Consider the following 72,089-nt stretch of genomic DNA (forward strand, 5'->3'; position numbering starts at 1 on the left):
ATGAATTAAAAAAAGTTTCTAATGACACTAAAAAACTGTCAGATTGATGAAGTCTGTTCTCTACGGGGACTGTTTAGGTCAGGCTACCCACTGCAGGCTCCCACCACCCAGGTCTCAATAGGCAAACACAGTGACAACATCGTGGCTGCAGCCTTAACAGCTCCGCCCAGCTCCGCTCAGGTTCAGAGAACACGCCCCGGGGGTGGGCCCAGCTCCTGTGGGGGCGTGGCTAAGAGACGAGGCCGTTCTCAGCCTCGGCCCAGGTAATCCGGGCGGGACCGGGAGGCGCCACACGTCGCAGCGTGATGACGTCAAGAACGCGCCCGGCGTGGCGCTTTCGGCGTGCGCAGCTGCGTTTCGGCGTTTTGGTTCGGTCTCCTGAGCCGAGGGTGAGGCGTGCTGTGCACTTGGCCGGCATGTTACCGGCTATGGGTGCTGTGGATGAGGAAGAGGAGCAGGCGGAGGAGGACTGTCCTGAATTGGTCCCCATTGAGACGAAGCTAAGAGAGGAGGAGGAAAAGTCTGGGCCCGGCGCTAAGATCCCAGTCACAATTATCACCGGGTATTTAGGTAACTAACCATCCCGGTCAGAAAATGCCGTGAACGCTGGTATCCTGGGATTTGGGGGCTGCCGGTGCCTCATCTCCTTAGGCATCTGGGCCTTCTGGGCGACAGCACATGTCTCTGAGGTAGGGGCTGGGTCACGCGCTTCCCGTTGGGGTTGCTTTTCATCTCGGGGCTCAAGGATGCCCAGACCCCTTTGCGTTAGATTCACATTTATCAAGGGAGACTGAAAGTTAACCTCGCACTTTGAAGCTAGTTTTGGCTTTGCGCCTGGAGGCTTGGACCCGCCCCCTAATTATCCCTGTGGCCTCTAACAAGTTATCTTACCTTTCTGGAGCTCGTGAGCCTTACTGGAAAGTGGAAGTAGTATCGGTCACCTGTTTGAGTTTGTTTTCTCACCTGCTAAATGGGGCAGGAAACACCTACCTTTATGTCTGTTACCTTTAAAGGGTGCCCTGTCTGTGCCCGACCCACAAGGGGCATTCTTTAGTAGGTTCCCTTCCCCACGAGCCAGCCTCTTCCAGCTATTCGGGGAGAGGACTCCTCTGTCTCAAACCTTTTTTTGAGGTTTGTTTGCAAAGCACTCTAGGAGAAGGTAAGAATAAAATCCCTACCCTCCCAGACTATTTCTCAAGCCAAGGACGTTCAGGAGTGCACATGGACACTTAAATTCATAGGTGTGTAAGCGTGCAATTTCCTGAAGGACAGTTTTCGGGCTTACACTAGAGGTACTTTCTTGGAAAAATCTGAGGAGTATTATTTTAAGGCCTTACATTTTACTAGAAGGGCTAGAATACATACAGGACCATATTAAAAGGGTGGGGAAAATTAAATGTAAACAAAGTGAAACGATTTGGGGTTAATAATACCATTCCTAGATGATGCCAGAGACAAGTACAAACTTGGTGCACGTGAGGGTCTTTTGCATAAAAATAAGAATTAAATCTCTGGTGTTTTCTTTTTTAGCTTTGTAGTCTGAGTTTATTCTCCTTTTTCCTCCGGACTAATTTTATTTTATTTTATTTTATTTTATTTTATTTTTTAAATTTTATTTATTTATTTGACAGAGAGAGACATAGTGAGAGCAGGAACACAAGCAGGGGGAGTGGGAGAGGGAGAAGCAGGCTTCCCGCGGAGCAGGGAGCCCGATGTGGGACTCGATCCCAGGACGCTGGGATCATGACCTGAGCCGAAGGCAGACGCTTAACGACTGAGCCACCCAGGTGCCCCGGACTAATTTTATAAGGGAATTTATTTTTGTCGTGTCCCCGTTCTCTGGCTTTTCTTTTTTAAATTTTCTCCAACCTCTGTCCATCCTTTTAAGTTGACACTCAGATAGTTTCTATTTTGATGTCCCACAGACATCTCGAACTCGGCAGGTCCAAAACTTCATATGTTACCTTACCCTCCAATCCTGCTGCTCCTGTGATTCCAACCACCTGGAATACTCTAAAAGTTTTCTAACTAGTCTTGTGTCATGCTTCCCTTTAATATATTCTCTGTATTTTAGCCCTAATGATCTTTGTAAATGTCAACTGTGTCACACCCTTCAGTGTTTCCATTTGGGTTGCAGTTCAAATTCCTAAACATGAATCAAAAGGTCCTATATGATCTGGCTCTTGACTGTCTTTCTAGCCTTCAAAGCTGTGGTCCAGCCACATTGAATTACTTTTACTTTTAAAAGGTGCCAAGTAGGGGCCCTGGGTGGCTCAGTCGTTAAGCGGCTGCCTTCAGCTCAGGTCATGATCCCAGGGTCCTGGGATCGAGCCCCGCATCGCGCTCCCTGCTCGGCGGGAAGCCTGCTTCTCCCTCTCCCACTCCCCCTGCTTGTGTTCCCTCTCTCACTGTGTCTCTCTGTCAAATAAATAAATAAAATCTTTAAAAAAAATTTTTTTTAAAGGTGCCAAGTAGTTTAGTCCCTAGAATACTTTTCCTTTTTGTTACTCCTCTGCCTAGACCTCCCTTTTTGGTGCTCCCTAACATCTTGTACATGTTCTGTCCACTCTGTAATCCTGTGACATCATTGCCTCTTTACGGTCTGAATTACCTTCCATCTCCCACTCTCTTAGTCTTTGTAAGCATTGTGAAAGTAGAGACAGTTTGTCTCTGTTCTGTGCACTTTTTGCTAAGGCCCAGCATGAAATCTGGCCCATAGTAGACTTCTGAATGAATAAACTGTGCCTTAAAGTCTTCTGCTTCATAATATGGTTAATTACTAAGTGCTAGTAATTTTATTAGAGGGTCTCTTACGTCCACCTCTGCCTTTCCATTTTCACTGCCACTGCCTAGTGCTGCCCTCATGTTCAGGGTCTCTGTCTCACACTTGGACTGGTTCTAAGAATTTCCTCATTGCCCTGCCTCCTTAAGCTCTGTCCCTTTCATTCTATACTTCACACTTTTGTGATGTTGAGCTTTTTAAAGCACTCTAAACACAAGCCTTTCATCTCTTCAACAGCCTTTAAAGGAATATGACCTAAAGGGATGCCTGGGTGGCTCAGTCGGTTGAGCGTCTGTCTTTGGCTCTGGTCATGAACCCAGGGTCCTGGGATCGAGTCCCACATCAGGCTCTCTGCTAGGCAGGGAGTCTGCTTCTCCCTCTGCCTGCAGCTCCCCCTGCTTGTGCCTCTCTCTCGCGCTCTCTGGCAAATAATAAAATCTTAAAAAAAAAAAAAAAGGAATATGACCTAAAAATGTGGAAGATATTAATACCCTAATGATCATTAAATCCCTCCTAGTTAAAGGCTAGAAATCTCCTAAATGTACTTCAGAAGTTGTGTGCAAGCTTACATGTGAAAGGTCTTAGCAGCACTGTTTGGGAAAATAAAACACTGGAGATAACGCAAATGCCCACCAACAGAAAAGTAAATAAATGATACAGTTTAACTACACTAATGTGCAGTTTGTTTTTTTTCTCTTTGAACTTTGGTGTGTATAGTTAGTTGTTCATAAGAGAAATGCTTTTCTTCTACTTGAGCGGAACATACTAGGTTTAACCTGCCACCTACTGGATAAAGTTAGTGTAGCTTTATGAATTTATCTTTCTAAGTACTGAATGTTGTGTATATTGTTAACATTTTCTACATCCATTCTCCTGTTTTGTGTGTGTTTTATAGATTGGTAGACAGATACAGTTGACACTTGAACAATGTGGGGGTTAGGGGTGCCACCTTCCTGCACAGTAACTTTGGACTCCCCCAAAACTCAACTACTAATAGCCTACTGTTGACCAGAAGCTTTGCTGGTGGGACGTTGCCCCAGGCACAACCGGGAAAGGGTTAAGCGCGGCTGCTTCCGTTGGCCGGGCGGGACGGGGTGCACCCCAGCTCCTTTGAACTCGGGAGCCGAAACCAGTCCCTGGTTAAGCTGGTCGGTAGAAGCTTTACTGGTGATATAGTCGATTAACACATATTTTGTATGTTACATGTATTACATACTGTATTCTTACTAAAAAGTAAGCTAGAGAAAAGAAAATGTTATGAAGAAAATCATAAGGGGAGAAAATACAGTACTGTACTATATTTACAGAAAAAAGTCCACATATAAGTGGACCTGCGACCCACACAGTTAGTTGTTCGAGGGTCACCTGTATCTATACTTATTTTCTTATAGGTTACTTTGAGTACGAAAATAGCCCTGTAGTCAGTTTGAATTTGTGTCTGGTTAATGATGGATGTTGAAATAAAAGATAGGGCTTTATGTAAATTTTAGGGACGTAAACTATGTATTCTTGGCTAAGAAACATTGTCATCATGTGAAAGTGTCTAAATATTTTAAAGTACATGAGTAATTTAAATAAAGTAAATAAAGTACATGAGTACTTTATTCCCTGAAAACCATTATTTCAATAATTCCTTAATAGAAAATTTAGATGTCTTTATATTAATTATAAATTGTATAGAAGGCATATTTTTGTTATATGAGGTTGCAGCAAGCTGTGATCCATGTTGTAGGCATATTTGTAAATATTTATAAGATTTTATGTCAACATAAAGCTTTTTAATAGTTGCAAAGGATACTTTAATCTTTCCCTCTAGAATCTTCTACACCATAGGTAAAAATAATATTTTAAAAATAGCACACAAATTTTTAAAAACATTGGGACTCTTTTTTGTGTGTGTGCCTTTAAAATTAGCCTTTGAATATTGTTATTTAAAACAAATATGTTTTATAGGTGCTGGGAAGACAACACTTCTGAACTATATTTTGACAGAGCAACATAGTAAAAGAGTAGCAGTTATTTTAAACGAATTTGGGGAAGGTAAGTAAAATTCAGTGAATGCCATGCTGTAAGAATTTATAGGATAGCTTATTCCCCTGGTGAATTGATATTCCATATTTAAAAATGAAAATACAAGGTATTATAATGTGAATATATTGATGCGGATTGTTCTGGGAAAATTAATTTCTTTCAAGCTTTATTTTGTACAGATTTGAGATACTGAAATTATTAGTTTTCATAAAATTTTATATAAATTTGAAATTCATAGCAACAGAATTAAGTTAGGTTTTTACATGAAATAACTCCAGAAGTAAAAATCTAAACATATGAAAGAAAGTTCTTTCAGACACTTTCTATGTACTTTTGTACTGACTATACTGTTCACTTGTAACTTTTGAAAAATTCTTTAAAATGCTTCAGTTTTTGTAAGTTTACCTTGTTGGATGTTTATTGTTTGCAAAGCATTTAAAACTGAAGATTTAAAAAATAAGTTAAATATATGGTTTCCATCTCAAGCATCTGCAGTTGTCTGTGGAAATACATGCATTTAAAATTCCAATTTTTGGGCGCCTGGGTGGCTCAGTTGGTTAAGCTACTGCCTTCGGCTCAGGTCATGATCCTGGAGTCCCGGGATCGAGTCCCGCATCGGGCTCCCTGCTCGGCAGGGAGTCTGCTTCTCCCTCTGACCCTCCTCCCTCTCATGCTCTCTGTCTCTCATTCTCTCTCTCAAATAAATAAATAAAATCTTTAAAAAAAAAAAAAATAAATAAAATAAAATTCCAATTTTTTTTGTTTTTAATATTGAACTATGCTTAAAAAAAATCTGTACAGCAGTGTTACACACAATTCTTTGATTACTTTTAGAAGTTTTTCTTCTTAAGTGTGAATTTTAACTATAGCTCACTTTTAGCCAAAAAATATGTCTTATGTTGAGCTATTTCTTAAAGTATACTATTTTCTCAGTTGTAAATGAATAAAGGAGCTAGGTTTTATGAACAAGAAGGAAGACCTGTTAAACTTGATTTCTCATTTTAATAAACTAAAGTGAAAAGTCCTGTTAGAAAAAATAAAAATGCTAAGATTTTTAAAATCCTAATCTTGTACTCTAGCTTCTTATTAACTGATCTGTTGGACACTGTGATCACATTTATTATTAGTTGCTATTTTTCTTCATTCTTTCTGGATTGTTTATATAATTTATATAAACCATTTATTTGCAATACTCTCCTTTGCATTTTATTTATAACCTCTATACCCTGAATTCTGTAGCAGTCCCTTTTAGAGCTCTTTATCCTTGCCTAAGTGAAATATAAACAAAAAATATATACATGAAAAATTACTCCATTTTCTTTTGTGGCCATTTGCTTTACTGGATATTTAGAACTCTCCCTTGGCTTTGGTATATTTCTTTATTGGAGGAAAAGTAAGTATGATAACAAGCATCTCAGAATTTCACCTATATATTTTTCTTTCTTAAGTTAGCGTTGCTAGGAAACTTTAGTTTAAAAATTTAATTTTTAAATGAGCACATTGATACCCTGGCCAAGCAAACTTCCTCAAAATGAACTTGGGTTTTTACTCATACCGGGAATATTGAGTAGTCTGTCTAGTAGAAACAAAAACAATTTAGAAGAAGAATGAAAAGAAAAAAATAGATAAGGCAGTCTTTTAAGAGGGTTAAGGGCATATAAAAACCAATATATTAAACATACTAGTTGGCCATGGACAAGGAGTGCTTTTGAAATAGCTACTTTTATTAGTGGGCAAGTGAGAGGGCCAAAGAAGTAGGAATGAGTCATTAATTTTGGATTTGCCTTTTTAGGGACTTAAATCCTCTTTAAAAAATAAAAGCTTAAATAATCTAGAGTAGTATAGTTTAGAACACTGAGGCTGCACAAACAGAATGAAAGAATAAAAGTTATAAAAGGTATTTGTAGAAAATGTTTTGAAATCTGTGTTGTTGATATCCTCATCTTTGTTTTTGGTTGGCTAGCGAACATAATCTTAAGAGTGCTTCTTGTTAATTATTTCAGGAAGTGCAGTGGAGAAATCCTTAGCTGTCAGCCAAGGTGGAGAGCTCTATGAGGAATGGCTGGAACTTAGAAACGGTTGCCTCTGCTGTTCAGTAAAGTGAGGAATGTGTTTATTGTGTGCTTGTTGGTTTATTATAAATGTTTATTGATTATATTTCCAGCTTTGATTTTCTAGTGTAATGTAACTGAATTTACACAGTCTGCTTCATTGTATTTTCACATAGAAAATAACTTATTAGAATGTATTTTCTTAAAGTGTTTCTTGCTGCCCTGTTTATTTTTCTGTGTGCTCTAATGCTTTGGTTCTTCTATTGAGTTTGTTTTTATTGTCTTTGATGTTAGGGTTTAATTAATGATTTCTGTGGTACGTGAAAGTCACATTTCATGTGTAAAAATTACTATTTTACATTGAGTGAGTCATTGGTCTTATTTCCAAGGATTCACCTTCTAAAAACAAAAGTAAATGACCATCAAAAAGGTGAATAGGCTCACGCTGTGTTCCACCAGTGATAGTTGCTTCCAAGGACAGTGTCTGTTTTTTTCACTAATACACCGTCGATCTTAGAAAAGGACCTGACATACCTATTCACTCAGATATTTGTTGAGTAAATTAGGAAAATTAATACCTGTACTGTTGACTTTGTATATTCTAGTGAATTAAATTTTTTCTACATCATTTACAACTTAGGTATTTGACTTTGAGTCAAATATATTAACAAAGCTAAAATCATGACATTTTCTTGAACAACCAAAATGAAATCCAGTATTTTCTTGCACTGTCTGGTACCCTTATTTAGAACAGATTGAAAAGTAATGATCGTGTCCCTTTAGATGTTATATTAAATCACTGTAATTCATAAATTTTATCATTGTTTTGGATGTTGAGTTCTTTCTTTCATTATGCTATAAAAATAGCAGCTTTTGACTTCAGTCAGGGTATTAAAGTTTCCTCTACTTTTAATTTTATTAAAGTATTAACTCCTCATGTATCTGATTTATTTTGCTATCAGTATATATGCCTCTATTTTTCCCCACCATTGGTAAATATTGATGGATGTTGTGTTAGAAGTTTGGGAAGGAGTTAAATTTTCACATGCCTAAAGATATTTTTGTCTCAGGTTGCCAAATATATTTAAAAACATTTATAATGATCACTTTAAAATATTTAGGTAATAAACTGTATTTTGTATTTTGGTATTCTACAGGGACAATGGCCTTAGAGCTATTGAGAATTTGATGCAGAAGAAGGGGAAATTTGATTACATACTCTTAGAGACCACTGGGTTAGCAGATCCGGGTAAGAGATGACATTATTAATAACCAGAATATAGTTCTTAAACATTTTTAAATGTATTAGAGAAATATGTAAAGTAAGCATTAAACCTGTACTCCAGACTAAATATTTTTTGTTGTTGCTTAAAACAGGAAAAATACTGGATTGTCATGTTTCTTTTGCAGATAAATCATAATCAGAGTACTTGATAATTTTAACTTGATAATAGGATTGAAATTCAATTGATCAATTTAAGATTATTGGTAGGAACACAAGTTGTTAAAAGTATGGAAATTTAGGAAAAATAAAGACATTCTACTTATAAGTTCTACTCCTATATTTGATTGATCATAGTCTACAGAGATCTTATTTCTGATTACTTTCTAATCCAGGTTTCTTGGAGGGTCATTTAAAGATACTTAAGGGCTTTTGGACTCTAATTTCAGTATTGCTTACTCTCTTTCAATTAATTGTTAGCATTAGCATTTTGTTTTTCTACTACTAAAGTTGAAATAGTTTTATTGGTAAATACTGTCATTAGGTACAGAGTTAAATTAAGCCTACTGGGCCTTTTCCTGGTGTGGAATTAATGATTATCCATGAAATGTTTATCTCTGAGTAGAATTACATTTAAACTTCTCTATTGAAAGCTACACAAAGTTGAAGTGTTTTAGCAATCGATTTCTGTTTCCTTCTTACCCAAATGTCTTTTAGGTTACACCTTTATTCTTAGTTTGCAGAACATTTAGTGTTCCTTCTGTAAGTCTGACCATACCTTTTTTTTTATTTGAGTTAATGGCATTGGGCCATAAAACTATATAAAAGACTATATAAAAGTACTGTTTAGGAATAATTTATTAGGGGTCATAACTCTTTAAAACAGATACTGAAGTATACTGAAGGTCCAAATGTAATCAGTGGTTATTGTACTTCCAAATACTGCATAATAACATTGTCCTTCTGTTTTCAAATTAGTGTTGAGTTGGGCTGTTTTGGTCCTGTAGTAGACCGTATTATGTACATTTTCATACATTTCCAATAGATTGGACTGATGATAGGACTCGGACTATTACATTGATATTAAATATTAAATCTGGTAGGATGGGAAAAATATATGCCTCCTTTTTGAAATAGCAAATATCAATTTCTTTCATGGTAGCCACTTTATAGAGAAAAACTCATAACTTTGAGAGTAGGTGAGTTTAGTAAAACATGGTTCAGCTTTTCAGAGGGAGAAGGAAAAGTTAAAGATCTCAAAGCTTTTGTACAAATTGTAGGTATGAACAGGTTAATGTTTTTTCTAACTTTCTTTAGATTAATGATTTTATTGTTTGGGTAAAAATGGAACATTCATTAAAAAAAAAATTTACCCAATATCTAAGAAAATGCGAAGAAGAAAGTTAAATCACACTGTATCTCACTACAATGAAATATAAGTAGGTAAATTTTATTTCAGGGATTTTTCTGTGCCAGTGCTACTTGCTGAATGACAGCATCAGTCTCTGAAGCTTGTGAAAAATGCAGATTCTTGGGCCCCATCCCAAATCTACTGAATCAGAATCTGTAAGGGTGTGAGCCCAGCAATCTGTTTTAATAAGCCCTCCAGGGGATTCTTACACATTCATAAATTTGGGAAGCCTTGCTCTATGTGCATATGAAAGCTGTATAAACAGATAAATAATTTTACAAAAATGTGATTGCATTCTTTGTGCTATTCTTAGTAAGTATTAATTTAGTTTTACTTGAATCTACAAGAAGAGAACTTGGAGGCAGTTCAAGATGGCAGCTTAGGAACACCCTGAACTATCTCTTTCCATAGACACACCAGATCTGCAGCTACTTATGGAATAATTCCTGCTCAGAAAGAACTAAAAATAGGCTGAACAGCTCTGTCTACAATAAGGAATATAAGGGCTACACTGAAATGGATAGAGGAGGTGGAGATGTGGTTTTGCCAAAAACTTCACCCCGGTGCAGCAACTCATAGTAGGGAGGGGTTTCACAGGTCTGGAGTCTTTACCTGAGGAGGGATGGGTTTATACCCCACTTTGGGTATGCCAACTCTTGGAACCTGCACTGGAGAGACGAGGCCCTCCCAAATGGGTTTGGAAACCAAAGGGGCTTGTATACAGTAAACCTGGGGGGCTGTGGGGAATCTGAGGTACTCCTTTTGAGGGGCTCACAAACAAGCACACTCATTTTGGGACCCAGTGCAAAGGCAGCAGTTTGAAAAGTGACTAAATTATATGTGAAGGAGATTGATTTGCTAATTCTAAAGTGTTTACTGGAGTAAACACTTTACTCCAGTGTTACCCCAGCTGGGACCAGTTGGGACTTTCTTTGGGTCCAGAGGTGCTTGTGAGCACCATTTTTGCACTCTCCTTCCACTTTGCTAGTGCAGTCAGGCACTGTGGACACAGACAGCCTCCCTAAAGCCGTGGGTGTGCCCCCATCCCCAGACGTGTCCCTGCCTCACTAAAGCCTTGGGTGTATCCTGCCCACATTGTTCTCCTCCTGCATCCCTAAAGCCATGGATGTGCATCACCCTCAGTACTCTTGCAGCCTTGCTAAAACCTGCCTTTGAGTGCAGTCCACAGAAGGAATGTCTGTTGATCACCTGTCCCTGGTGGCCAGAGGAGCTTAAATTTCTGCACCCTATGGGACTGTAATAGGAAGGTAGTTTGGGGAGGGCTGTCATACCCAAGGCACTGCATAGACAGCAGGCTGAAACACACTGCTCATCTAGTCTGCCTATGGAAAAGGCCCATCCACTTGTCCTGGCGCTTCAGCCTAAGGGACAGGCTTCAAAGGTGCTCTCAAAATGTAGGTAGGGAGACACCATCTTTGATCTCTCCCTCAGCCTCAACAGAGCTTGCTGGTACCTCCAAAAAGTTTATGTGCTTGTCTGAAGCCTTGATTTTTGTGGCTTGAGTTCAGGAGACACCTCCAGATCTCTTGGGCTGGAGATCAGCAGGGTTTATAGTTGTGGTGCCACAGGGCTATATATTCGTATACTCCAAAAGCTCCTTCCTGTGGATCTGTCTTCCAATCAGTCTGAAACTAGGTGCTGAGATCACTCCCTTTGGAACACTGGCAGGTCTATTTTTTTTTTTTTAAAGATTTTATTTATTTATTCATGAGAGACAGAGAGAGAGAGAGGCAGAGGGAGAAGCAGGCTCCCCGCAGAGCAGGGAGCCCGATGCGGGACTCGATCCCAGGACCCTGGGATCATGACCTGAGCCGAAGGCTTAACCATCTGAGCCACCCAGGCACCCAACACTGGCAGGTCTTGACACACTCTCAACAACTGTGGGATCTATCAAGAATAATTCAGGCTAATTAGGTAATCACAGAGTTTCAGAGAGACAACCAAGAGCTAGGGCAAGGTTGAATAATAAGGCTTATCTCCTATACAAGGCCACTCCTTCAAGACTGGGAGAAGTAACTGTTTTGCTTAATAAATAGAAACCAAGAGTCAAGTAAAATGAGGAGACAGGAATAGTTTCCAAACAAAAGGAGGAGACAAAACCTCAGAAAAAAGATCTTAATCAAGTGGATATAACTAATCTACCTGATAAAGAGTTCAAGGTAATGGTTATAAAGATGTTTACCAGAGTCAGAAGAATGTTTGAACACAGTAAGACTTCAACAAAGAGATAGAAAATATAAGGAAGTACCAAATGCAAGTCACAGAGCTGAAGAATACAGTAACTGAACCGAAAAATACACGAGAAGGGTTCAGCATCAGAATAAATGAAGAAGAATGGATCAGTGACCTGGAAGACAGGGCAGTGGAACTCAGCCAAACAAAGCAACAACAACAAGAAAATTAATGAAGATAGCTTAAGGAACCTATGGGACAATGTCAAGTGGAGTAACATTCACATTATAGGGATCCCAGAAGGAAAAAAAGTGAAAGAGGCAGAAAACTTCCCTAACCCAGGGAGGGAAACAGACATCGAAGTCCCAGAAGCATAGAGAGTTCCAAATAAGATGAACTCAAAGACATCCAGATCAAGAGACATTATAATTACAATGTCAAAAATTAAAGAGAATCTTAAAAGCAGCAAGAGAAAAACAATTTGTTAAGTACAAGGGAATCCCCAAATCACTATCAGCTGATATTTCAGATGAAGCTTTGCAGGCCAGAAGGGAGTGGCATGATAGATTCGAAGTGCTGAAAGGAAAAAACTTCCAACCAAGAATATTCTACCTGCCACGGTTATCATTCAGAATTGGAGGAGAGTTTTCTAGACAAGCAAAAGTTAAAGGAGTTCACCACTAAACTGGCCTTATAAGAAATGTTAAAGGGACTTCTTTAAGTTGAAAAGGAAAGGTACTAAGAACAAGAAAACATGGGAAAGTAAAGATCTTACTCCTAAGGGCAAATATATAGTAAAGGTAGTGAATTAACCACTTATAAACCTACTATGAAGGTTAAAAGACAAAAGTAGCGAACTTAAGTATAGCTACAATAATTAAGAGATACACAAAGTAAGAAGATGTAAAAACAAAATGTGGAGAAGAGAGCAGAAATGTAGAGTTTTTATAATTCAAATTTAAGTTGCTATCAACTTGAAATAGGCTTTTATTTATATATAAGTATATATATGTAAATATAAACAAATATATAAGTATAAACATAAGCATATGAATGTACAAACATAAGTATATAAACATAAGTGTATAAATATATATGTGTATATAAGCTGTGTGTGTGTGTATATATATGTGTGTGTGTGTGTGTGTATATGTATATATATATATATATGTGTACATATAGGCTGCAAGGGAAGTGAGCAAGAGAAAAAAAGAACAGAGAGGAACTATAAAAACAGCCAGAAAATAATTAACAAAATGGCAAAAAGTACATACCTATCAATAATTACTTTAAATGTAAATAGACACAGTCAAAAGATGTATACAGTAGTTGAATAGATTTAAAAAAGAAGACCATCTATATATTGCCTATAAGAGATTCACTTCAGATCTAATGACATGCAGACTGAAAGTGAAGGGGTGGAAAAAGATATTCCATGCAAATGTAAATGAAAGAAAGCTGATGTGGCTATACTTATATCAAACGAAATAGTCTTTAAAACAAAGTCTAATAAAAGATAAAGGACACTGCACAATGACAAAGGGTCAATCCAATAAGAGGATATAACATTTGAAAATTTTTATTCACTCAACATAGGAATTCCTAAATATATAAAACAAGTATTAACAGACTTAAAGGGAGAAATGGACAGCAATACAATAATAGTGGAAGACTTTAGTACTCCATTTACATCAATGGATAGGTTACCTAGACAGAAAACCAATAAGAAAATGGTCAGCCTTAACAACATATGAGACCAGATGGACTTAATAGGTATACAGTTAACCCTTGAACAGCATGGGTTTGACTGTGTGGGTCCACTTACATGCAGATTTTTTTACAGTATAATACTATAAATGTATTTTCTGTTCCTTACTATTTTCTGAATAACATTTTTTTTTCTAGTTTATTGTAAGAATACGATGTATAATACAACCTACAAAATATGTTAATCGACTGTTTATATTATCAGTATGGCTCCTGGTCAGCAGTAAGCTATTAGTAGTTAAGTTTTTAGGGAATCAGAAGTTATATGTGGGGGTCCCTGGGTGGCTTAGTCTGTTAAGCATCTGCCTTCGGCTCAGGTCATGATCCCAGGGTCCTGGGATCAAGCCCCACATCAGGCTCTCTGCTCAGCGGGGAGCCTGCTTCTCCCTCTCCCGCTCCCCCTGCTTGTGTGAGTGTGCACTCTCTCTCTCAAATAAATAAATAATCTTTTTTAAAAAAAGTTATATGTGGATTTTTGAGTGTATGGAAGGTCAGTGCCCCAACTCCTGCGTTGTTCAAGGGTTAATTGTATACAAAGCATCCAAAAGCAGCAGAATACACATTCTTCTCTACATATGGGATGTTCTCAGAATAGGTCACATATTAGACTACAAAACAAGTCTCAGTACATTTAAGAAGATTGAAATCATGTCAGATATCTTCTTTAATGATAGTGGTATAAAACAAAGTCAATTAAAGAAAGCTGGACAAATCATAAATATGTGGAAATTAAATAACATGCAGCTGTTATAATCAGTGGGTCAATGAAGAAATCAGAGGAGAAATAAAAAATACCTTGACACAAATGAAAATGGAAATAGAACAATCCAAAATCTACAGGACGCAGCAAAAGCAGTTCTAAGAGCAAGGTTCATAAAAAGATAGCTCTACCGAAAGGAACTAGAAAAAGAACAGATAAATCCCATAGTTAGTAGAAGGAAAGAAATAATAAAGATTCAGAGCAGAAATAAATAAAAAACAACAACAAAAAAAACCAATAGAAAAGATCAATGAAAGTAAGAGCTGGTTATTTGAAAAAGAAAATCAGAAATGAAAGAGAAGTTAACATACCACAGAAATCAAGGATCAAAAGAGACTACTATGAATGAAATGGGTTAATTCCTAGTAACATACAATCTCTCAAGACTTCTAGTCTTCCATGAAGAAATAGAAAACCTGAATAGATGCATTATTAGTAAGGAGATTGAATCTGTAATCAAAAACCACCCAGCAAACAAGTCCAGGATTAGGTGTCTTCATGGGGAATTCTACCAAACATAGAAAAAAGATGTAATATCTATTCTTCTCAAACTCTTCCAAAATACTAAAAGAGGTGGAAAAGCTTCCAAACTCATTTTATAAGACCAACATTACCCTGATACCAAAACTAGAGAAGGACACCACCAAAAAAAAAAAGAAAAGAAAATTAACAGGCTTATATCCCTAGATGAACATAGATGTAAAATTCCTCAACAAAATATTAGCAAACTGAATTTGACAATATTAAAAGGATCATACACCATGATCAATGGAATTTATTCCAGGAATGCAAGGATGGTTTAACATCTGCAAATCAGTGTGATACACCACATAACAAAATGAAGGGTAGCAGTCATGTGATCACCTCAATAAATGGAGAAAAAGCCTTTGATAAATTCCAGTGTCCATTTATGATGATAACTCTTAAAGTGGGTATAGAGGGAATACTTAAATATAATAAAGGCCATACATGACAAACTCATACTCAATGGTGTAAAGCTGAAAGCTTTTCCTCTAAGATCAGGAACAAAATAAGGATGCCCACTCTTGCCTTTTTTATCCAAGGAAGTCTTACCCACAGCAATAACACAAGAAAAAGACCTAAAAGCATCCAAATTGGAAAGGAAGAAATCAAACTATCACTATTTCCAGATGACATGATACTATATGTAGAAAACCCTAAAGACTCCACCAAAAAACAGTAAATGAACTCAGTCATGTTGCTGTATACAAAATCGGTGTACACTTACCTGTTGTGTTTCTAGACACAAATAATGAACTGTCAGAGAAATTAAGGAAACAATCCTTGCAAAAAGCTTAACAAAACAATTTGCATCAAAATGAATAAAATACCTAGGAATAAATCTAACCAAGGAGGTGAAAGACCTGTAGATTGAAAACTAGGACATTGATGAAAGAAATTAAGTCAGAACTAAATGGAAAGTTATTCCATGCTCATGTTTGGAAGAACTAATACTGTTAAAATGTCCATACTATCCAAAGCAATATACATATTCATTGCAAACTCAGAATTTTATTTATTTTTATTTTTTTAAATTTTTTAAAAGATTTATTTATTTGACAGAGCGAGCACGTGCACAAGTAGGGGGAGCAGCAGAGGGAGAGGGAGAAGCAGACTCCCCGCTGAGCAGGGGGCCTGACACGGGGCTCAATCCCAGGACCCTGGGATCATGACCCAAACGGAAGGCAGACGCTCAACTGACTGAGCCACCCAAGTGCCCCTCTATCAGAATTTTAATGCCATTTTTCACAAAACTAGGACAAATAATTTTTTTTAAAGATTTTTTTAAAGTAATCTCTACACCCAACATGGGGCTTGAATGCACAACCCTGAGATCAAGAGTCATATGCTCGACTGACTGAGGCAGCCAGGCGCCCCAGAACAAATAATTAATTCTAAGGTTTATGTGGAATCACAGAAGACCCTGAATAGCCAAAGCAGTCTTTTTTTTTTATTTTAAGATTTTATTTATTTATTTGACAAGAGCACAAGCAAGGGGGGGGCGGCAGGCAGAGGGAGAGGGAGAAGCAGGCTTCCTGCTGAGCAGAGAGTCCGATGTGGGGCTCAATCCCTGGACCCTGGGATCATGACCTGAGCCGAAGGCAGATGCTTAACTGCCTGAGCCACCCAGGCCCTCCATAGCCAAAGCAGTCTTGAGAAAGAAGAGCAAATGGGAGATGTCACTGTCCCAGACTTCAAACTGTACTACAAAGCTGTAGTATGAAAACAATATGGTATTGGCATAAAAAAGACACAAATCAATGAAACAGAATAGAGAACCCAGACATAAACCCATGCTTTTCTAGCCAATTAATCTATGACAAAGGAGGCAAGAATATACAATGAAGAAAAGATGGTCCCTTCAAATAAATGGTGATGGGAAAATTGGACCAGCTACATGAAAAGAATGAAACTAGGCTACTATGTTACACAATATACAAAAGTTAGCTCATAATGGATGAAAGATTTGAATGTAAAACCTGAAACCATAAAATGCCTAGAAGAAAACAGGTAGTTTGCTCCTTGACATCAGTCTTGGCGTTGAATTTTTGGATCTGACTCCAAAAGCAAAGGCAACAAAAGCTAAAATCGACAAGTGGGACTATATCAAACTAAAAGGCATCTGCACAGCAAAGGAAGCAATCAATAAAATGAAAAGGCAATCTACTGACTGGGAGAAAATATTTGCAAATCATGTATCTGATAAGGGGTTAATATCCAAAATGTGTAAAGAACTCAGTTGCAAAAAAACAATTTGAAAAGAGAGCAGAGGATCTTAAATAGACATGTTTCCAAAGAACATATACAGGTGGCCCACAGGCACATGAAAAGATGCTCAACTTCACTAATTATCAGGGAAATGTAAATCAAAACCACAACGTGATACCACCTCACACCTATTAGAGTCAAATTGACAAGAAATAAGTGTTGGCAAGGATGCGGAGAAAAGGGAACCCTCATACACTGTTGGTGGGAATGCAAATTGGTGCAGCCACTGTGAAAAACAGTATGGTGGCTCCTCAAAACATTAAAAATAGAGCTTTCATGTGGTCAGCTATTTAACTTTTGGGTATTTTTCTGAAGAAAATGAAAACACTAATTTGAAAAGATATGTGCACCCCTATGTTCATTGCAGCATTATTTACAGTAGCCAAGCTAGGGAAACAACTTAAGCGTCTGTCGATGGATAAATGGATAAAGATGATATGCTATATATATACAATAGACTTGCTGTTTGCAACAGTGGGGATGGGCCTTGAGGGTATTATGCTCTGGGAAATAAGTTAGATTTCATTGATCTGTGAAACCTAAGAAACAAAACAAAACTCAGATACGGGGAACAGGTTGATGGTTATCAGGGGGAAAGGGGTTAAAGGGTTGAAATGAATGAAGGGGGTCACTTGTATGGTGTTGGATGGTAACTAGATTTACTGTGGCGATCTCTTTGTAATGTATACAAATACTGAATCATTATGCCATACACCTGAAACTAATATAAGGTCACATACCATTTTACCTCAATTAAAATTTGTATATTCTATATGTAAACCACACATATATATGTAAGCCAACACATATTAGATACTCCACAAATCAACTATTGATATCATTAAAATTAATTAATAAATTCCTCAAAAGGTGGGCAGAAGCAAAAAAAATACCATGTAATTGAAAGAGAACTTGAAAGAAATGAAGGAATCCTGAATATCAGAAAAATGCCTTTTCACTGGAAGGGATATGAGTTCAGGGGGGAAAAAAGGTTATAAAGAACATAAACAAATGGGACGAGTTAGTTTTTGAACTATATGTATCAGTTCAGAGTTATTTCTTGACTCCGGGACATAAAGGAGTAGGAAATGAACACTTCTACTTAGTCCCATCTCCTGGTTTTGATTGATTTATCCTGTGCTGTGTTAAGATTCCTAACATCTACATTCTCTCACACTTGTTTGGTTCTATCTTAAACAATTTTAGTCCTCATTACCTCAGTACTGTGGCTTCTCCATTCCTGAGTTGATGAATCTCTTTATTGACTGAATTTCATGGTCAGGTGATCCTTTCAAGCTATAGATGCTGTGTTCCTTTGCTTTTTTTTTTTTTTTTTTAAAGATTTATTTATTTGAGTGAGAGAGAGAGTCGGGAGCAGGGGCTAAGGGAGAGGGAAAGAAAAGTCCCAAGAGGACTACGTGCTGAATGCAGAGCCCCACGCGGGGCTCAATCTCATGACCCTGAGATCACGACCTGAGCTGAAACCAAGAGTCAGACGCTCAACTGCCTGAACCACCCAGGCGCCCCTCCTTCCTTAAGTTCTTACATACTTGCTTGAGAGTGCTTGTCTTTTGTTTTTATACCTGAAGGATTATTTTACTGGGTATAAAATTTCCAGATCACGATTTCCTTCCCTCAGAACTTAACAAATATTGCTTCTTGATCTCTTAGTATTTTTTGATTGCCTGGATTTCCTTTTTTTTTTTCATCAGGATTTGTGGGCGATATATTTTTTGAGTTTTAATGCTGTTGTTTCCTTTAATGTTTTGAGTCTGTCTACCTGGTGTTTTCATTGTTGAAAAACAACTTGGCAGGAGGTAATATCCTCAGGGAACACTTTCATTAGAACTTTGTGGTCATTATTTTATTTTACTGGGGCAAGGAATGTTAGTGTAGAAAAGTCTAATTTTTTTCTGCCTCCTTGAAAGTGACTTGCTTTCTCATCCAAACTGCCTGACAATTTTTTCCTTTATTTTTGAAGGTCAGTAATGTAACCAGGGTACGTCTACATGTCATTCATAATCATTTTTCCTTGGATTACAGTATAATCTGTAATCTGTAGGTTTATTTCTTCATTTAGGAGCATTTACCTTATTACCATGAAGATTTTTTTGTCCAATTATTGGGTCCTCCACTTGATGACACCAATTTTCCTTATATTGAATTTTCTTATGTTCTCCATATGTTTTATCTTCTGATTGTTTTGTCTTTTGCTTCTGCATTTACTTCAGTCATCTTACGTGTTCCTTTCTGTCAGTAATTCTGTTTCCAACAGTATCTGTTCTGTTCCATGATGTTTTAAAAGAATTCGTTAAGTAATGATATGTTTATTGGTTGTATGTTTATTTCTTTAGCACAAACTTCCATTTCATGTTATTCTGCTTTATCTTGCCTTTTAGAGTTTGTTTTTAATTGATTTTGTTGTTTTTAAGTTCCTTATCATGAATAGGCCTTTGAGAATTTTCTTTGGCTTCTTGGGTTATGTTTCCTTCCAATATGGGTTCTTTGCCATTTATATGCCTTATTCATTTCTTCAGTTTTTTTCCTTGCCTTTATCTTCTTTTTTGTTTCTTCTAAGCTGTAATATATGTGCATTGTTTTTTTTCCTATTTATTTATTTATTCATTTAATGTATAATGTATTATTTGTTTCAGGGGTACAGGTGTGTGATTCATCAGTCTTACACAGTTCACAGCGCTACCATAGCACATACCCTCCCCAGTGTCCATCACCCAGCCACCCCATCCCTCCCACCCCACTCCACTCCTGCAACCCTCAGTTTGTTTCCTGAGATTGAGTCTCTTACAGTTTTTCTCCCTCTCTGGTTTCAACTTGTTTCATTTTTCCTTCCCTTCCCCTATGATCCTCGGTCTTATTTCTCAAATTCCTCATATCTGTGAGATCATATGATAATTGTCTTTCTTTGATTGACTTATTTCACTTGGCATAATACCCTCTAGTTCTATGCATGTCATTGCAAATGGCAAGATTTCATTTTTTGATGGCTGCATAATATTCCATTGTGTGTGTGTGTGTGTGTGTGTGTGTGTGTGTGTGTGTATATATATACACACACACCACATCTTCTTTATCCATTCATCTGTTGATGGACATCTAGGCTCTTCCATAGTTTGGCCATTGTGGATATTGCTGCTATAAACATTGGGGTGCATGTGCCCCTTCGGATCACTACATTTGTGTCTTTGGGGTAAATACCCAGTAGTGCAATTGCTGGGTCGTAGGGTAGCTCTATTTTCAACTTTTGAGGAACCTCCATACTGTTTTCCAAAGTGGCTGCACCAGCTTGCATTCCCCCCAACAGTGTAGGAGGGTTCCCTTATCTCCGCATCCTCGCCAACATCTGTCGTTTCCTGACTTGTTAATTTTAGCCATTCTGACTGGTGTGAGGTGGTATCTCATTGAGGTTTTTTTTTTTAAGAGATTTTATTTATTTTTCCGCAGAGAGAGACAGCGAGAGAGGGAACACAAGTAGGGGGAGTGGGAGAGGGAGAAGCAGGCTTCCCGCTGAGCAGGGAGCCCGATGTGGGACTCGATCCCAGGACCCTAGGATCATGACCTGAGCTGAAGGCAGACACTTAATGACTGAGCCACCCAGGCGACCTCACTGAGGTTTTGATTTGTATTTCCCTGATGCCAAGTGATGTTGAGCACTTTTTCATGTGTCTGTTGGCCATTTGGATGTCTTCTTTGCAGAAATGTCTGTTCATGTCTTCTGCGCGTTTCTTGATTTGATTAGTTGTTCTTTGGGTGTTGAGTTTGATAAGTTCTTTTTTTTTTTTTTTTAAGATTTTATTTATTTATTTGACAGAGGAGACACAGCGAGAGAGGGAACACAAGCAGGGGGAGTGGGAGAGGGAGAAGGAGAAGCAGGCTTCCCGCCGAGCAGGGAGCCCGATGCGGGGCTCGATCCCAGTACCCTGGGATCATGACCTGAGCCGAAGGCAGACACTTAATGACTGAGCCACCCAGGTGCCCCAAGTTTGATAAGTTCTTTATAGATTTTGGATACTAGCCCTTTATCTGATAAGATATTTGCAAATATCTTCTCCCATTCTGTCGGTTATCTTTTGGTTTTGTCTGTTTCCTTTGCTGTGCAAAAGCTTTTTATCTTGATGAAGTCCCAATCGTTCATTCTTGCCCTTGCTTCTCTTGCCTTTGGCGATGTTCCTAGGAAGAAGTTGCTGCGGCTGAGGTCGAAGAGGTTGCTGCCTGTGTTCTCAAGGATTTTGATGGATTCCTGTCTCATTTTTAGGTCTTTGATCCATTTTGAGTCTATTTTTGTGTGCAGTGTAAGGAAATGGTCCAGTTTCATTCTTCTGTATGTGGCTGTCCAATTTTCCCAACACCATTTGTTGAAGAGACTGTCTTTCCACGGGACATTCTTTCCTGCTTTGTCAAAGATTAGTTGACCATAGAGTTGAGGGTCCATTTCTGGGCTCTCTATTCTGTTCCATTGATCTATGTGTCTGTTTTTGTGCCAGTACCATACTGTCTTGATGATGACAGCTTTGTAATAGAACTTGAAGTCTGGAATTGTGATGCCACCAGCTTTGCTTTTCTTTTTCAACATTCCTCTGGCTATTCAGGGTCTTTTCCGGTTCCATACAAATTTTAGGATATGTTCCATTTCTTTGAAAAAACATGTGCATTGTTTTTTCAGCATGTTGGTGATTGATGTAGAGAACATCAGTCTACTTACATATGGTGTTGATGGATTGTTTTTAATATCTTACCTATCTTACCTAAACTTGTTTTTCTCCTGGACCTCAATTTGAATGCTGGGTCTTGCTGAGAGCAGGGAAGGCGAAGCAAAGGAAAAGGGGTGACTGAGAGAGCCATATGGGCAATATGACTTTTAGGTTCTGTTCTCTTAAAGTACCCAGTGTTCCCCTCCTGAATTTCCTCCAACTACTCATGAAAATATATTAATACCTTGTGCAGGTACATCCTTGAGCTTCAGACCTTTTAGTTCATTTTGCTCTGAGCCCTAGAAAGTGGCCCCCTCCTCCAAAAATGTGGAAATGGTTAGAAACTTTTACCCTTGGTTGACTTTTCCCTGTATTACTTATTCTTTGCTCAGTTCCCCTTCTTGCCATTTTGAAAGCTGTTTCTGATAAGTATTTGGATTTTGTAAACTTTTTCCCCACAGCCACTTATTAGGGTAGAAATAAGAATTATCAGAAGTCACATAGGACTTTCTGTTTCTTATTTAGAGTATCATTCTTCAAAATTTGTTGCAGGAGGTTGTATATTGGGTTGTTGCTAATAAAACTTGGCTTTTAAAATTTTATTTAAATGTTTGTTGTAATCGGTTTTGAATAAGGGAGGTTCTATAATTTAGGTCAGGGTTTCTTAACCTTGGCACAACTGATATTTTGGGTTGGATAGTTCTTTTTTGTAGGGGATTGTCTTGTGGATTGTGGGATGTTTTTGTTTTTTTTGTTTTTTTTTTAAATTTTTTAAAGATTTTATTTATTTATTCATGAGAGACAGAGAGAGAGAGAGAGAGAGAGAGGCAGAGGGAGAAGCAGGCTCCCAAGGAGCAGGGAGCCCCATGTGGGACTCGATCCCAGGACCCTGGGATCACAACCTGAGCCGAAGGCAGACGCTTAACCATCTGAGCCACCCAGGCGCCCTGTTTTATTGTTTTTTGCCTTGTGGGATGTTAACAGCATCCCTGGCTTCTACCCACTAAATGCCAGTAGCATTCCCCTAGTTGAGACAATTAAAAATATCTTTAGACTTTGCCAAATATTCCCTGGGGAGAAAAATCACCCTGGGTTTGGAACTATTGATTAACTTATTCTCTCATCTTACTCCTCTTGCTAAACACCTGCATCTAAATTTTAAATAGTTTTCTTAAGTAGCCTGGTAAGTATTACCAAGGATACACATCAGATTTAGAAAAAAAGCTCTAATATACTCTTGCAATTCAACTTAATACTACATGAATGTTAACTGTATAGGACTTATAAGCTATCTGAATAGTAATCCATGAATTAAAAAAAAAAAGGTTTATGAACAATGTGGAATTTTACTGAGTGAAAAAAATTAAGACTTTTTTAAATGACTTATTGTTAGGGGTAATGATACTCACAGTAGATTTACTTTTTTCTCCCTCATTAATTAAAATCATGGTGTTAGCCAAGTAAGTGAAGAAAATTCTTATTGGCAATTCAGTTGTTTACCGTTTAGGAGACTGACACTCTCCAGTTCTAAGCTAAATAATTGTCATGGTAAAGTAATTTCCTTGAAAAGAACAGGCATTGATTCGCCCCTGTTACTCACAAATCCTATTTCAGTCAAATTGGAAAACTATTAAGTTTTGGGGAAAAAATCAATGGGTATCAGGAAACCATTAGATCTTGTGGCCCTTGCTATATCTTGCATGAGTAATCACTGTAGACAGCTGACAGGTATTTCGCTGTTGACACAGTGATGCTTGGGGGGCCACATCTCCTCAGTGTAAGTGGACAGCTTCAGACACGGGGATGAGTTCAGTTATCCTTGTTTTTCCCCAGTACTCATTCTTTTGGACAGCCCTGTCACTAACTGGACCTGTGATGCTTTGAAAAATCAAATACTTCTTTTACTGCCAGTTTTCTTTTTCTTGTGTAATGGCAAACTGATCAGGGCGTGTGCTTTGCTACTGAACCAGTGTCTGTCAAAAACAAGTTTTAATTTCTTACTTAGAAGTTCTTTTTCCTCAGATCCAAATTTTATATCAGTATTAAACAAATAGTATAAGGTTTTACTAGTAATGCTCTTATAGAGTGTATAATTTTGCCTTCTGTTCTTTTCCTTCTATAAAACTTACAAGTTTTTCTCTTTTTCAGTCAAGTGGCTTCCGAATTATCTATATTGTGTTTTGCTTCCCTTTAGAGAGAGAATTCATTATTTGTTAACTGTATGATTATTAAATTTGGAAGAGAAAACATAAAAATAAGTCCCATGTGCACATATCCATAGTGCCCAAATTATTTGGTAGTATCTATTGGCAGATTACTATGGCATTGATAGAAGCTTGGTGTTGGGTTTGTATGTGATAAGAGCTGATCTGTTTTTCTTTTTCTTTCTTTCTTTTTTTTGTGGAGGGGACAGGAAAGGGAGAGGGGAAGAAATGAGTATAAATAGTAAAAGATTCTGTCATTGTAATTCCCATAAAGAAGTTTGGAAAGCCACACATAATTTGTATATGTGTTCGCCTGCTAATTCTTTTAGGACACATTAAAACAGCCTGGGTAGAATAGTGTTTCTCAGTTTGAATAAATATTTTTATTTGATCAATATTGTACATATTTTTCAGGTGCTGTAGCTTCTATGTTTTGGGTTGATGCTGAATTAGGGGTTGATATTTATCTTGATGGTAAGTTTAAAAACGAATATTCTTTTGTTTTCAAGTAAAATGTTATGGTTAAGATTTTTTTTTCCCGCTCACATTATAATTTTAATCTTTTTAAACTTGTTTAGTTTGATGATGAAGATTCCAAAGCCCCAGAGAGTGGTAGAACTAGATGTCGGGTCTTAATGTCAGCTCCCAATTTAGTGCTTCCACTAAGGTTTTCCTTTTAAAATGCTATGTCAGTTTCTTACATCCTCTGTTTGATTTATGTACTTAGTATGTTAGAGAGTTTTTTATTTTATTTAAAATATACAGTATGAGGGGCGCCTGGGTGGCTCAGTTGGTTAATCGGCTGCCTTCGGCTCGGGTCGTGATCCCGGGGTCCTGGGATCGAGCCCCGCATCGGGCTCCCTGCTCTGCGGGGGGCCTGCTTCTCCCTCTCCCTCTGCCTGCCTCTCTGCCTACTTGTGCTCTCTATCTCTCTGTCAAATAAATAAATAAAATCTTAAAAATAATAAAAATAAAATTAAAATATGCAGTATGAGGATCATATTTCTGCTTTCATTTTCCCTTGAAGATAAGAATTAAGCAAAGGCCCCCACCCCTTACTTTCTTTGCCGTAACACTTTTGGGCAATTGTATTCATAGACTTCATTTAAGACATATAGAAACTTATGAATGAAGTAACTATGCCCCGCCCACCCTTTACCTTTCTTTAAACCAGGTCTTCCACAGACTCAAGAGTGAAATTTAAGACTGTGCCCAGTCATTTGGCTCTAGTATATGTAGCATGGAGCTGGTTGAATTCCCTAGGTATCATCAGACTCATTCTGCTGTTATCATTTGAAAAAATTATTTGGCATATAAATTGAGAGATTGACAAACTAACTGACCATTTGGAAACTTAGGTACATGTTACGGAAAATACTTGTGTGAGTTAGATTTGGTACAAATTATTAGGAATAAGATATCTTAAGGCATCTCAGATTTGTTAAGCAGTAATTTAAATGTTAAGAAAAGTCTTGATTTTGATAATGTGAATATATAAACTGGAAATAACCTGTCTTGTGTAATTTATCACATTCCAGTTTATATTATGTAATTTGTCTCATATTTTGGATTTAAAGCTTTTTAAAGGCCAGAAAAATCTTATTTTCTTATTTACTTCTTTGTTTATTTAATTTAAAAAATTATTTTATAACCTCCCTAATGCCTTAAAATGGTGCTAAGGCACTCAGTACACATTTAAAATGTGTCTGCTTGTTCGTGGAATTGAATTAAATTGCAGCTTTGGCAAGAGAAAAACCAGTATTTTATTGAGTAACATTTGTGAACTGAAATAGGTTAGTTGTGATTTTCATTCTCAAGCATAGAGGTGATTAAAAGATATATTCCTTTGTAGGTATCATAACTGTTGTGGATTCAAAATATGGACTAAAAGTAAGTTGAAAGATTGCTGTGAGTTGCTAATTATTTGTTAAAAGCTGGGTTTATGGGGATTGATTATATATTTTTTTTCTGCAGTTTTGTTTGAATATTTTAACAAGTTTTTTTTTAAACTATTGTGAACAATAGATGAAATTTGTGTGTCTTTTAATTATTTTGTTTTAAAATTAAGTATTTTCTGTTACTCTGTCTTGATATGATAGAAGTTGGAAGTGTAATATTTTGTAATGATGATATTACAGGATAAAGTTTGGGTATGTGTAACTCCTTACTGGGACTCAACCCCATTGTTGATGAGTTTTTCTATTTGATAGAAGAAATTGAGCTTGAGAAAGCATATGAGAACCTTTTTCTCTTGTTAAACTGCTACCAGACACAAACTGGAAATAATTGTGTTAAAAAATAATCGCTTTACCTTATTTTGAGAAATCAGGGTTTATACATAAGTGTAGTGAGGAGAAACTCTCCTTTAAATGGTATCCTCCTGTGAATGTTTTCATAACTACCAAGTTCTTCAAATGTATTTAAATGGACTTCAATTCATAAAATGCACTTAGTAAGATTTTTAAAAACCTGTTGTTGCATAAAATAAAACAATATTTCTCAACTTTCCAAGTGAAATACTACTAAAGGGAAAAGAGAATGAAATTATCCTCCGTCTCCCGGTCCCACTCTGGGATGTGGATAGCCCCCTAAGTAATCATTTCTTAGAAGTTTAAATTTAATATTTAAAAATGCACGTCCATTTTGTATTCTACTCCACAATATATCTCAATTTGTTAATTTGAAAAAGTGTTACTTCCGGGGCACCTTGCTGGTTCAGTTGGTGGAGCATGCTTGTTAAGTGGTTACCACTATCCCTTCACTGGCCCTTTGTCTCCCTCAGGAATAGAGCTGCCTAATTTGAGATGTTTGGAAAATAATTTCTCTGTAGATTTTGAGTCCAAATTTATTAGTCATCTTAAGAATCAAAGAAAGATTCCAGATATTACAATTTTACTCAGAAAAATTCCGACTGTTCTGAAATCATGATATTTCTAACAAAATATTTATGGAGGAAGCAAAATAAATTCTTCATTCTGAATGTTTATTATAGGCATGTCTGAATTCATCTCTTATATACATTTATTACCAAATTTGGGATACCTACAGAAGAGATAGCAGTTAAGATATTTTATTTGTCTTCTTGATAGACTTAAGGTATCATACCCAGAGTTAAACTCTTTATGTATTTATGATTACAGGAATAATTTTATATGTATATTTAGATTTGCAGAGGAGTTAAATAGAATCTATTAGCAGTGTAATTGAGGCCAAATAAACAAAGCAACATTCTGAATAATGCAAACACAGTAAACGTTTAACCTCCTGCCACCTTGATAAAACCTCTTAAATTATTAAATCAATATACCTACACAAAACTGACATACTGTCAGGATAATGGAAACTTTAGATTTTTTAAGTCAGATGCCAGATAAATAACTTTTCCTTTATATAAAGAATTTGCCCACTTGTCCAATTCCTCTGGTTGCAAAGCTTGACCCCAGTAGCTGCTTGTGATTCAGAGAATTCTGAGGCAGTACAAGTAATGACACTTGGATAATGGGCAGCAATTTAAGGGTGTCATGCTTCAAGGAGCCAGCCCATCACAAGGAAAGCTGAGAAATGGTACCCTGTGGCCAGGCAGCCAGATTGAAACTGAAGTGGTAATTGATATCATGGGCTATCACTCTAATGGGATTGTCACCCATTGATCTGAAATATTCATTTTTTAATCACGGGCAAAGAATTGGACAACTTCAAATGACAGCTCTCTATTCTCAGGACTTGACACCCAGGCTACCAACATTGTTCTTTTCAGTTCTACAAACGTGACAGCATTTAATGCAATAGAATCAATGGATGAAGTTACACAGGAAAGGTCAAGTGAGAGGTTTCTTTTTGGCTCTTCTGTTATATTGCACTAGCTGTTGAAACAATTCAGTCAGAAAACAGTTTGGCTTGGAAAAGACTGGAAAAATAAATAGACTGACATTATGCAATAATCGTTTTCTAACAGCTGAAATAGCGTCAGATCTATAACCAGTCCGTTGAGAGGAGAGAGCTGCTGCTTTTTTTAAATGTCGTCTGACATCTTTGACACTAGATTTCTTCCATTTTGGTCAACAGCAGTGTTTTCCCCCTATCTTGCTCTCTTCTTTTTGGTCCAGCTTGTTTCTGTTTCTGCAGAAGAGGACACCCGCTAGCCCTTATTGAAGTCGGGTCTACAGTGGTGTTATTTCAAAGGGTTTCTTTCTTTCTTACTGTGTGCTGAGTTGGAGGTTGAACCTTGACTTTTGGGAAGTGTTGGGTTAATTAGTACCAAAACCATTTTTGTCTTTTTTAATATATAAGCAAAAGCCATAGTCTCTCAGCAGACATGAGGAATCCTTTGGGCATATGTATACATTCACACACACACACACACTCTAAAATTTTTGAAAAAAAATTTGCAGATGTTTTCCTTCCTTGCCTGTGCAGGTACATAGAATATAAAAATTGCCATTTTTTAAACTTTATAAATGGAATTTATCCGACTGAGTAACCAATATTGGAGAATGTCCCTTTGAATAAAAGACTGGTTTTAGTCTTTTTGCAAAGTTTGACTTGGGGAGGAAGGAAGTTGCATAAGGAAAATAAATATTGGGCTGATACCCAGAGAAAATAAATGTTAGTGTGCATTTATTATTTCTTTATGTTTATATGGGCTTCAAAAATGCATAGAACAGGGCTTTTATCTCTTTTTCTATAATTATATGTGATTATTACATGCCTTATCCATAATAGAATTGTACATATTGGCCCATTTTTATTTTGGGGATTTTAACGTGTTTTTATATTTGGTACTTCTTGATTGCCTGAAGGTAGTAAAATGTTGGTTTTTCCCAGTTAGCTTTGAGTGTAGATTTCTAATCTTCTGGAGAAGTAAATGTGTTAAAAACGTGGGTTACTTTGTAAAACTACTGTTCCATTTAGATATGGAAATTCAAAAATAAAATATCTAATTTTCCTGCCATATCTTTTTTTATACCCCACCAACTCATAGCCACATAGCCCCAAATTCATATGTAAATCCAAATTCATATGTTCCAAAAGGTCAACAGTACAGTATTTTGAAAAATTTTTCAAATCCTGTAATATTCCGGGATCTTTCAGAAACAGGTACCTTGCTAAAAATACATCTTTATTAAATAGGTATACTGCTGAATAGAAGGGGATTTGTTGCTGCACATTGTATAGAATATTTCAAATAACAACATCTACTTATCTTTGTCAACAAATAGGAGTGTTAACTAGAATTCATTCAATACATATTTTTTGAGCCTGGTGCCAGGTACTATTTCCAGGATGGTAAGAGCCTTGTTCTCTACAGGACATAATAATAGGATTTGCAGTAGCCTCAGGCCAAGAATAATTAGCAAAAATAGTAAACTTTGTCTTTTGGCAAGGAACAGTTTTTGATACACTAATAATAATAATATAATAATTTTGAATGTAATTTTTAGGTACTCTCTATGAGTATACTCTTGCGTGATTGTTAATATTTATGTAACATCTGTATCGAAGATTGATTCTATGTGACATAAAAAGCTTTCATTCATAAGTTTTTAAAATTATGATCATTTTACTTCTATAGCACGTTTTCAATTTTTGAAAAATACCCCTATAAAAGAGTATCCCGTGACAGTGACAGTATTAAATTTAGTTTCTTCCTTTATAAAATGAGAATAACCATTTCCTCTAATTCTTAGGAAGGCTAAATGAGATAATGTATGTAAAATGATTTAAGAATTTGTGAAGTTGGATTTCAAATACAAAGAATATTAGTATAATCAAATTGCCTCTAACCTCAGTAGGCAGCTTTTTCTTGTGACAGGGAGCATCTATTAAAGGTTAAAGTAATGAAGGTGGAATGTTTTGCAGAGACAAACCTTTTGGCATTGATGCCTTTAGGGATTTAAATAGAATTATGGAAAAATAATAACTGCTTCCAGGGAGATGACAGCTACCTTGTGGGCCCCTGTATCAGTGTCACAGTATTTTTTTGGAGCTAGCTGGACTCTGGAGAGGTCAGCAAAGTAAACAGTTGCACTGAGGGGCCAGGTCACTCAAATGTGGGTTTCTCTAAATGGTCAACTGCTTTTAGGCTCGAATTGGGGCTGTGGCCTTCCCACAGCTTGTTTTAAGGGAATAGAAAGGGCTCAGCACTGAGTCCATATTGTGTGTGATGCTGGGGTGGGAGGTGGGGTCTGGCACTGGAATGGATGGAAGTGTATTAGATTTAAGAAAGTCTATTTTGGTGGTTATCTCTTTTATATATAAGTAATAATGAATATTTAGAACAAAAACAGTTTTGTGAAAAAGGAGAAGGCCTATAATTTGAACTGTAATGCCCTTTGTTTTTATTGACATTATGTATATCTGGAGGGTTTTCCTTTTAAGGACAAGGAGATGTCAGGGGGACAGTATTTAAGTCCTGCCCCCTCCCCCAAACACCCCCAATAGATTCACTATAGGAAAACAATTACAAATGGGGAATAAAATGCTTTCAGTTAGAAAAATTAGTTCTGCATTTGTGTGTTCAGTAATAGAACTTGTTGAAATGTATATTAGAAGCAAGAAAGGAGTCTCCAAAGTAAAATTCTTTGTGTTGACATTAGTGTTTGTGTTTTCCCACAGTAACTTTTTTCAAACTTTGTTTTTGTTTAGCATTTAGAAGAAGAAAAACCGGATGGCCTTATCAATGAAGCTTCTAGGTATTCATATTTAAAGTATATATTGATTACTGGCTAATTGGAAAGAGAAAATTATTATGAAAACCAAAACCAAAGTGAGAAATATAAAAACATAGTCAAGGAAAATTCGTTGTCTTTTTCCCCTGTAATTGAATTATTGCTACTTATAATGGTCTGATAACTAAAATTTTATTTAAAACTTTTATATATAGCATAAAATGAGTGTTGGGCACAGCAGTTCTTTGAGAGGAGCTTGGGAGCAGTGAACATTTAAAACTGGTTTTTTGTTCTTTTATGATTTCATTGGGATTCAAGAGGATTATAAAGAAAAGAGTTGGTTCACTTACTGCCTTCTTCAGCAGTAATTCATTTGATGCACGTATTCACTGTTACTCAGAACAAAAGAAATACGGAAATAGTTTTAATTGGCATTTAGAACATTTTTTTGTTTAAACACCTTTATGTTCCTAATTGGGTTGTCTTTAGACTTAGAAATATTTAAATCAGTTTGCCTACCCTAAGCAGATTCTTGCTAATGGGGGAAAAAGGCTTTGGGATATACCACAGTTGCTAAGTCTGCTGCTGGGGTTAAGGGAGAGTCTCCCTGCGATTTGCTAAGTGTGATCCAGACATAAATAATAGACTGCAAACAAGCAGTTGGCTCCCTCTCATTCTGGACTATGGTGCTCTGTGGTGCTGTAATCCTGCCTGAACACTGCATTGGGTATATAGGTATGATTCAGATTAGACTGAACTTAAACATTTTTATAATTTTTTTCCTTATTAAAATATATTTTTTATAGAAAATGTAAATAAGCCAAATAGAAAATAGTGAAGTGTCATAAAAGCCACAATAAAGATGGGGCACCTGGGTGGCTCGTTTGGTTAAGTGACTTGATTTCGGCTCAGGTCATGTTCTCTGGGTGTGAGATCCAGCCCCGTGTCAGGCTCCTCGCTCAGGGAGTCTGCTTCTCTCTCACCCTGTTCCTCTATCCCTTCCCCCACTCGCTCGCTCTCTCTCAGATAAATCTTAAAAAAAATAAATAAATAAATAAAGGTAAATGTAAAAGGCTTCCAATTTAAAGATAGTAACTGTTTATATTTTGAGATGTCCACATTAAATCTTTCTTTTTTTTTTTTTAAAGATTTTGTTTATTTGACACAGAGAGACACAGTGAGAGAGGGAACACAAGCAGGGGGAGTGGGAGAGGGAGAAGCAGGCTTCCCGCTGAGCAGGAAGCCCGATGTGGGGCTCGATCCCAGGATTCTGGGATCATGACCTGAGCCTAAGGCAGTCGCTTAATCAACTGAGCCACCCAGAAGCCCCATCCACATTAAATTTTTATCCATAGAACACTTACTTAAACAGAAATGGGATTATGATGTACATACTGTTGAAACTTGCTTTTTCAATAAATTATTTTTGAGAATTTGGCTATGTCCTTTGACATAATTGGCTATATCTTCAGGTAGCATAAAACTGGAATTAGGAATAAATAGCCTAGTGATTAAAATTTCCTGAAGAATTGAAAATTTAAAGAATCCTCAGCTCTACTTCTCCTGTTAATAGAAAATAGAACTTATATTTATAGTAAGCTATTTTGTTATCTAGCATTCTGTCAATGGGACAGAATAGCCTTCTTTAACTTGAATGTCTGGGTATCTATTTTACAGAGAAAAACATATTTATAGTGATGAAGAAGATATTTGTTCAGGATCCTGATGTATCTTCTGAAGTGTGGTTTAAAAAAAAACTGTTTAGTGTTAATGTTAATTTATTTTATTTCTTTAAAAATTCCATGTGATAACATGGAATATTTTAGTCAGTGGACTGTCCATATTTTTACCATATTGAATATCTGAATTTTATGCATTTCTTTACAAAGAAAATTTTGAGTTGAAAATGATCCTTGATTATAAACTTTTGGGGCTTTATCTTTGTAGTTTCAGAGTAGCAAGTGAGAGCACTTAGTAAATATTTTTTGAATGAATACATATGAAATCTGAATTTATATAGTGATGGATGCAGTTTATTCTTACTGTTTGAAGAATGATAAATAGGAGTAAAATCAATTACCATATAGAGTACTATATAGTTCTTAATGCTATTTGATCTGAAGGAGATGTTTCTATTTTTAATTTCTTAACATTTCTCTTTTGACATCTGTTCTTTCTTTGCTAATTAGGCAAGTTGCTTTGGCAGATATCATCATCATTAATAAAACTGACTTGGTTTCAGAAGAGGATTTAAGCAAATTAAGAACAACCATTAGGTATGAAGTTTTAAGTGTTAACTACCTACAAATCCAAAGTGTACTATATAAAAGATGTTTCCTGTATTACCCTGTAGAAATTTAAGGTTCAAGGTTGACCTGCTTCAGGTGCCATTCTGGAATCATTTATTGTTGATGCCTAATTGACTCTTATGTAAAAATAAATATATAAAATCATTCCCCATTTCTTACAGAATGTAGTTAGAATTCATAGACTGATACTCAGGGTCTTCTGACTCCATCCTCCTTTTTCTGTCTCTCTTTGACTCTTTGCCTACAGGAAGTTCTCTGACTTTACTCAGGATGACTGACTTTCCCATGGATGCGTCTTGCCATAATATCCTTTCTTTACTCTGACATGTTCTCACTCTCACTCTGCCAATCCTTGAATTCCTTCATTGTCTCTGTTTTAATTTGCTTCCTTTTTTTTTTTTAAGCCATTTTATCCGTTCTGTAGTCGTCCCGTCACCTCCTTTTCTCCCTCGCTCCTCTGTGAAATCTCCCCTGTCTCAGGTGGTCTCCTTTCCCTGAACCCTCACTGACTTTGTCTTCCTTGACTGTCAGCTAAACGTGCCTGTCTCGCAGCTTGCTTTAATGTCTTCACCGTCCATGGCCAAGGTTGGTCAACATATGTATGTTAGTATGAATGGTACTCAAATATATGCTAAATGATCCACAGTCACTTGGACTTTTCAAATGAGATTAGAGTTCAGGGACTTTGAATTATCTTTTAAGACAATTAATAAATGCCATCTACAAAGAGACATCCAGTAGCTTTTATTATTAGTCATCTTTAATGGGTGTAATCTGCTGGCATCAGATTTTGGTTCTGTCAGTACCAGTTCATATAGTACGTTATAAATTGAATCAGTAAAGGTAAGGCTCATGAGAAGACTGGCTGCAGTGATGAATGATTGAAGAGGAAAGAAATTCATATTTTTCTGCACATTTTCTGCACATTATTTTAATGTTAATATCCTTTGAGTCTTTACTATAAAAAACTGTAATAATATCTCCACATGTAGGGCAGGTAGTGCTGCATAGTGTTTAAGATGATGGACTTTAGAATCTGGTTGGCTTCTACTCCTTGGTCTGTTTCTTGCTGTGTTCTTTTTAATTCTCATCTCTAAAACAGGAAATAATACCTACTTCATTAAGTTTGGTGTAAGTGTTCATGAGACAGTGTTGGTAAACTGTGCACAGTGCCTGACACATAGTAAGTGCTCTGTTAGCTACTGTTATCATTATTAGAGGGTAATTTTTTTTCCTGGTTTACATAGTAATTTCAAGCTACAACGAATAAAAATAGGAAAGAAATAGAAAAATGGTTGATATTTTTGAAAAGTCTAGAAAGATGAAAGCAGTGAATGGAAATTACTTCTTTTACCCCTTTGACTCTGGTCTCCTAAATTTTGTTGGCCAGCCTGCTCTGTACAGCAAGACAGGAAAGAATTTGGACACAGGGCTTTGATAGATTACAGACCCTTTGGATTTTGACCCTCCATTGTACATCAGACTTGCAACTGACTGGGCGTTGGATTTGGGGAGTTGGAAGAAGGTGAACATATCTGAGAGGAAGTGGCTATCAGGTTATACAGTATATTCAAGTAGAAAAGATTAAGAACTTTGTGAAATGGTAGAGAGACTTGCCTTAGAATCATTGTGGATGGGAAACCTTACCCACGAGAATAAGCTTGAACAAAAGGCACATCTATTCAGCAAGTAACGCTGAAGGCAATGGAATTGATGGTATAAAGATAAATAGATGAGGTGTATAGTATGTTGAAAAGAATTTAACAAGTATTTTTAGTGCCATACAGAGGGAGTCCTGTTTCGTTATCTTAGTAATATCAGAAAGGGAAGGACCGGCAGAGTAGGTAGAGATTCTAGTTAGGGAACGAAGAGGTTATTTTGTGGAACAACCTGGATGCCTGACTTAACTGTTACTGTGAAAACTGAGGACAGGCTGGGGGAAAGCCACTCACAACTAGGTTTTTATTTCTAGCCTGTGTATAGGCATTTCCACGATGTGTGCTTGTGGAAAATTGAGTATCAGTAAAAATCTTGATTTATCTACTCATTTGAGAACATTAGAATTACTGGCTATGAATCATTTTTTCTAACGTGAAGGGTCTCTTTATAATGCACAGAGTATCCCCTAGTCAGTCAGTTGTGCAGTAGATTTTTGCCTGTCATGTTTTAATACCTAAGTGGAATATACCTGATTTATGATTAGAAAAAAAATAATAAGCTATAAAAAATGTAAGTTTTGTTTTTCTGTTTATTTTTTTCTCCAGATATATTTGTATATGCTTATTTCCTGTTTTAGAAATAATATGCTTTACGATCTTTAAAAAGTTTAACATTTACTTTTTTACCCTTTCTTCTTCATTTTTATGTTTATTTCAGATCCATAAATGGACTGGGAAAAATTTTAGAAACACAAAGATCAAGGTACTTTTAAAAGCCGTTACTAATATTGACAGTAAATAATTTTAGTTAATAATAATTATTAACTAATTGGTAAATATGCTTGATTCTTTTCTAACAAAGATACATGTGCCTTTTTTAAAAACGGGGCCCCAAAATGTTTTGAATGTTCTTTATAAATTAGTTGGCATATTTGGTTAATATGTTTGCTTCTTGTTGTAGCAAGACTCTGTACAGAGCCATGGTAAGACTGGGTAGCTGTGCTTTTGTTTCATGAGGAAGAAAACATAGGACTTTTCATCCACTCAGAAAAGTAACCAGTATGGAAATCTCTAAGAGTGTATTATTAGGAATCATCTTAGCTTGAGGTACTTAAATGGCATTCTAATATTTTCTAAAAACTTCTAAGTTTTTTGTATAGCTGCAAAAATAATCTGTCATGTAAAAAGAGAGGAACCTTTATCTTTAAGTTTATCTTTATGTCCATTTCCTGTAGGTTCTTCTGTCTTTTTATTCTGTTCATACAGATGTGCAGTACTTTATAAAATAGACGTATTCTTGAAACATCTGTGAATTGTATTTCTTTGGATTGAATTCTGTTTTCCAATGAATGCTATTATGATTTCAGAAAATTTCTTACAGGGATAATGTCGTTAAGCTCATTTTTTAGCAAGAGTGGTTCAGCAGCTGAGAGACCCAGCAACATGCAACCAGCAGCTGTGGGGCTCAGGGCTGGCAGTCCAGTGCAACGCAGTCCTTAATTCAGAGGTTCTTTCCTTGGAAGTGCAGCAGCGGGCTTTGCTCGGAGGCTCGTCTGCGCGGCGGAGGTTAGAGGTGCTGACAGACTGCCCTGGGCAGGAGGCAGTAGCGGGGGCAGCTGCTTGTGTGCGTGCGGACAGCTGGGGAATTAACTTGGTGTGCATTCTCAGAAGCCGCTCATCTGCGGACGGAGGTGGCAGAGGGATGCCCTTAGCGTAAGTCTTCCACAAGCAAACGCCGAATGTGCTCCCTGCATTTCAGATTCCAGTGTAGAAAACCTCTGATCGCCTAACTCATACCAGAGCCATTCCTCAGTTATTGGTCTTCTTTCTCTTGTATTTTACCATTTTCTTTCTCCCTAAATTTTCTCTTCATTACAAAGTGACACACAGACAACCACAGAAAGCTGAAATAAGTTTTTAGAAACCGTATCCATCAATAGCTGTGGTTCCGTTGTAATAGCATTTATTTGGTTCATATTTACAAACATCTCAGATCAGTTTTTAAGGCTCCTGGATTTACCTTGCTTAATTTTTCTTTCTGTTTTCATTTTAGACCTTTATGTCCTGCATAAAGGTTTTATCTTGAAGAGATTATTGTGTAACAATTTTGATGGTTATATGACATTTCTAACAGTTCTGTTATGTTTATAGAACAGTAAACATATAGTGATTAAATTTAGTTGCTTCAAATGGATGAATGAGCAAATGAATAAAATCTCCTTTTTTTTTTTAAATTATTTTTCCTGTTTCTTCAGTGTCTTGTGTTTGTCATTGTATCTGAGAATCTAGGGACTTTCTGAAATAGTACTTCCTTGCTGTGAGGACTGAAGTTGGAGTAGGATCTTTTTCAGTGAAGATCAGACCTCCATGGTAGAATTCTTACCATGGTCATGAATCTTACATTAAATATTTCCCCCAATTCCTTGAGGCACAGCAACTTGAGCTTCCCGGTTTAGAAACGAGAGATCTGTTTTTTTTTTTTAAAGATTTTATTTATTTATTTATTTGACAGAGAGAGACATAGCGAGAGAGGGAACACAAGCAGGGGGAGTGGGAGAGGGAGAAGCAGGCTTTCCCGCGGTGCAGGGAGCCTGATGTGGGGCTCGATCCCAGGACCCTGGGATTACGACCTGAGCCGAAGGCAGATGCTTAATGACTGAGCCACCCAGGCGCCCCGAGAGATCTGGTTTTTAACAAAATGGTTGAAATCACTGATGGAAGGTTTGTTTTATTGTGTTTGGTTTTTTGTTTTTAAATTTTAATGCCTCAAGCATTTTGTGGTTGACAAACGCTGATGGTAGTAAAACTGACAATAATAAGACTGCTGTAAGCATATGTAGAAAAGGCTTACCTTCAGTATTGAAGTTGAGAAATAAGAATCAGGTGTAGCATTGTCTTATTGGTAAGACTGAGTTGACTTTGAAGCAAATGGAAGTTCTAATGGGCCACAAAAACTTCAGAAGTAGGGGTGGAAGATCAGAAGAAGAACCATTCTTATTTCTTCCTGACTCCTTTTTAATCTTACAGATTTCAGAGGACCGAACAGAGGAAAACCAAAATCCAGTTGTTCAATAATAAGTTAATCAGTTCAACAAACTATTGGGCATTCTATTAGTTGCTAGGCATTTCTTGGCTTGTTGAGGATTTAAGCAATGGATAAGGCAAAAACTCTGCCTTTGTAGTAGGTGATGAGTCATTTGGGGGAGACAGAAGTAAACAGGCAAAACCCAATATATTAAATATTATCAGTATAACAGGAGTATTAATTATGTAGGGTCCTATAGGAACAGGAACATAGAGGAACAACTACTCAGCTCTTCTTGATGATAATTCAGGAAATTTTGACTGAGAATGTGATTATCGACCTCTTGAAGAATGAATAGGATTTTTTCAGATGAACAAGAGTAGAATGGCTTTTTAGCCATAGGAAGATTTTGTACTCCAGGGACCTGTGAGTATTTTAGAACAGCTAGAGCACATGGTGTGTGGCAGAGAGAAAAAGAGGTGTGACTGAAGAGATGGAGAACTTTCCACAAAGGATCTTGAATGCAATGACATATATTTTGAATTTTTTTTCTGTGGGCAGCAAGGAGTCAGTGAAAGGTTTTAAAAGCAGTATGAGTCCTGGGAGGATGGAATATGGTGCAGTTCTCCATGGAAGGAAATACCAGAAGGGGGAGCAACTTGTGGGTGAGGTAGTGAGAGCAGGGATTGGGTAAAAGGTGTTGAGTTGAGTTTTGTAGATACTGAGTTTGAGGGGCCACTGGGGAAGGCCTTCAGAAATCTGGTTCTAGAGTTCAGGACTTAGCCATTGGATGGGTTTGACAGTTCGTAGATCTGGGATTAGCTGGTGGCTCCTGTTTAGGAGACTCATTGAACTTTGGAAAGATGACTAGTAGACACTAACCCCGGGGTAGCCACTGAATTCCCCTCCCTACCACGTAAAAACTAATGGTGGTAGTCTTTTTATTTTTAATTTTGTATCACTGTTTTGAAAATATCTGATGTTATTATCTCTAAAGGAGGAAATTAAGTATATTTTATGCCATGGAAATTAGTTTTCTAATTGGATGAATGAAGGAATTTATTTTCCATGGGGGTACTAGATTTGGGGCAGGTCCATGGTAACTCTAATCTGGAACCTTAGACTTTTCCTGTTTTACTGTCCATTGAGAATCCGGTGAGATACAGTGAGAGACTGGTATTATTTTATTCACTGTAGATTTTTTTTTTTGCCCCCTCCCCTCCAACACTGCTGTAGCGCGTCCCCACCCCTCAGTGGTCCCCGTAGTGGAGAGCCCCAGTCTGGTCCAGGTGGGAGACCAGAGCTCCCCCAATCCTATTCCATTCCCCTCCGCACATGTACAGAAAAGAGAGGCATGCACCCTGGCACCCCCAGGACCCCCAGCTCTGCCGCAGGAGCAAGGGCAGCGGCTGGATTGAGGCAGCCTCAGTGGGGACTCTATTCTCTGTAGATTTTAACCTGTACAGATCTAGTGTTGATCCTGTGTGTTTTGGAAATATCAAAAGATTCTGCGTATCAAGCAGAATTATTTCTAAATGTGTGACGTGGATTCTTAAGAACAGTGTCAGAGGGACGCCTGGGTGGCTCAGTCGGTTAAGCGTCTGCCTTCGGCTCAGGTCATGATCCCAGGGTCCTGGGATCGAGTCCCGCATCGGGCTCCCTGCTCTGCGGGGAGCCTGCTTCTCCCTCTGCCTCTGCCTCTCTCTGTCTCTCATGAATAAATAAATAAAATCTTAAAAAAAAAAAAAAAGAACAGTGTCAGAATGAAACTGTTTACTTTATTTAGAAACTTGTGTTTCAAAACTGACTTTTGGTATTCATACAGTTGGCCTGAGTTTTGATATTCAGACAATTGGCAGGTGTGCTTTTTAAACTAGCTGGTTCCTAAGGTAAAGATGATAAACTTGGAGGAGAAGTTCATTCATTTGTCACGTATTAGTACAAATATTTACTCAACTGTCATGGTGAAAATGGACATGTGTTTAATGTTAAGGCTTTGATCTCTTACGTAAGATGATATTTACAAATTTCTTTATGGAATATTTACTTCTTTGATGATTTTCCTGATTCTTTTCATCTAGAATGTCCAGAATTTCCAGTGTTGTTATAGTTTATGAGCATACAACTTTGGAGTATTACTCTTTTAGTAAGATGGGAGTTTGTCTGCCTTGTGCCGGGATAAGTACTCCTGATCAAACAGTATTGTTGCCACAGGCATGAATATTTGGCAGACTGTTGAGAATCAGCAAAGCAGACAGTGCACGTCACTCCTAAGTTAGAAGAGGTGGTTTGGTTTACATGTTGGCATATTTTAAAAAGTCTTGAATTTGACTGTTTTGTTTTCCTTGTAAGAGAACTTACATGTTTGGCAAATTCCTGGACTCTAATTTTGAAATTCATTCTGTTGTCATTTTCCTGAAACATTCCTTCATCATAGCTTTGATTATAGAGAAATCACTGTCCTCTACTGTTTTACAGGCTCACGTAAACATTGGAATTCGTTCACTAGCCTTTGTATATGTATTTAAACCAAAATGAATGCTGTCTGTGATATGATATTCTCTGCCGGTTTGAATCACTGCTTTCCTGATAAGCCACAATTACCTCTAAATAATTCCCATGGAAATAATGTTTATTCAGGTAGAGCGCTAACTGGGATGTTTCAGTCTATGCAACCCTGGTCTGAAGGAAATAAACCATTCTTTGGATGTAGATTAGGGTCTTAGAGTAGTTGTTTGATTCCTTGTATTCTTAAAATACTACCTGTTATATCGTGCAAGGCGGGGAGTGAAGTAAATGCAATGCAGACGTCCTGAAGGTAACGTTTAGTACTACGCCAGGGCCTGCGCTTCACGTCCCGCATTTCATCTTTTGAGTAATAAACTGCTGCTTTGAAAAGTTCCAGTTCTGTAACTGAGGTTTTTTTTTTTTTGGCTGTAAAGATGTATTTGAAATCAAGCTCATAAATTCCAGGATTGAAAAGACAATTGAAAGTATAAATAAAAATATATATAGTTTATTGAAGAAATAATCAAGTAATTTTCTGCCTTGAATTTATACTAGTCACCGTTTTTTGAATTTTATGAAGAAATTCTATTAAAAAATTTTACAACAGGCTTTTTCTTCTTTGCTTGTGATTTTTATGTGTTCCCCAAAATAGTATGATGTATTGATTAAACTTTATGTCTACATTTTTGGCAAAAGAGTCTTAGAGATTTTTTTTTCCTTGATTAATTGAATATGTTTCACAGAATTTCCCACTGTTTACATTGGATTTCTTCCTTTTAGAGTTGATCTCTCTAATGTATTAGATCTTCATGCCTTTGACAGTCTTTCTGGAATAAGGTATGTTTTCTGTATTTTGTTGACTTTTATTGTAATGTACTTCTTACTCCACGGTTGTAGAAGTTACAGGAATGATTTATACAGTTGCACCCTTGATTTAAGCTTCTTGTCATTCCTGTGGTGTACAAGATCATTCCTAATGATACTGTTCTTGGAAGTTTTATTAATTGGATGTTTGGAAATCACAATGCATTTTCCTATAGAAATTTTAGTATAAATCGTAGTTAACTTTAGGGATTCGTCGTTAATACTTCTCCACCGACCACTGTGTGTAATACTTTCTTTCTATGAGAAAAATGGATGAAATACATAAAAAATTTTAGCTTGGGGTATTGCTACACACTCCTCCTTTCTCCTCAGTGATGGATCACTTTCCTGTTTCTTTCCCTGGAGGGAATCTTTTTGATAAGGGAGAAAAACTTATCTTTCTTCAGTATCATTTTTTTTTAAATCATCTTAACTGTTTTTAAGTGTACAGTTCAATAGCGTTAAGTATATTCACACTGTTGTGCAATAGATCTACAGAACTTTCTCATCTTGCAGAACTGAAACTCTGTTGAATGACGGCTCTCCCTGTTCCCCTCCCCACAGCCCCTAGCAACCACCATTCTATTATCTGTTTTTAAGAATTTGCCTACTTTAGGGGACGCCTGGGTGGCTCAGTCGGTTAAGCGTCTGCCTTCAGCTTAGGTCATGATCTCAGAGTCCTGGGATTGAGTCCTGCCTCAGGCTCCCTGCTTCGTTGGGGAGTCTGCTTCTCCCTCTCACTTTGCCCCTCCCTACCACTCATGCTCACCCTCTTTCTCTCAAATAAATAAATAAAATCTTGAAAACAAAAAAGAATTTGACTTCTTTAGATACCTTATACCAATGAAAATGTATGGCATTTGTCTTATTTTAACTGGCTTATTTCACTTAGTCTTCAAGGTTCATCCATGTTGTAGCTTGTGACAGGATTTCTTTCCTTTTAAGGCTAAATAATACTCCGTCATATTGTCCATTCATCCACTGATGAACATTTGGGTTGCTTCCATCTCTTGGCTGTTGTGAACAATGCTGCTACGCCATGGGTGTGCAAATGTCTCTTCACGATTCCTGCTTTCACTTCTTTTTACTATTTTGAGGCATGCCATACTGTTCGGCCCAGCAGCTGCACCATTTTCGTTTCCCACCAGCAGTGCACAGGGTTCTGCTTTCTCCATGGACTCGCCAGCACTCGGTATTTCCACCTGGTTTTGGTAGTAGCCGTCTTCGTGGGTGTGAGTGGCAGTTCCTTGTGTTTGTGCTCTGCATTGCTCCAGCAGTTCGAGGTCATGACCAGCTTTTCATGTGCTTAGTGGCCATTTGTAGATCATCTTTGGAGAAATGTCTATTCAAATACTCGGTCCATTTTTTAATCCCATGGTTTGTTGTTGTTTGTGGCTGAGCTGGAGGAGTTTTTTAATATATTCTAGGTATTACCCCCTCATCAGATATGTGATTTGGAAATATTTTCTCCCATTTTCTCAAGTAGTTGAGTCATAAAAGCCTCGTGTGAGAGGTACCCTCTCAGTGCCCAGAGGAAAGGAGCATCCTTATCTCTGAAGACTAAGGTACACACGGAGGAATCACGAAACAGGCCTCTCTGAGTATCCTCCAGTTTACTACACTTGTTTCATACTCTGTCCCATCGTTTCTTTCCACAACCTTCCACTCTTCATCAAACATAGCATAAAAACGCTCAGGTTTAACCATTTCTTTGGTTCTTCATTTCTTTATGAAGGCTCTTGTGTCACATAAAACTTACATAAATAGGGGTGTCTGACTGTCTCAGTGGGTCAAGTGTCTGACTTGCGGTTTCTGCTCAGGTCCTGATCTCAGGGTCCTGGGATTGAGCCCTGTGTTAGGCTCCCTCTCCCTCTGCCCCTCCCCACTACACACTCTTTCTTTCTCTCTTTAAAATAAATAAATCTCTTTTTAAAAAAACTTACATTAATAAACTTGTACCCTTTTCTCCTATTAATCTGTGTTTGTCAATCTAATTTTCACACCCAGCCAGGCACCTAAGAGGGTTGAGGAAAACTTTTTCCTTCTTACACAAGTTGTTGGCAGTTATTTTTAACAACATTAAATATTGAACATAAAGAGCGTGTGATTTTTCAAACATTTTCTAAGGTAATCTCATTCCACACTTGTTTAAGAACAGTGATAATGCATTAGTGACACTTAAAGAAGTAGCTATTTAATGTGATGCCCTCTCTGTGGCTCAGGCCTGTGCATAACTTTTCACTGTGCTCAGTTGCAAAAATGGAGAATCCTTTTCTGAGCAACCAGCTGGGAAGGATTTAATTTGACACTTTCTCTACTAAGACCCCATCCTGTGAGGCTCATTTCCCTCCAACAGTTCCTACAATCCTTTTCTCTTTTCTAAACTCCCTGTTACTAATTTACCCCTCACTGTTCTGCAAAGCAAAACATCTGCAAGGTTTTAAGTCTTTTTCCTCCTCCCAGCCTAACCCATCAGTGTCCAAATGTATGCTACAGTTGTTAAGGTTATAATTGGTTGTGCCATATTGATCTTCTTGCTCTTTTTCGTATCAGAACAATACATTTTTAAGATTTTTTGTTTTCTCTCAGTCACTAGCAACTGACTATATAGAAGGCTTATTTCTTAATATTACTTATTTCTTAATAAATAGATATGTTTAAGGGAAAACATTGATAAAGGAATAAATATACCCTTCTAACTTTCTTTAGGTACTAGCCTTATTTTCACATTAGGAAGCATGGGACAAGTTGATGAAATTTGGAGCAGTAGTAAAATGCTTACGTGTATTTTTCTAGGCCGGTAATAGATCTGTTGGAATTAAAAAGAAATCTGCTGACATATTTAACCACACACAATAGTGTCGCTGAAGATTAGGGTTTTTTTTCTGTATTGTGTGTATATATGTACATGTGAATGTGTGTATATTTTTTAATTGAAGTATAACATACAATGTTTTATTATTTTCAGGAGTACAACATATTAAGTTGAGAATTCTGTATCTTACTCAGTGCTCACCTCAATAAGTGTGGTCACCAAGTGTCACTATACAACATTACTACAGTATTATTGACTGTATTCCCTGTGCTGTATTTTTCATCTTTGACTTATTTATTTATTTGTTTTTTAAAAACATTTTATTTAATTTTAATTTATTATGTTAGTCACCATACAGTACATCATTAGTTTTTGATGTAGTGTTCCGTGATGACTTACTTATTTTGTAACTGGAAGTTTGTACCTCTTAGTCCCCTTCACCTGTCTCACCCATTCCCGCATCCACCTCCCCTCTGGCAACCACCAGTCTGTTTGCTTGTTTGTTGAATGTGTACACATTGTTACGAAAAATCTTTAAACAGTCTGCTAGCTTTTCTGTATTAGAATGTGTAAATAGCATGTAAAATTGGAACTGTGTAATAGATTGAGTTGTGGAAACTCCCTTCTTAGCTCCATATCTCTAAGTAACATATAAGGTTAAATCGAAAGTATATTGATCTCTGAATTTATAATCAGTTGTTATTAGTTTGCAGAAAAAACTTCAGCATGTGCCAGCAACACAGCCTCACCTTGATCAGGTAAAAAACATCTTTAAAAAAATTTTTTAAGGATTTTTTTAAAATGAATTGGTTCTTTTAGGGCTGTTTTCTTTGAGTCTTGCTAAAAAAAAAGTATTTTTGAACTGTGTTGATAATTTTCAGAATTTGGATGCTTTTGAGGTAATCTCATCTAGCTTCTTAATGCATAATAGGAATTCATTAAGCCAGACTTCTTTAGAATCTTAAGAAATCATGCTTTCTAGCTTCTCCATTCAATAGGTCACTCTTCTGGTGGGAATCACTGCTTAAAAGCAGCCTGGGGGTTCTATACGCAGCCTATTTTTAGCTATGTTGAACTAATAGATTAAAGGAAAGTCTGGTAAAAGCATCTATGGCTTATTTAAATGAAAATTTGAGTTTCACTTGCAGATAGCATTGTAAATTTGAATTCCCTAAGGTGTCCTTCATTTAGGTGCTCTATAACTCTAATTCCTGAGGTAAATATTGACGATACTAGGAACAAACAAAACATGTTTTAACTGTACCCATCTTTCTTTTAAGCAAGTCATAGATGGTGGAGGTTTCGGGTAACTTCTTTGTTCCATTGAAATAGGGTGAGAGCAAGGGGGCATGTGAGTGAGCCATGTACTGTCTTCCCTCCTCTGTCTGGAAACCGTCACTCACTCTTTGAAGCAATACTCATTGTGATGGGGCCACTTGTTTGTCTTCAGTTTGGCTCGTATTTATGGGGACCTGTACAACTGTGTTCCTGGCACTTTCCTCTCGGAAACTTCGTAAAATATTCATCTTTGCATGTTTTTAAAATGAGTGAATGAGAGAAATACAATTCCCTGGCTGTGGAATTTTTGGGAAAAACCAACTGTTCACAATACTCAGTAGTAGTCCTAAAGATGAACCAGAAGCATATTCTTACTGACTTTCCAAGTGAGGGACTATCATCCTAGGAGTCATGTAAAAGATGAAGAATGTAGTAGTCTCTTTCAAGAACCTTTATAATGGCCAGTATCTATACCTATGGTATCGTGCACATACCCCTCTCATGGCATTTATCATGCCTTATAATGTGGGTTGAAACGCTTTTTCCTTGTAGTAGTCTGTATACTCCTTAAGTGTAGATTCCTCAATGCTTTGCACAGGGCATGGTATGTGGTGGCTGCTCAGTGAGTATTTGTTAAAAGAATGAAAGCTATGATTCCCAAATGGGGAACATCAGAGTCACTTGTGGAACTTTCTAAAAAATATTGGATGCTCAGTAGTCCCCCCACCTCATATCTCCAGGAGTGGGGCTTGGGTATGTGCAAATTAATGTGTATGTACATTTTTAACATTTTATTATGGAAATTTGCAAAGATACACAAAAGTACAGAGAATAGCAAAAGGAACCCAGTTGCAATGGCTGTCAACATTTTGCTGATTTTATTTCCTCTGTGTTCCCAATATTTCTTTTGCTGTAGTATTTTTTAAACAGAAAATTTCAAAAATACATAAAAGTAGAATAGTATAATAAAACTGCAAGTGCCCATTACCCTTGCTGGAGTGTATTAACAGAAATCCCAGGCAGTGTGTCATTTCACCAGTAAATAGGGCATGTCTTTTTTTTTTTTTTTAAGGCTCTACAGGAGATTCTGATGCACTTTCCTGCTTTAGGTATATAAGAAAGGGTAGAATATAATATTGCAGACAAAGGGCTATGGGATTCAGGGGAATGATGGTCTCCTTCGGTTTAGTGGGTCTATCTTCATGAAAGATACTTTTTTTTAATGTACAGTAAAGCATACAGGTTTTTAGCATACAAGTCAATGTGTCTTTACATATATTTGTGCCTGTGTATCAGTCCATCTGCACACATGGACACATATCTCTGTAATCCTCTCTTAGATCCAGATACAGAAGATTTCCAAAATCGTTAAGAGAGTTCCTTTGCGTCTCTCTCCAGTTAGCAACAGTCTTTGCAAAGATGCAACTGCTATTCTGAGTAAGACTTCAAAATGTAGCCTTAAACTAGGAGGTTTTTGTTTGACTGGAAGAAGTAAGGGAAAGAGCAGTCCAGATGTTTAAAAGTGGGAAAGTGAGAATGCTCTAGAAGAGGAAGACTGTAAGTGTAGAAATCTTGGTGGATGCTTGGTATTTGACTCCTAAGCTAGGGTGTTGTGCTTCAATGCGCGGGGGCAAGCAGAACTCACGCGGTGCTGTCCCGCGGTGTCAGGTGCGCTGGGTCGTAGCTGACGGCAGGAGACCAAGCAGGAAGATAGCCTGTGACAAGGCCCTGGACTGTGTGGGTGGTTGGGGGAATGGAAATGGGATAAATCGAGGGCTGATTCACAGGTAGACTTGCCGGAGTAGCCTTACTGACGGTTGCTGGGGCAGTAAGACAGGGGAACTGATGGGAAGCAGACCTGATTGACTGGAGGGACCTAGGCGTAGAGAAACCTGGAAGAAACACTGATTTGCAGAGGAATGCTGGACTTCCAGCTTCTTACTTGGTGGCAGGATATCCAGTAGAGATGACTCGGGAGGAGCTTCACATTTGGGGTTGAGCATATTAATGGGCTCAGTTTTCCAGATGAAGAAAACATGCAGAAGTTATTGCTATTAGATATTGTTTGCCAAAGAGTAGAACACCCAGGGGAATAACCTGGGAGGTGGACAAAAAAACAGACCAGAAAACTAAAATTTTGGAGTTATTCCTAAATTTTATTTTAGGGGCAGTACCTTATTTTACTTTCATTTTCTGAATGATTGCTTCGGTTTTCTGCTGCTTTCTGTGTCTGGGAAAAGGAGAGTTAATTTTAGATTCAAAACAAAAACTGGCAAAAAAAAATACTGACATAGGTAATATGTAGGGCGTAGTAGGTATGTTATTAAAGTTTTATCCCTGAATCATCTGTAATGCAGCTATCTTTCATGGATTCCTTGTTACCTCCCTATAAGGAGGACCCAGGGTTGGAAGGTGAGAAGGTGAGAAAACCCAAATGGCACTCTGAATAGTTTATTAAATTAGGAATTATGAGTTGTGACCCTTGTCCTCTCCACTGGGAATTTGCGGATTTCATCTTTAAGGTATTGTCTACTGCGAGAAGAGTTGATTGGTACAGAAAAACATCTAGTTCTAAAATGTTTATCTCACTCCTTGAGCCCCTTGATGCATTGTCGTAATTTTTAAAACCCTTTTTATCTCATTTTGGAGTTAATTGTACCCCTTAAAAATATTGTCATATCCGTAACCTGCTGAAAGCAACAGTCATTCCCAGTAAAAATTCTTTAAGCTAGAATAAAACACTATTGAGTTCCATGTTGAGGCCTTTCCAATATTAAAAGCCAAGGTATCCAACTTGAATAAAATACATTTTAAGCAGTTTTGAAGGTTGAATTGCTACTGTCTTTTGAAAATGACAAATTATGTTTCATTTAGCAACCTTTTTGCTATGTATTTTGATATGGATTCTTAGGTATTATTTATAGTGATTGCTTTAAGGGGAAAAGAAAGCTTTATTTTTTTTTTTTTAAGAAAACTGTCTAAATGCAGTAAAACAAATAGTTTAAAGTGTGTTTATTTAGATTTAAAAATAAGTACTTTAAAAAATCTATGGTAAACACATGTGATCTACCCTCTTGACACATTTTTAAGTGTATAGTCCAATATCACCAGCTGATATTGTCTGCGTACTATTGTATAGCACATCTCTAGACCTTTTTCATCTTGCATGACTGAAACTATATTCATTGAACCGCAGCTCCCCATTTCCCTCACCTCCCAGCCAGGCAGCCACTATTCTGCTTTCTATTTCTGTAGGTTTGACCACTTAGATACCTCATATAAGTGGAATCATGCAGTATTTGTCCTTCTGTGACCAGCTTATTTCACTTAGCATGATGTCCCCAAGGCTCATCCGTGTTGTGGCATGTGGCAGAATTCCTTTTTTTTTTAAAGGTGAATAATGGTTCATCAACATACCACATTTTTATACTATACTATTATACTACATTTTCTTTGTCCATTCATCTGTTAGTGTTATGTTGTTTCATCTCTTGGCTATTGTGACAGAATAAGTACTTTTAAAAATCTGACATTTTAAAGTCAATTTTAGTTGGCTTTCATGTCTCATATTTAGTAAGAAAGTGCTTTTTGCTTTTCCCATTACCAGCAACAGTGGAGACTAAATATGAGTATATTTTGTCCTTAGATTGGTCTTTAGTACTTACCTTTAGCGATCCTCTATGTTTGGATAAAAAACAATTTGGTCTTTTCATATTTTCTGCTCTAAGCCTGTGTGCTTTTCCATTGGTGAATAAAATTGCTGTTAATAAATGCAGTTGCAGGAAATGATGCAAAGCCATGCTTTACTATGTTTTTTTCTTCCTGTTTTAAAGCTTGGCTTGAGCATCTTATCCTAATTATCCAAGGTGGGATTTGTGTTTTCATCATCTTACGCTTAGCCCTTGTGTATTTTCATCATTAGGTTGAAATTTTGGTTACAGGAGCAAATGGAGCTTTGGATTTTAGTTATGTGACCAGCTACAGGAAATCTTGAGCTTCTGGTTCCTTAGAGTGGACAGTGAATGATTTATCAGGAGCAGGAGGAAAAATAAATCTCAGAGTTAACATTCTAAATGATGTCAACCTTCTCAAACCAAGAGGGACATTATACTATCATTCTCATCTCCAGATATTCTTCTCCTTTGGCACATACATGGTCAGAGATAAACTGAATTTTTCCTTTATATTTTTCCCAGAGAACAGAATTACACTTTCACATTTGAGTTTTACTCCTGGCTCTGAGTAGTTTATTTTTTCTGAGCCTTATTCCCCCCATTTATAAAAGGGAAATAATTCTCTTTATTCCACAGGATTGTTGTCACGAGTAACTGAAAAGATGAAATGAAGTGACCCAGGCAAGAGTACCTGGCTTGGTACATAGTTGGTACACTGTAGAGATTACCTTCCCACTCAGTGCTGAGAGTCCTGGAAAGGATGAATTAAACCTTGAGTATCCTTCATGAAAGTTTCTCTGTTTAAATACTAACCCACTGATCATCTCTGTGGAATACAGAAAATGGAATTGCTGCTCCCAGAACTCAGCAAGATAGTGAAAAAGATAGACCCAATATAGTTGTCAGGCAGCGTACATGTTCATTTATTTTTTTTTGTCTTAAAATATACTGACATTACTATAAAATATACCGACGTCCTAAAAATACACCATTACTATAAAGAAAATCGTGATTGATTATCTGTCTTGATTTATAGAGCATTATTACGGTGACATTTGAAGTACGAGGAAATGCAAAGGAAGAAAGTCTGAATGTATTTATTCAGGTGAATGCAGTATTTGGTAATGATTTACCACCTGTTGTGTTACTTGGTTGTTGCCGGCGGCGATGGTTGGTCTTACTGAATATGTCGCTTGATACAGAATCTTCTGTGGGAGAAGAGCGTGCGAAACAAGGATGACGACTGCATGGAGGTCATACGGCTCAAGGTGCGGACTAGGGTCTACACTTCAGTACTTTGGGACAGAGGCCCTTTCCTTTCTTGACTGTGACAGAAAACCTTATTTGGTTTTAAATACAAGCGCTGGTTTTAGTACAAATAACTTCTGTCTGATTTCATTTTTTTTTTCTCATTTCCATTGCTGTGAAAAGAAGCTTTGGAAATCACTGCGTAAAGCGTGATTTATTGGCATAGCTTCATTTGCAGCTAAAACAACCTGTGTGCTTTGAAACCTCATCCCTTGTTCTCTCTTCCCAAGTGTTCCGAGCAGTTAACCTGGCTAATGAGCTTGACTCGCTGGAACTCTCCTTTCCTTGGCACACAGCTTGGTCAGTTAGGGAAAACTGAATGAATGTCTTTTTTTTTTTTTTTAAGGGAATGGTGGGGAGGGGTAGAGGGAGACGGAGACAGAGAATGCCCAGTGCAAGCCCCACATGGGGCTCCATCTCACAACCCTGAAGTGAAATCAAGCGTCAGACGCTTAACTGAGTGGACCACCCAGGCATCTTTTTGTGTTTAATTTTCCAAGAGAGCTTCATTAACAGAGAAATCACATTAGAAATCTTGCTGCAGCTAAACCTGTGTTGCTTGGCGCATTTAGCAGACACTAAACAGTTATACTATAAACAGTTACAGAAGACTAGAGAAGAATTCTTGCTCTGTATTTGGAAACCCATTCATGTTACGTGGCATTTGGGTATTTATGTCACGGAAGGTGTTTTTTCCAGGGAGCAGTGGTTCTAGTTGTGTGCTTAACCAATCAGCAGTCATTTGTCTACTCCTGTGTTTCCAGAAGTGTGCATAAAGTTTTTATTATTACTATTTGGTATTTTTACTGTTAGTAACTAAATTTTCCAGTTAGCAGCTGACTTCCTGGGGTCACTAGAATGACAAAGGTAGAGGCAATCCAGAAACCATTCAGGTTTAGATTTCTTTACTCCCCATGGGGCTCTACCTGGGATTGGCTTCAGAGCAACGTGGGTGAGTCTCAGTCTGTTCCCCAGTCATTCCCACGCAGAGGAACTAAGCGTGATCCTGCTGTGGCTCTCCTGACGCAGCACCATCTACGTTCCATGATCCTAACTGGCAGGGTGTATTTCATTCTGTGACTGCTTTTATCCCCTGCTCCTGAATGCGGGGTGGTCCCTACAAAGCAGACCTTGGGGCATGTATACAATTGCTGCCACTGAGACCTCCACACACAGCTCCGGGGCGCATCCTGCACCAGCCCAGCGTGGATTTTGTCCTCAGGTGCGGGGCGGTTTTTCTGCGGTTGTCTGTCCTCTTTGGTTCTTCTCTTGGCCTTCCTCTCAGCACAGCGACACTTCGAGATCTGGGGCAACACAGCCTTCACCTTCATAGACTTCCTTCTTTTCTGCTACAAAATGTTAGTGTGATAATGATGAACATGTTTAAGATGTTCACTCAGGGAGGCGCCTGGGTGGCTCAGTCAGTTAAGTGTCTGCCTTGGGCTCAGGTCATGATCCCAGGGTCCTGGGATCGAGCCCCACTCTCTGCTCAGTGGGGAGTCTGCTTCTCCCTCTGCCTGCCGCTCCCCTTGTTTGTGCTCTCTCTGTCAAATAAATAAATAAAATCCTTTAAATAAAATAAAATACAACGTTCACTCAGGTAGCAGCTAACACTTCAGATTCTTTATACAAGTAACAGAAAATTGATGTTTAGATAATTCTTTCCAAGGAGTTACTACGTATTAAAATTCAAATTTGAAAAGCAGAAATCAAATCATATTGTACACCTTAAACTAATACAATGCTGTATGTGAATTTTATCAGTAAAACTAGGGAAAAAAAGCAGACAACAGAAGTGGGCAAAGGAAAACAGGAAGAACATACACTTAAATACATAAATATGCCAAAAACACACAAAGCTTATGTAGCAAGAGTGACTATGAGTGGTTTGTCTCTTACTGTTCTGCATTAATTTTATAACAAGTATAACAACATTATTTCAGAGAAATTATTTTATCCCCGGAGGGGCCGGTTTATCAGATAACTTGTTTCTCATTTCTGCAAATCAATAAAAAATGAACTTTATCCAGACAATGTTTCCTTTCCTTTATTCCATCATTCCCTGCACCATTCACAGCAACCCAGTCAGAATTATTGCCCGAGTACTTAAACCTCTCAAGTTTTCCCACTAAAACTGTGAAACAGGTGTAAAATCCTTAAAGTAGAAACATCAGTAGAATTCGATGCATGTTTTATCATTTGGTTGTTTAAATTTTTGGTTGTCATAACACTGAAAGGACATCCTAATACATATATTAATTTTATTGTTAGAAAAAGGGATTATTTAAAAAAGAACATTGTGCACATAAACCTTTTTTAAAAATTGGAGACTTTAGAAACTATTTCTAGAATGCACAAATAACTGGATTTAAGTAATTTTAACAGCATCTTCTTTATGCGTGTGTATTTAAAATGGAATAGGAATAATTCATCCATAGACATTGATGGTCAGTTTCTGCTTTAAATTTGAACTGCAGCTGATTGAACCCTCTCATCTGAGCAGGGGCTGGTGTCGATCAAAGACAAACCAAAACAGGTGATTGTCCAGGGTGTCCACGAGCTCTACGATCTGGAGGAGACTCCACTGAGCTGGAACGATGACACCGAGAGAACAAATCGATTGGTTCTTATTGGTAAGTGACAGTTAAATTTCTAAAATATATATTTGAAAGTGATACAGTATGCTACTTAACCAGTTTTAACCAATCTCAGCCCCTTTTGTCAACCTAACTAAGCTTGTGGTTAATGTATTTGTCTTCATGATGTGATAACATTCATAAGAACTTGTTAGGCATTTTACTCCTCTTCAAATGTAGAAAAGTAATTAAAATGCCAATTTGGTTCTGAGGGACTTAATTAGAAATAGGAAGTTAAGGGAAGGGATCACTGATTACTTAGTTTTTGTAAATTTCTGAAGATTATCAAGTTGTTAATGATTTGGAATTGATAGGCAAACTTACATAATAAGCATCATGTAATCACACCGTATTTTATTCTGTTTGCAGGCAGGAATTTAGATAAGGAGATCCTCAGACAACTATTTATAGCTACTGTGATGGAAACAGAAAAGCGGTGGACAACACATTTCAAAGAAGATCAAGTTTGTCCATAACACTAGAAGCATTTCTTATCCGAGGGACTGGGTGATAAATCGGGATTAAGTTTCCTACTGGGTGTATTTCAAGCATCTATTTTTTGCATTACTTCTGTTGTGAATTCTGGCGTACTTTAAAATAGTGTTTATTTTATGGAACACACAAAATGTAGTAAATAAGTACTTAAAACATTTGACATTCATACAATAAAACAATGTCCTCTAAAGTGTTTTTTGTTTTTTTGGGAGCGAGTGCATGGGAGGTGTGCACGTGGAGGAGGGGCAGAGGGAGAAGGAGAGAGAGAATCCTAAGCAGGCTCCATGCCCAGCATGGAGCCCAGCCAGGGGCTCAATCCCAGGACCCTGAGATCATGACCTGAGCTGAAATCAAGAGTTGGACACTCAACCAACTGAGCCACCCAGGTGTCCAGTTTTTTTTTTTTTAAATAGATGTTTCACAAAAGTATCTGTCAGAACTGGCTTTGAAATTAACATATGCTGAACTTTTTATCCATGGAAGTTATTTATAATCATAATGATAAAACTTAACTTTCACGTTCTTTTTTTCCCTTAGAACTACACTGATTGCATAGATAAAATTTTATTGTTATTAACAAAAAATATTTAAAAACAGTATCACCTGGCGGGGAGCCTGCTTCTCCCTTTCCAGCTCCCCTGTGCTTGTGTTCCCTTTGTCTCTCCCTGTTGAATAAATAAATAAAAGTAAAAACAGTATCATCATTTTTATTAAATGAAATAAAAATCTTGATGTGGCTAGAGACTTATGAGTGGAAGAAATCTGAGTAAAAAATTAAAGCCATCTCCTAGTCAATTCTAAGCTTTCCTGTAGAGTAATGGAACTTCCATTTACTTCATAATATATTTAGATGATTCCAATTTTAGAGCTTTTAATTTTAAGTGGAATTTACTACTGGTATTAAATTCATCATGATTTCTTTGAACTTCTTTAATTTTCAGTATAAGCAAAAAAGTGACAAGGTGCAAAACTTCAGACATAATTGCAGATAACTTAGAATAATTTAACCATCTTTATATCAGTGGTTGGTGTGTAAATGTACAGTGGCTTACTTATCTCCTATTCTTACTAAAGGCCAGGTCAGCATAACTGTATTCAGATTGTAAGAGAAAAGCATTAGATGGGATTTAAAGAAGAGCTTTCCCAAACTAATGATTATTAAATATCAGAAAGCTATCAAAATGCCCTTTGGAATTTTTTTTTCCAGAATTTTAAGTAAAAGAGTTCTCTCTCTGTATCTTGAATGGTTCCAGTGTTTGGAGGCAGGCCGGTTGATTAGATTATCTGTCTCTCGGGGCGCATGGGTGGCTCAGTCAGTTAAGTGTCTGCCTTGGACTCAGGTCATGATCCCAGAGTCCTGGGATTGAGCCCCAGGTCAGGCTTCCTGCTCAGCTGGGAGCCTGCTTTTCCCTCTCCTGCTCCCTCTGCCCTTCCCCCTACTCATGCTCTCTCTCTGTCAATGAATAAATATAATCTTAAAAAAAAAAATTATCTGTCTCCTGCCCTGCATTCTGTCCCTTTTTAAATAAAAGTTCTCTATATTTATCCATTTGCTTCCTGAATCCATTCTTTTAAATTCATGGTTGAGAGAATAAGCTTGCTTGGTGGCAGCAGATTGCCCAATAGAAACTCAGCTGATTTTTGAGTCTGATCTGGGCTTTAGTTCCACTTCTGCTTCTTGGCTGTGTAATCTTGGGCAAAGTATTTTCTCGAAATTGGTTTCTGTTTTTATAAAGTGGATAGTGATAATATCAATCATTCAACGTTGTGAGGATTGAATAGGTTTCTAATGCACCCAACTCAGCTCCTGGCCCACAGCAGAACCTGGATAAATTTTTCTTGTTCCTAATAACTTAAACTTGATTTATTTTATAGTTAATGTTGCCATAATCATACTCCGTAATGTTCTTTGGCAAACAATAAGTATCTAGATACATCTATTCTAGGCCATGAGAAAGAGCTTACTTTAATTGTCCTGTTGTGGGAGAAATGTTTGAAGTAATATTAATATATACTCTTAAAAGTCTGTCTTTATCAAACTCACAAATATTTGTTTTTTTTTTTTAATGTATTAATCTTGGGCGCCTGGGTGGCTCAGTTGTTAAGCGTCTGCCTTCGGCTCGGGTCATGATCCCAGGGTCCTGGGATCGAGTCCCACATCGGGCTCCCTGCTCGGTGGGAAGCCTGCTTCTCCCTCTCCCACTCCCCCTGCTTGTGTTCCTGCTCTCGCTATCTCTCTCTCTCTCAAATAAATAAATAAATAATTTAAAAATAAAATAAAATAAAATGTATTAATCTTTAAATATTTTTTATCACATAAGTATTGACTGAATACATTTGTGTTGTAAAAATGCAAACATTGCAGATGAAGTCAGTCTCCCCTGACCTTTCTCCTTCTGTCATGTCACTCCTTGGGGGTAAGCAATGTTGTCAGCTTCAGTCACACACATGGCTTATGTTGTCGCCCAAAGTGAATTATTCTTCAGTGATTAGAACCATAATTTAAGCTGCTTCCTCAGGAGATTTAGAAGCTTGTTATAAATATCCTCAAGGAAAGGTTTTATTTTTATAATGTGTGTGTTTTTATTTTATTTACTTATTTATTTTAAGATTTTATTTATTTATTTGAGAGAGAGAGAATGAGAGATAGCACGAGAGGGAAGAGGGTCAGAGGGAGAAGCAGACTCCCTGCTGAGCAGGGAGCCCGATGTGGGACTCGATCCCGGAACTCCAGGATAATGACCTGAGCCGAAGGCAGTCGCTTAACGAACTGAGCCACCCAGGCGCCCTATAATGTGTGTGTTTTAAATAAAATATTCCTTATATATTGTAATGCAGTTTGCTTTTAAAAAATTATTTATTTATTTTACAGAGAGAGAGAGTGCACCTGGTGGGGGGAGGAGCAGAGGGAGAGGGATAAGCAGACTCCCAAGCTCAGCGCAGAGCCCGAAGTGGGGCTCTGTCCCAAGACCCTGAGATCATGACCTGAGCCGAAATGCTTAACTGACTGAGCCACCCAGGTGCCCCTTCACTGTTTTAATTTAGATTTTACACTGTATTTTTATGTTGCTTATATGTTCTTTTAAAGATGTGTTGTCCTGTTCTTCATTCTTATTTTTCCCCAAATGAAGTATTTTTCCATGATCAGAATCATTATTGGTTTAATCCGCACTTTAGAGGACTTGGGAACTTGCCATAGATATCCTGGAAAGAATATTTTTTTATAATGCAAATCACTGAATAATGTGGGCTGTTATTCTGCTAACTATAGAAAATTTGAAGGGTATTGATGGTGATGATCAAGGTTGAGGCATAGTTCATCTAAAATTCTATAGTTTACTGAGTAATATAGGATAGATTACTAAATCTCTCTGAGCCTTTGCTTCCTTATTCATAAGATGGAGATAAAATGCAAATCTCTCTCTGTTGTTCCAGGGATGAAATTTAAAGCACCCTGAATACAGAGTCTCAGTGCATGTGAATTCTCTTTTTATAGCAAGATTTGATTTAAAAAAAATTCAAGCTTTCTGCATACCTTCCTAAAGCAAATAGTTCTTTTTCTAGGCTTTTCCCAGCTTTTGGTATAAGGGGCAAGAACACTGGTTCTGAGTGCAAGAAAGCTGTAGGAAGGGGTCAGCACAGGGTGTGAGGGAAGACCAGGTGCCTAAAAGAGTCTATAATTATTAGCTCATGCCATCTGAAGGAAGTTAATCGGCAAAATAACGCTAAGAAGCTTTTAAGCACTTAGGAGCTTGGTTGCTTGCTACAAATTGAGTAATAGTCTTCTTTGGATTACCAGTGTAGGTGAGAAAACTATTTTTAGATTGCTTTGAAAAGACTATTCCAGTGTTAGAAATGCCATACATTGTGGAAGTGATGTTGAAAGAAACAAATTCTGCCTTCATAGACTAGCAACTTGCCCTTCCTACTTCGATAGGAAAGAAAGATATGCTAGATTTTTCTTTGTCAATTAGTCTTAATACTAGAATCAACTTTAACTGCTGATGACCACATTGCCTTTAATTTTCAGAGTGAAATGGAAAGAAACCAGACAACGTCATTGTTTTCGTAGATCAGTGTAGAAAGTTTGGTGTTCACACTAGGACGGCATTTTATGAGCCCAGTAGGTTTGTTCAGAAAAAAAAACCCTATTCGTTGTTAGGAAAGAAGTAATCAAGTATTACAGAGTGCCCACCATGCACTGGGCCGCGGGTTAAAGATGGCAGGGGCTACAAAGGAAGGCTTTGGATTCTTATGGCAACACTGAAGAATTGATGGGAGGGGACAGTAAGAGTTCCTTGCTTTTCCTTTTTTTTTTTTTTTTTTTTGGTAGAGTGACTTGGCATAATGGGGTCTTGCTTAGTTTTCATTGATAAGGCTCTTTGTTTTTACGTTGACATATTTTGTATAACACTTTTATTTAGATATAATTCACATATGGTAAACTTTACCTTTTTAAAGTGTACAATTCATGGCTTTAGTATAATACACAGGTAGAGGCAAGCACCACCACCACTGTGTCATTCCAGAACATTCTCATCACTCCCCAAAGAAACTATCCATCAGCAGTTACTCCTCATTTCCCCCAGCTCCCAGCCCCAACAACCGCTGATCTACTTTCTGTTTTTATAGTTGGCCTATTCTGACTCCTTTCACATACCATGTTTTCCAGATTCATCCCTTGTAGCATGTATCAACACTTAGTTTCTTTTTATTGCTGAACAAAAGACTATGTACCACATTTTGTTTATCCATTCATCAGCTGATGGACATTTAAGTTTCTTTTTGGCTATTATGCCTTTTTTCCCATGTTTAATTTTTTAAACTAATAGAATGTAATTTTCAGAACAGTTTTAGATTTACAGGAAAATTGAGCAGATAGTACAAGATACAAATACAGATAGTACAAGAACCCATATCCCCCCCACTTCAGTTAATGTCTTACAACAGTATGGCACATTTTTTACAATTAGTGAACCGATATTGATATATTATTATTAACCAAAGTCCACAGTTTATTCAGATATCCTCAGTTTTTACCTAGTGTCCTTTCTCTATTCTAGGGTGCCATCCAAGATGTTAGTTATCATGTCTCTGTAGACTCCTCTTGGCTATGACCATTTCTTAGACTTTCCTTGTTTTGGTGACCTTGACAGTTTTAAGGATTTTTTTTTTTTTTTAAAGATTTTATTTATTTATTTGAGAGGGAGGGGCAGAGGGAGAGGAAGAAGCAGGCTCCCCACAGAGCCACCCGGGCGCCTCAGGATGGTTTTGATTAGGTACATAAGATGCTCCTCTATTGGAATTTGTCTGTTTTCCTCCTGATTCGATGGGTTTTGGGGAGCGAGATCACAGAGTGCTATTTTTATCACATATCAAGTGTATATACTGTTAACATGGCTTATGACTATTGATGTTAACATTGATCACCTGATGACCTGGCTGAAGTGTTTGTCAGGTTTCTTCACTTGTAAGATTATTCACCTGCTCCCCCTGCCCCCCTACTGTAGTCTTTGGAAGGAAGCCACTCAGTGATGTCCACCACAGTGAAGGAGTAAGTATGCTCCACGTCCTCCAGGGTGGAGTATCTACATTATTTGGAATTCTTCTACATGGGAGATTGGCTTCTTTCCCCCCATTTATTTTTTTGGGGGTTTTGTTTTAAAGCAAGCTCTATGCCCAATGTGGGGTTTAAACTCAGGACCCTGAGATCAAGTCACTGAGCCAGCCCGGTGCCCCTCCCTTCCCCCATTTACTAATTTACTTGATCATTAATTTTCATTAGTATGGATGCTTGAATATTTATACTTTGGGTTGTAATCTAATCTTTCCTCAAATTGTCTGAGCTTGGGCCAAGGGGTGGTCGTGGGGGGCCTCTTTCATTTGTCTCCTGTGCCCCCTTTGACATACCTCCAAGAATGGGGGTTGTTTCAGTTGTTTTGTTTTTGCATGCCTTTCCTTTTCTTCTTTCATTTTTAAATAACCCAAATCCCCATAGAAGTTGACTCTAGGAAAACTAACAATACTCCCTTTCCAGGTAATCGGATTCCTCTGCTCTGGCAGAAAGGTCCCTTACCTGCAGGGGGTTGACAGGGAGGCAGCTGGGAGCCGGAGTTTGAATAAGACACCTGTCGCAGCCCTCCTGGAGCTTAGTTTAGTAGATCACACAAGTAGTAATTGGTGAATCTGGGATTCAAACACAAATCTGTAAGGCTCAAGAGTTCTGTCATTTCAAGCTACATTTGACTAAGACTGAGAGGGTGAGAACCTCAGGAGTAGAGGAAAAGCTTTTAAAAGACAGCGGTAGAGAAAGGTTTTCAAAATTTTATCCTGAAGGGACTAGCTACTTTGAGCTTTGTTGTTATTGTTGTTGTTGTTGTAGTTGTTATATTTTGCCCTTTTAGCTGGCTTCTGATTTTTTCCTGAAAATTCATTATCATGAATCCAGAGTGGAAGGTTCACTCTGTGACAATCAGTGGCATAATGTAATATTTTCACGCTGCATTTTTTTAGATGCCTTCTCAAATTCTTTTCACTAGTGGCTATTAAATTATGAATATATACTCTTGCTCAGCATTTCAGCATAAGACCCCCTTATATAACACACAATATATTGCCCTGGACTGCTACTCTAGTCTCTGAGCGAATTTAAGTGTAGCCAATCTAAAAATCCTTACTTCCAAGGACATCAAGTAAGTTAAACAGAGCTTCTGTGCCATGTCGCTTCTCCAATGTAGGGAATGACGACCTAGTAATTCGGCAAAGGTGCTGAAACTGCACTTCTTCCTTTGCCTTATTTAAGTTTCAACTTTAGTATTATTATAGTAAAAGTGCTTAATGTTGGCTTTAACGGGGAGGAGGGTAGAGCACATGGGTGAGCAACTGACTCTCAGACTGGTGTATCCCTCGGTGTTGTGAGGCTATTTTTTCTGAAAACAGGATTTTTCACACTGGCTCTGTACTAGTTAGGATGTGGCAAAATCAGTGTGGTTGGTCATGGACATCTTTAAAAAGAAAAAAGTATCAGTGGTCACTTGTTTTATGAAACCCATTTTAGTTACAGAAGTCTCGCTCTCCAAGTTCGCGACATAAAATGTATTTCATACTGCGGTTAAATGTTCAAAGAAGTTCAAGAGTCACTGATGCAAGGGGACTTCTCTTTAGCTCTCCTGCTTTCTTCCTTCCACCTGGAACTTACATAACTTAGTGCCAAGGACATCTCAGCCTTTTCCATAAAGCTGAGTCGGGGAGAACATTTTGGGGAGCTAAGGTGGGAAGCAGAAGGGACCATGCAAGCCTCCCTCACACACCCAGGAGCTCATGGATATACTTAGAACATTAAGAATATTTCAGCTCATCATTCTGGATGAGGACGGAATCCACCAATGAAAATGGGGGAATCACCAGCTATGAAACACGAAAAGATACTTTTACTGTTACACATTGTTTTACAGTCAAACATTGTAGACATTTAGTGCCCCCCCTCCATTTCTATCCTCCAGCGGAGAGTCCTGAGTGTCAAGGTGGCCATAAATTGTTGGGTACCATATTTTCCTGCCTCTTCTTTATTTGCACGTTTTCGAAGCACTTTAACAGCGCATCTTCCTTGCTGGCGGGTGGGTGTAAGAAGGAGGAGGCTGAAGGTTCTTGCCCTGTCGGGTAACGTGCAGAGGACCCTCATCATTGGACTGCGTCGGGAGGAAGTGGGAGCTCTCGGAGGTAGGGGAAGAAGGGGCATAAAGGGGGAGGGGGGAGCCAACCACACAGGGACTCCAAGAAGCCTTAATAAAAGGCAAAGTGCATCTTCGCTGGACGGTGTTGGAAACGAGGAGAAACCAACAGAAAAGAACACCAAAAGGGCAACCACAAGGGTTTCTGCTTTTTGGAACACTCTTAACCCAGGCCTCCAGCCCAGCCCCCCGCGAGCCGGGTGAGCGGCCGCCACCTCCCCTGCGTCTGCAGGACCCGCTCCTCCATGAACTTGCCCAAACCCGAGTGCCTCCGCCGCGCACCACAGCGCAGCCTCCGGAGCTCCGACGGGGAAGACGGTGAGATCGACGTCCTGGGAGAGGAGGAAGATGAAGACGACGAGGAGGAAGAGGAAGACGAAGAGGCGGAGGAGCGCCAGCGGTTCCTAGCGCAGCCGGGGACGCCAGAGGCGCGGCGGGGCGCGGGCGCGCTTCCCCGAGAGCCCCCCGAGAGCGGCGGCGCCCCGAGCGACTCCTCCAAGTTCGGCACCGAGTTCAGGGCATCGAGCGGCCCTGCGGCGGCCTCTGGGGACGGCCCGCAGCCGGCGAAGCCCCCCTACTCGTACATCGCGCTCATCACCATGGCCATCCTGCAGAGCCCGCACAAGCGCCTCACGCTCCGCGGCATCTGCGCCTTCATCAGCGGCCGCTTCCCCTACTACCGCCGCAAGTTCCCCGCCTGGCAGAACAGCATCCGCCACAACCTCTCGCTCAACGACTGCTTCGTCAAGATCCCCCGCGAGCCGGGCCACCCGGGCAAGGGCAACTACTGGAGCCTGGACCCCGCCTCCCAGGACATGTTTGACAACGGCAGCTTCCTCCGGCGCAGGAAGCGCTTCAAGCGCCACCACCCGCCGCCGGGAGTCCACCTGCACCAGCCCCTGCCCCTGCCCGCCGCGCCCGCCGCCCTGCACGGCCTCTGCCCGGGCCTGCTGCTCGGGCCCCCCGCCCCGCCGCAGCCAGGCCCGGGAGCCTACCCCGCCGCCGCCGCCGGCGGCCGCCCGTGCGCGCTGCTGCACCCTCACCCGCTTCGCTACCTGCTGCTGTCGGCCCCGGCCTGCGCCGAGACGCCCAGCAAAGCGCTGGCCGCCGACCTGGCCGCCGCCGGCGCGCTCTCGGCGCTGCAGCCCTCTCCGCGCTCCCAGCCTTGGGAGGAGGGCAAGGGGCCGGCGGCGCGGCCGCGACACCGATGCACCCCCTTCAGCATCGAGAGTATCATGCGAGGGGTCCGGGGAGGGGGCACCAGGGCCGCGCAGGGTCTGCCCCCGACCCCGTGGGGCTACTGCCACCTGCTGCAGCGCCCGGCGGGCCTGTGGCAGCACCGGGCCGCCACCCCCTTGCTGCACGTGTCCGCTGCGGCCGCCGCGTCGGCCGCCCGGACCATTTCAGAGCCGCCCCAGCAGCCCCAGCAGCAGGGCTGTACCAGCGGCGGCGCTCCGAGCGAGGGCGCTCTGCTGGGCCAACACCTGTCCGCCCCCGCGGCGCTGCTGGGGTGTCAGCCCCGAGCAGAAGGCTCCGGGCTGACCACGGTGGCCGGCCTTTCCGGCAGAGAGGGTATCTTGCCAGCCTTTTGAGGAGCATCCACACCCTGTCCGGGCGCTGACTCCGCGGGGCGCACCTGCAGCCAAGGTGTAGCGCAGAGCAATGAGGGGTCCCGCTCTCCTCGCCTTCTGCTCTCACGCACAACACCCTGCACGGCGGGGACAACGCGGGTGCATCTGAATCCCTCATCTGAACAACCACGAACTGAACCACAGTTCGGGTCGCTGCAAGATATTTACAAAGCTCAAGTTGGATACTGTTCAGACAACCGGGACATAAACTTCGGACGGCGGCAACTCGTCCTTTTTTTTTTCCAGCCTCCGGTTGTGGCTTCCAGGGCTTTTCCGGTTACACATTTCCAGAGGAAGTAGGAACGTGAGCGGGATATTTTGTTCTGGTTAAAAAAAAAAAAGAAAAAGGAAATACACAAGGTCCAATGCACGACTTGTTTCCCCTTGTTCACTCCCTAGGAACTGTAAATATTAGTCCCAAGTCAAGTGCAAAATACTTATGTTCTTTATGTCTTCCTGAAATGGATGTGTAATATGGAATTTTAATTTTGAAACATTTGTTTCTGATCTGTGTGTCTGATGTGCCATCTTACGTGGAAAGATGTTGAAATCAAAGCTAACTATATAGACTAAATAAAATGCGAAATCACTACACTGCATCATTTATTTCATATTACTTCCCAATAATCGATTTCTAAGTGGAACTTCTTTCAAAACTTAGTTCTTGGGTCCCCTGGGTGGCTCAGTCGGTTAAGCCTCTGCCTTCTGCTGGGGTCATGAGCTCAGGGTCCTGGGATCTAGCCCAGCGATGGGCTCCCTGCTTAGCAGGCAGCTTGCTTCTCCCTCTGCCCCCCCCCCCCGCTTGTGCTCTCTCTCTCTCTCTCTCTCTCTCTCTCTCGCAAATAAATAAAATCTTAAAAAAAATAAAACTTAGTTCCTTCCTCCCAGGTAAACAATTTAGTTTTACAATTCATATTCATTATAGGTAGCAGAAACAATTTTCAAAACGGCTTTCAAAACTTCCAAATATTTGAAGTTGAAAAGGTCCTGGGTTTTAAAATAACGGGATTCAGTATTTATGAAACCGATAGAAGAAAAAGAATTGGAGAGAACTGTAAATATATTCTCCATTTGTTTTTCATTTTTCTAAAGACGTTGATTTTTCGCCTGGACAAAGTGGAGCACCATCTGAGATCAACTCAGAATGTAGCAGCCAACATTTACTAAGGAAAATTTTTTTAAAAAGGCATTAGAATTTTCAAAAGCAGGGCCAGGGAAAAAAGCAAGGATCAAATGAAGCAACTGTGTTGTGGACATTTACAATTAAAACCATTTTCTCCCCAGATGGATGCCTTCTAAGGGCTTATAGTCCATTTCTTTAGAACAGAGAGAACTTTGTTGTTGTTGTTTCAAAAGGAATTTCTGAAAGAACTTTGCAACCAGAAAGGTTTCACTGTCGTTCGGCTCCAGGTGACCGGGTGGGAGGGAAACCAGACGAAGATGCCCATCAGGAAATACTCCCCAGAGAAAGCAAGTCTCTAGAGACCCCGCGGCACTGGCACTCCCGGTCCGGAGAAGGGCTCCTGTTTCAAAAGAATTGCATTCCTTGCCGCTTTGGGAGAAGTCACTTGGTAAATGTGAGAAGGTTCTTTCCGTTCATCTACTCCGCTGTTCCAGCTGTGAATTTCTAGGGAAGACAGACACATTTTTACAGCCGTTTAATTGGTCCACTTTTGCCCCAGTTTCTCATCTCCTCCCCAGCACTGAGAACTTCTTCGCGAGTCTTGCCTGCGATCCTCACCTCCTCCGGGCTTGCAGTAGTGCAGTTCTGGGGACGTTCTGGGAAGCTCTCAAGCCCAACCTAGGTAGCCGCCTAGACTCGAACTTCCATTCTCCCTCCGCCCTGCACGTGCAGTGTAGCCTTAGTCCGCACCACCAGCACCGCGGACTCCCCGCAACGGCCCCTATGCTCCGGCTGCCGGCGACCCAAAAGCCCCTTCTAACCCCCCCCCCCCCCAGCCACTTTCCCTTCTCAGGTTTTGCCCCGTCTTGCCAGACCCTCTGCACCCCGGCTTTAAGATCCGTTTAGCATATTCTGCAGATCTGGGGCTACCTGTGTTTGGCAACAAGCCCTAATAAAGAGAGCTTATTTCCTGCCAAGAACAATCCCGTTCACGTTCCAGCGCCGCCCCCACCCCCACTCGCCTTGCTCTTTAGTGCGAAACCCTCTGCGGGCCTACACGCGTTCATTTATTCGGTCAACAAACTTCGTGGGAGCAATGCGTGGAGCCGCCGCTGAGCCCAGAGCCGACCCTCGGGGCTGAAGCCGGTTTCTTCCTTCGCTTTGGCCCAGGCCAGACCAGCACCGTCACGAACACGGGTGTCTGAGGGTCAGAACCCGGCCCAAGCCGGCCCCTCCCGCTCCTACTAATGAAAGCACATCGAACATGAATTTTCGAGAAAACTGTGGATTCGGTGGAAGAGTAAACTAAACGTTCTCCAGCTGAACTTGGCGACTGCGCGGACAGGTCGGGCCTCGCGGGGGGCCCACGGGGTGCCCCTCCCGGCCCGCCCAGCCACGGCCCGGGTGCTGCGGCCAGCACCAGCCCAGCGGTGAGGACGAGCCCGGGCTGAGCCCACAGTGCTGGCGGGGCGGCGCGGGGGCAGGTGGGTCCGCGCAGGGGCGTCCGGGCGCCTCCCGGGTCCCCGCGACTGTCAGGGCCACAGCGCGGGTCTGCTGTAAACCCCCGCGCGCAAGGCACAGCGTTTCCCTGTTGCGCAGAGGGATCGAGAGACGGGGTTGCCTCCGACCTTCGGGCTCGTCTTCTTGAGACCGGGCTGACTGGACACTTCCCGAGCGGCTGGGGGAGCGGAGCCTACGGGCTGGGAGGCGCAGAGAGGCTGGGGCGAGGGCAGGAGGGAAAGCGGGCAAAGCGACTCCCCCTCGGATCCCACCGGCTAATAACTAATGGCAGTAAGGACAGCGGCTCACCGTTCTCCTCTGCTCCCTGTCCGTCTGCCAGGCACTGGGCTCTCCTTTAGCCCTCCCAGCACCCAGTGGAGAAGCCACGCTGGAATCCCCATCACACAGATGAGAAGTTTGCGACTTAGAGAAACTGAGAAACTCGCCCCAAGACCCTTAGGCGTGGCACCGGGCCCTATTTGGTTTCTGAACCGCTAACCCTAAGGGCGCCCGCGACCGTCTCCTGGTTGGGCCTCGAGTGGGTCACGGAGACCGAGGCCTAAACGGACCTAAATTCCCGGCTCCCTGCCCCAGGCCCGGCGTGCCGGGAAGCGCACTTGTCCCCCCCAGGACCCGGCCCCCCCCAAGCTCGCGCCGTCGCTTCCCCAGCCCAGCTCCGGGCGCTCTGCTCCGCGTTTGTCTAGGAAGCGCTTGGGTGGAGCAGTGGGAAGGTCACGGCCGGGACTGCACCTGCTGCGCCCGGGTCCGCGCCGAACTACCCGACTCCACCCAAGGTAGGCAGCCAGGAGGCAGAGGAGGGTGCGTTCTTCCTCCCCAGTGGGATTTGCGTCCTCTTTCCGCTGGTGAGCCCCAAGAACCCAGGCACGCCTGGATGTAGTTGTCGGCGGTGCTGCGACCCCCCCAGTCCGCCTGCGGGTCCGCAGCCGCCGCCCCCTCCCTGCCGCCCGCCCTCGGCGGTGGAGTTAGGCGGATGGCTGCCCCGCGCTGCCCCGCCAGGCCACACTTCGTCCCGGGAACCTTGACCCTGCGCTCCGGCTCGCGCCCCGCGCCAGGCACTAGTTCTGGACTGCGCGAAGGGGTCGTGATGTGGCCAGGGGGCTGGGCCGCACCTGCCTGGACAGAGCTAGGGAGGGATGGCGACGCTGGGCTGGGCCAGGGCCAGCCCGCAGTTCACCCTGAGGTCAGAAGGAACGGGCCCACTGCGTGGGAGTGGAGGCGGGGGCGCCTGCGGGCGAGGAGAGGGGGCGTCTGGGAAGCTGCGGACTGAGCTGGCAGAAGGCGGCGAGCCTCGGGGCCCGTTGGCGGCCCGGGGCCGTGTGGCGCGGCGGTGACGTTCTCCGCGTCCTGCCCCGGCACACTGTGGGTGTCCGCAATGTTTCAAAATACTCATGGGAATGCAGCTAATGTGGCTCTCTCCCGAAGCCAGACGCCCCAGCTCCTTTCATCTGGCTTTCATCTGCCTTAGAAGCAATAAGGACAGAAAATCTAGAGAAACAGCAGAAACTAAGAGAAAAGGAATAAGGTCAAAACGGCAGTAAGAACTAACAGGGCTGAGAGCGAGGTGAAGCGATTTTCAGCTTTCAGGGTTTTGCACCGATCCGTCACCACATTGCACTGAAAGCCTGAGGGGACTGGGCTCTCATTCCCCCTGGCACTTAGGAAGAATGTTCAGAAATGTCTAGTCTGAACTGTAATCCCACTCTGACTGCTAATGTCCCCTACCTGTCATTTCTACAAAAATGGTTTAGGCTTAATGGCTGTTTTTTCTTTCTTTCTTTCTTTTTTTGTATCAGCACTGAAATTATTTAAGTGTGTTTCGAGTATTCATTGATTCCATATACACCACTTGGTTCAAAGAACTTACATAGATGATAGCTAATAATACCAAAATCTATCACCACCACCCCCCCAAAAAAACCACCACGGAAAAATAGGTGTAGGAAAAGCAAAAGGGTTTGAGAATCCAGTCTGAAATTCAGTTCCACACCAGTTCCGCATTGCTCAACTACCTTAACATAATCAAGGTTTATATGTCAAAATGGATGCTTATAAAAGAAATACCTGGATATAAACTTCATTTTCTTTCTTTCTTTTATAAAGATTTTATTTATTTATTTGACAGAGAGAGACAGTGAGAGAGGGAACACAAGCAGGGGGAGTGGGAGAGGGAGAAGCAGGCTTCCCGCTGAGCAGGGAGCCCGATGTGGGGCTCGATCCCAGGACCCTGGGATCATGACCTGAGCGGAAGGCAGACGCTTAACCGACTGAGCCACCCAGGCGCCCCATAAACTTCATTTTCTTATTTGTTCTTGGAATGCAGGAGTATGTTTATTGAAATCAGTAATTAAGAACACTTTGGGATAGTTATGATTTATTCAGCTAGTGAAACAGTTTCTATTCCCAAATACAGGCAAAGAGAACAACGAAATTAAATTAAGTGTAAGAGATTTCCTTTTCTCAGATAGTTTTGCTATGAATAGCTATGTCTATATTTAAGGCCATATTCATGACCAGTAGTTCTGAAAATTAACATGACTATTATTGTGTTATCTGAAGTATCTCTTGTATAAGAGATATTGTGCCATATTTCAAGCAGTGTTGACTTCTCCCTTAAGTTTTAAGTCTTTTTTGAAATACATATAATAGAAACTTCCAAACATACACAAAGTTAGAGAGATTAGTGAAATTAACCTCCATATGCCCCCCTCCACCCCCCAAGGCCAGCCTGGTTTCATCTTTACCCTCTGACAGTCCTCTTCCCACTGGATTATTTTGAATCAAATCCCAGATATCCTGTCATTTCACCCATAAATATTTTTGAACATTTCCCTAAAAGTTAAGAATTCCATTTCATGGTATGTAACCACTATACCATTAGCCCCCCTGAGTAACTCATTAATAGCACCAACTTCTCCAGGGAATATTCACATATTCTGAATCATCTCAGAACTTTTTGTTTAGTTGGTTGGTTTAAATTAGGAAACAAACAAGGGCTACACTTACACGGTTGATACCATGTCTTCTGTCTCGGTAAAGATTCTTCAATCCCCTTTATTGTACTGCATTTTTGTTTTTGCAGAAACTGGACTGTTCATCTTAAAGAATTGGACATTCTGGATCTTGTGATTACAGGCAACATCTTTCTGGTAAGATATTCTCAAGCATATGGTTATTTATTTATTTATTTAAAAATTTTTCTATTTATTTATTTGAGAGAGACTGAGCGAGAGCACAAGTAGGGGGAGCGGCTGATGGAGCCAAAGAGGGAGAGGGAGAAACAGGCAACCCGCTGAGCAGGCAGCCCAACGCGGGGCTCGATCCCAGGACCCTGGGATCACAACCCTAGCCAAAGGCAGACGCCCAACCAACTGAGCCACCCAGGCACCCCAGCATAATATCATTTATTTAGACTTTCAAATATTAGCAGATAATAGTATTGTTTGTAGAGGGGCAGGGAGTAGTCAAGATAGTTTGAAGAGTCAACTGTTGAGAGAATAAATTTTTATTCGGGGAAGCATGGGAAGGCTTATATGAAATTTTCCTAAACATATAATTTTTAAAAAGAGATTCCTACGGGTGAGTGAGTTGCAGAGTTCAGCAGTGTTGGCAACGGTTCACTATTCAATAAACATTGGATGAGTTTAAAAAAAAAAAAAGATTACTAGCTGGCTCGGTCAATAGAGCACAAGTAGGGGAGTCTGCTTGAGATTCTCCCTCTGCCCCTCCCCCCACTCTCTCTCTTAAATAAGTAAATAAATCTTAAAAAAAAAAAGGAAAGTAATCAACCGTTTTGGGTTCCTACTACTTTAATAAGTATACACACTAAATAAAATTTCCATTGCCATTCTTCCGTTGTATATTGGACTTCTATTCTCTCATTTGTCTCATTCTGCAGTTATTTGCAGACATTTCTATGTAATGCACTCTCTGGAATCCCTTTGAGTCTTATTGATCTTTATACCTCAAATGATTTCCAGCACATTGTCAAAAACACAGGTGAAATTAATTTAAATCAGTGTATCTATAATATTGATAAGTGTGTAAAAGCGTGTTCATATATTGGACTCTGATTTGAGCTTGGGTGGATCTAAATATTCAAATTACCAACATTATTTGAAAATTATTATTATTCACCTAGAATAGATAGAGATTTTAGGTAAGGCTGGATCTGTATAATACCTTAATGAATAGGTCACATTTCCTGGCCATTTAATACCTGTTTGGTAAGCAGTCGATGCTCTGTATAATGCTTTTGGGTACTTTTTGTTTGCTTGAGTTTCCCGATTCACTGCATTCAGCACTTAATATGATATATTATATCTGTATATTATATATTATCTATGTGTATCTTATATGTCTATTATATGTGTATATTTGGCTTTTAGTAGCTTTGGAAATTTAATCCTGGAATAGATTTCCAATGTTTACTAAAACTGTTTAAATCCCCACTACAAGGAAACAGCTTTTATTTGGTTAAAAAAAAAAAAAGCCCCAAACCCCCAGGCTCCTGTTTTCTCAGGGACTAGCCGAGGATAGATGGCCGCGAGGTCTCGGGTCTCTGGATGAAATGTATGTTGGTTTGCATTCCAGTTCTGCCTCTGGCTAGCTCTGTGATCTTGGGCAAACCATTAACCTCTCCAAGCCTCACTGTCCCCATCTATACAGCGGGGACAATGACAGATTTCATTGCGAGGGTTACCTGAAATAATGCATGCGAAGTGCTTAGCATAGTGCCTGGTGCACAAATGCTCTAGAAAAGCCAGCTATCGTTTCGTGATGATAATAACTACGATGTGTCCCAAAGTACAGGTGGAATTTTGCTTGACATTTTCTTTGTGTTCCAGTCACAAGGAAGCAGGCAAGCATAGGATGGTGCGATGCGTGCTTTGCTGGGCAAACCTACGGTGTCATGAGAACATGTGGGAGGATGAGGGCATGTGGGCAGCTCTGGGGCGGAGGGCGCTGGGTCACTCTCATCACCGAGGCTGGAGGTGGTGAGAGATGTGGGTTCTGGTTTGTCTTCATGAGGTCCAGTGGGTTCTGGTGGGTTCCGGTCTCTACTTGCTTTGCCCCCACGTCGTGTGCCGCTTTGCCTCCTGACTGAGGGCTCTGCTGCCCGGGAGTAACTTCCAGCTGTCACCAGACACAAAGGCATCTGCCTGCTGTGGACTCTGTCCACCACTGTCCTAACTGTAGACGGGCTAGCCCCTCTAATAAATGCCCTGTAGCGGACCGCTCACACGGCTTCTGCTTCTCTGAATCCTGGCGGATACATTCCTGCATTCCCCCTTAGGTTCTAAACTCCTTGTGGAAATGGACCATATGACATCCTTTTTCCTCTGGAGTGCAGACGAGGGGTCAGCAAAATCTTGTTTTAGGCATCGTGGGCTGTATGTAATCTGCCGCTTTTCCTTTTCTTCTTCTCTCCCTCTTTATTCTCCTCTTCCTCTTCTTTTCTCTTCTTTTTTTCTGTTCCCTTCCCTTCCCTTCTCTTCTCCTCCTTCTCTCCCTCCTCTTTCTTCTCCTCTTCACAACCTTTTAAAAATGGGAAGCCGGGGGCGCCTGGGTAGCTCAGATGGTTAAGCATCTGCCTTCGGCTCAGGTCATGATCTCAGGGTCCTGGGATCGAGTCCCACATCGGGCTCCCTGCTCCTTGGGAGCCTGCTTCTCCCTCTGCCTCTCTCTCTCTCTCTCTCTCTCTGTCTCTCATGAATAAATAAATAAAATCTTAAAAAAAAAAAATGGGAAGCCGTTGGGCGCCTGGGTGGCTCAGTTGGTTAAGCGACTGCCTTCGGCTCAGGTCATGATCCTGGAGTCCTGGGATCGAGTCCCACATCGGGCTCCCCGCTCAGCGGGGAGTCTGCTTCTCCCTCTGACCCTCCCCCCTCTCATGCTCTCTCTCTCTATCTCATTCTCTCTCTTAAATAAATAAATAAAATCTTTAAAAAATAAAAAATAAAAAAAAATAAAAATGGGAAGCCATTCTTGGCTCATAGGCCATACCAATGCAGCCCACGGGCAGACCATAGTTTGCTACCCTGGTCTATTCTAGACCAATGGTTATCAAAGAAGTGGAACCTTACTCAGGGAGTGATTTTTGGTTTTGGGGCACAATGATTGGGAGGCATTACTAAAATTTTTGGGGGGTGATATTTAGGTTGTTTTTTTTTTTTTTGAGAGAGCGAGAGCACGAGTGGGGAGGGGCAGAGGGAGAGGGAGAGACACGATCTTAGGCAGGCTCCACACCCAGCACGGAGCCTGACACGGGGACCCATCTCACAACCCCGAGATCCTGACCTGAGCCGAAATCAAAAGTCGGCTGCTTAAACGACTGAGCCACCCAGGCGCCCCTGGGTGATATTTAGGGTTGATGACCATCCCAGAATATACCAGACAGTCCCACCCAAGGAAGAAAACCACATTTGAATTGAAATCTGGGGTATAGCACCTCCAGCATGGCTGTCGATTCCATGGTTTAAATGTAAGCACGTGACTAGTGCGCTGTGTTCTGTGTTAGTCTTACTTGAACAGGTGGAAAAACCTTAACCTTATTTCTGTATTTTTTCTGTCCCTCCTCCCTCCTGGGACTCCAAATACAAATATGTTAGGTTGCTTGAAGTTGTCCCATAGCTCACTGATGCTCTTAATTTTTTCCAGTGTTTTTTTTCTCTGTTTCATTTTGGCTAATTTAAAAAACGTACTTATCCTTCATTCCGCAATGTGTAATGTGCTGTTGATCCCATCCAGGTGTTCTTCGTCTCACACATTATAATGTTCATTTCTACAAGTGCATTTGGGTCTTTTTCTCTATCTTCCATGTCTCCGGAGACAATGCTCAATCTTTAGCTTCTGGAACATATGGGATACAGTAACATAAGTGTCCAGATGTACTTGTATGCTAACTCTATCATTTATGTCGTTTCTGG

At 39.8% G+C, this 72,089-nt stretch overlaps 2 protein-coding genes across 7 annotated transcripts; both read left to right on the top strand.

Annotated features, from left to right (window-relative positions):
* The first annotated feature begins 296 nt into the window (after positions 1-296).
* On the top strand, positions 297-53,348 carry LOC118535522 (zinc-regulated GTPase metalloprotein activator 1C). 6 transcript variants are annotated; one of them, XR_004917226.2, is made up of 15 exons: positions 297-570; positions 4,736-4,822; positions 6,817-6,913; positions 8,022-8,113; positions 24,335-24,394; positions 25,773-25,810; positions 30,566-30,612; positions 32,778-32,864; positions 35,274-35,318; positions 40,869-40,925; positions 44,474-44,525; positions 49,756-49,824; positions 49,922-49,987; positions 52,505-52,660; positions 53,033-53,348. XR_004917226.2 is itself a non-coding variant. In XM_036091835.2 (15 exons), exons 1-15 carry the CDS (start codon positions 306-308, stop codon positions 53,137-53,139), a joined length of 1,299 nt encoding a protein of 432 aa, XP_035947728.2. In that variant the 5' UTR covers positions 300-305; the 3' UTR covers positions 53,140-53,348. The 6 variants fall into 6 exon arrangements, 4 of the variants coding, with proteins under 4 accessions (XP_077918285.1, XP_035947730.2, XP_035947728.2 ...); XM_036091835.2 differs by having other exon boundaries at positions 300-570; positions 52,531-52,660; XM_036091838.2 differs by having other exon boundaries at positions 435-689; positions 52,531-52,660.
* A 6,445-nt stretch (positions 53,349-59,793) lies between these two features.
* LOC118535512 (forkhead box protein D4-like 1) lies at positions 59,794-63,177 on the top strand. Its single transcript, XM_078061286.1, has 2 exons — positions 59,794-62,220; positions 62,283-63,177. Exons 1-2 carry the CDS (start codon positions 61,134-61,136, stop codon positions 62,507-62,509), a joined length of 1,314 nt encoding a protein of 437 aa, XP_077917412.1. The 5' UTR covers positions 59,794-61,133; the 3' UTR covers positions 62,510-63,177.
* Positions 63,178-72,089: the final 8,912 nt, after the last annotated feature.

This window comes from Halichoerus grypus, chromosome 14, assembly GCF_964656455.1.
Source record: "Halichoerus grypus chromosome 14, mHalGry1.hap1.1, whole genome shotgun sequence".
Taxonomy (NCBI): Eukaryota; Metazoa; Chordata; class Mammalia; order Carnivora; family Phocidae; genus Halichoerus; species Halichoerus grypus.

Bases quoted from the DNA above. Each gene is read 5' to 3' on its own strand.
- LOC118535512 (XM_078061286.1), top strand. From the start codon at position 61,134: ATGAACTTGCCCAAACCCGAGTGCCTCCGCCGCGCACCACAGCGCAGC. The intron at 62,221-62,282 runs GGCAGCACCGGG...GCGTCGGCCGCC, and splicing joins GCAGCGCCCGGCGGGCCTGT to CGGACCATTTCAGAGCCGCC.
- LOC118535522 (XM_036091835.2), top strand. From the start codon at position 306: ATGACGTCAAGAACGCGCCCGGCGTGGCGCTTTCGGCGTGCGCAGCTG. The intron at 40,926-44,473 runs GTATGTTTTCTG...AGTTGTTATTAG, and splicing joins GACAGTCTTTCTGGAATAAG to TTTGCAGAAAAAACTTCAGC. The intron at 44,526-49,755 runs GTAAAAAACATC...CTTGATTTATAG, and splicing joins CACAGCCTCACCTTGATCAG to AGCATTATTACGGTGACATT.